Source organism: Trachurus trachurus (genome assembly GCF_905171665.1).
Source record: "Trachurus trachurus genome assembly, chromosome: 20".
Taxonomy (NCBI): Eukaryota; Metazoa; Chordata; class Actinopteri; order Carangiformes; family Carangidae; genus Trachurus; species Trachurus trachurus.
In genome coordinates, this window is record NC_139911.1 from 17,596,125 (window position 1) to 17,668,213 (window position 72,089).

Consider the following 72,089-nt stretch of genomic DNA (forward strand, 5'->3'; position numbering starts at 1 on the left):
TACAGAGGAACCACGACACTGTGTTTGCTAAATCAAATGGTGGTCGAAGTTATAGTGTTTACATGCTCTGCAGATTGTAATCAGAGGAAATCTTTTGACATTTCCAATATAATAACCCTGAACACCACCATCAGAGAGCTTCTGAAACCGATGGAGCTCTATCAAACACTCGGCGTCATTATTAATTTACTGCTGTACTTTCTAGTGAGGTACAAGTTTTGTCAGAATATTCTACACCTGGAGTTATTAAACTGTAGAAACAAGACACCCACTGCACTCTACAATAAGCACAAGCATCTTCTAGAAAACAGGGTAATGCCACTTTATTCTCTATACACTCTATTATTTGATTTGTAAGACCAAAGAAAGCTAAGTCATTTGCCCACTCAGTTCTGCCCTTGACAAAGCTATTTTCTGCTGGCAGTCAATCTGTATTTGTCTCAGTGATTCCAACGATACGCTGCTTTTAAAGAGAATGATGCTATCAAAGATGAAGCGAACCCAAACCCACAGCTGGTATTCCTGGAATAGTGGTTCCAACTGCACAGATTGTCTTCACAGTTTGGGTTATTCAGCAGCATCCAGTGAACCTGCAGCAGCTTGCATCATTCAGCCAAGAACTGGGTGTATGTTGTCGAAGCTTCTATGTCCAGAAGTGGATTGGATTCATTCCCTAATATGCCTAATTCCACAGCAGCCACTTCAGCTTGAAAGTTTTCCATTAACTTTTCCGACTTTCTTACGGAATATGTTTAATTGATTTCCCTCGTAATTATTGGAGCTTGCATGCAAATTTATTTTATTATAGTTAGAATTTGTGTCAACATTTGGCTACAGTTTGAAAAAAAGTTAAAAACTAATGAAGACAGTTGGCTTAATTTGAACAAACTATTTCTGTATTTATGCAAGAATAACTTCATTTTTATTGGTAATGGTCAAATAAATGATGTTAAACAAAGATTAATTACACTGAAATTGAATGAACACCTGAAATGGAATTTTTGTGAAGGGAAATAGATAATATTCACACATAATGTAAACCAACCGGAAATGATAATTAAAATAAATAAAATCAACATTGATAAACATAATGACTCATTGATTTGTGTGTTGATCCACCATGTGTTTTTCACTTCCATATACTGTATTATTTACAGCACTAAGTCTAGGGGAATACATACTGAGTAAAACTGAAACATAAATTAATCAAAGAATGTATTAATACTTCAAAAGACAGCTGTAGAAAATCAAATCTGAAGCAATTTTGATTATTCAGGATGGAAGTTAATATCAACCAGCTCTCCAGACACAAAGATTTTCCTGTGAGTAAAATATTCAGCTTGAGACTGTTGGTCAAACTAAACAACATGTTCAAAGATGTCACCTTGGATTATGAGGAACTGTGATGGGTGTACTACTTTTTGACATTTCATTTTAATCTCCTTTATTACTTATTATTCTTATCTTTTATTATCTATTTACTTATTTCTAGAGCCAATAACATCAAAATGAGACCAGAAAGTTATTTTAAAAACAAGTAATGTGAGCAGAGGAGATGAAAAAAAAAGTTACAATTGTAAATTTCCCCAGGGGATAAATAAAGTGCATCCATACAGCTGTAAGTTTTTAGAAGTAAAAACTATTCCAAGTATCTAAAAGGAAATGAGTGAGTTTGATATTCTGGAGTTCATATTGAAGGGACAGGGTATTAGATTTTAGTCTGGCATTAGTTTTTACATTAAGTGCACTGCCTATTATAAAAAAAAAAGGTTGACAACTGTCAGCCTGCACCTTCTGCTGCTCTGGAAAGCATCTACATGTGACTGCTAAAAGGACAGGATTTGGGTTTTCAGCAGTCAGCTAATGCGGTCTTGTCATTGCCATACGCAGGGCTGTATCAATACCCTATCTCCAGCTGCAGTTGTTATGCTAGCACAGCAAACAGTGGGCAGACAGCCGCACTTGAGTGTTCCTTTGGGAAGGAAAGGGAAATCAGAGAACTAATCAGCAGCAGCTAGGACTGTGGAGGTGAATGCAAGTGCAACAAGCTAGTGATGCTGATGGGAGCTGACACTGAGAATTGGGAGAGGATCAAGAGACACCCTTACTTATGGAAGCTGTTTCCTCAGCCTGGAAAACTTTGATTTAATGTAATGGAGTCCTCATCAGTGAGGGGTGGGTGATGAAATAGGAATCTGGACACGGTTCGTCTTGAAGGCCTGTGACATGAAAATGAGAGGCTGGAAATTGTGTATATGAGGGGTATACGTGAACTTTGGCTCTGAAAAGATGTTTCTATATTTCCAGAAACAGTTGGGAACAACGTTTGTTCTTGTTCTCTGATGTTTGCACAGAGTTGTTTGGGCTGCGTAACAACAGAGTAATTAACATCCCAGGGGTGTAAATAGCAAGTAAATTAATACTAATTCTATGCAGAGATGTACAAAATAGCCTTCTTTTTCTTTTTTTTCCACAGTGGCTTATTAGTGAGGAACGCCACACACACACATCTGCACGCGCACACAAACTCACACAGACACACATGCGCATCCATCCCCTACACACATGGGTATAAGTGAACATGACACACCTCTCCTCCCCCAGTCATACAAACAAATACACTACACACGCCAACATGCGCACACATGAGCAAATACAAACACACACCTACTTCTTAATCTCACAGCGCCATAAACACAACGAGGGAGTGAATTATGAAGTGTGAGGACTTGGCTTGGTATCAGAGGGAGGCTACCTCGCTGCTTGTTTGGATGTTAATTAGTTTGGCCTGTTTGCATTTTTATTTATCTGGTGCAAAGACTTTGAGCTGATAATCTATTCACACTGATATTGGAAGATAAAACTTGAGCACAGATGAGGTTGGCCAGTGAAACTGCCGCTTTTCTTCAATTATTCATCAACAGAGCAGCTCTGAGTGGCATCCCATGCATTTCAAAGTCACTTCATGCAACCATTTATCCGCTCAAGGTACATGTTGGGGACGAATATCGGCATCTAATGATGTATCGCTCCCCGTCCCTCTCTGTCTCACCCCTCAGCATCAAACACCTCTGTGATATATCACCCCCCTTCTCCATTCCCTTCACTTGGAATAAAATGTTATATCACCCTCAATACCGCACACTGTATGGAGACGTATGGATATGCATCCAACATGAGACATGTAATGAGAAGAGATGACAGAGTGCTTGGACTGCATGTGCACCTGCCACATACTGCCGGCCAAGTCAGCAGGACGAGAGGGAGACGAAGATGAAGATGAACAGAGCAAAAAAGCAGCCACCCCACACCCCTCGCTGCGTGGCTGATTTACAAGTTATGGCCTTTTTCTCCTTCATTCCACTGTCATTGAAAGAAGATTAGATGGGGCCGATTGCTTTAGACATCAAACATCATACAGTCGATCCATCAGAGCAGTCGCTTTCAGCGCAGCCTCTTATGTGGTGAGCTTTCTGGATGCATTCACAGTGAGGAGGGGGGAAAGAAAAGGGAAAACACACTGTGTGCCTTCCCAGAGTCCACCCTCTTCTTCAGCCTCTAACCTCCCCAGTTTCTCCATTCCACAGTCAACTGATGCTCACTGGGATGTAAGGGCACTATTTTCTCACTAACCCCCTCCCCTCCTCCTCCCCTCTCTGCTTTTCTTCTCGTTTTTCTCCCTCCCTTTTCTTTATCGCTAACTTGTGAATGGCAGCCAATCAGGGGCAGAGTCGCCTCAGCTTCAGCCTGGGTGACATCCACCGCCAGAAGTGATGCACTGCTAGAGAAAGAGAGAGGAAGGGAGTGAGAGAGAGAGAGAGAGAGAGAGAGAGAGAGAGAGAGAGAGAGAGAGAGAGAGAGAGAGAGAGAGAGAGAGAGAGAGAGAGAGAGAGAGAGAGAGAGCAAAGGGAGAGAGGTGGAGGAGGAGGAGGGAGGAGGAAAGAGGGAGGGAGAAACAGAGACATAGAGAGAGAGAGAGGAGATGATAGAAAGAAAGTGTAGAGGAGGAAAGGGGAGAGAAGCCAGAGAGCAGGGAGGAGAAATGGAGCGAGGGAGGGCAGAGAGAAAGAGCGAAGCATAGAGCGAGGGAGGAAAGCAGGCGGGAGACTCACTCACTCTCTCTCTCTCTCGCACACATACACTCACACACACACACACACTCCCATACACATTCGCACCAGCTGTGCTGTTGTCAGTCTTGGAATGTAAGCTCTGCCGTGAGGAGTCAGATTCTCCACCGCTAAGCACTGCTCAGGAGTAGGGACACAGCAGCGTGCACTCAGTGACACAGATGGATGCTAAGCTGTGAAAATCACAAAGGTAAGGGCTTTTTCTTCTCTTTCTGATGAATGTTTAAGGATATATTTGTATTTTGTCTGCCTCCAGACCCCAGGGGATGATCTGCTCCTTACACTGTGACAGGGCTAGACTAATGCAGCAGCATCTCAAGAAAAGAAGTGTTGCAACTTCAAAGAGCTTGATAACAGCTAAAGCGACTCAAGTGTGGGATGATCAGATTTGTTTTTTTTGTTTTTTATGTATTCTCTGATCTGAATTTATTTCTCATTTACTCCTGTCCGAGGTGTTTGCAATGAGAGAGAAACTGCACATAGTACCACCAGAGTAGATTCTCAATATCTTCTCCTCTGGCAAATTTGAACTTAAGCCCATTAATGATTCATGATGAATCAAACCTTAAAATTAATATCACTGAGTATTTTTAGAGTCGGTTCATTGCCTTTAAATGCTCTAATACTCATGACACCTGTCAGCGCATATGTAACTGAAAGGTAGGCGTTATAGCCCGGGGTCATACTGTGCTTTCATAAAGGCTAACATTAACTTTGTCACTCAATACAAAGTGCTACATTCAAGTAAGTGCTGTTCTGACTCCACACTGTGCACCAGTGTGTGCCCAAATGCCATATGTGTGTGTAGATTTGCACCATGGAGGTGCCTGTCTGTTACCATAACATATAATGTCGCAAAGTGTGTGTGTGTTCAGGGTCATTTGTGTGTGCACCTGTTCAAGTGTCCATGCCAAGCTCAATGTATGTGAGTGAGTGTGTGTGTGTGAGAGAGAGAAAGAGAGTGTGTGTGTGTCTGTCTGCCGAGAGGCAGTGCGGGCGAATCATGGGCATGATGGAGAGGCACTGTGCCATTCATATCTCTAAAAGGAAAATAAAAAAAAAACCCATGGAGGTGTTTATCGTGGCGCTGGAGCGGTGCAACGAGAGCAGCCGACAGTGTTGCCGAGTACGTACATGTGCATATCCTCCACAGCACAAACTTAATCCACCCCTCACTCTCTTTTTTTCCGCTCTTTTCCCTGCCGCCCAGTCGACTGCATGCTGCCTCACGCGCAGACAGCCTTACAGTTTACCAAAGTGATATATTAGAGTATAGCGGTGTGCAGCAGGTCATCCATGTAATGCCATTATTGTTTAGTGCAAATTAGCCACTAACATGCTCCTTGAATTATTGTCAGATATGAAGTGACCTTTCAGTGTTGAAATGAAAAGAGGTGGAAATCTGTTCTCCCACACAGGCAGAGAGGCTCTCATGAGCTTTCACACAGCTGGTTTTAAAGGATTAAACATGAATATGTATTTGATAAACACTAGAAAATGTCAGCGAGGAAATGGTAAAGTGGGGGAAGGAGATCAGGATATTTTCTTCTCAAAGTAGAGGAACTAATATGGTCATTTTAATCTGTTTTTATTAAATCTAAGCATTTTTAATCAGGATCATTTACTGGTGTGTATTCCCTTCTTTTCTATTTTTCTTGGCCGTAGACTCTCCTCGGTAGCAGTTTATTCTTTAGCCAGACATATTTTTATATGAATTGGTTATTATTGCTACTTTTAAAATACATACACCATTCTAAAGGCACCCCACAATAAGCAAGGTGCAGTTAGGTGAATTTATTCATTTATTTTATTTTACCTAATAGTGCATTTTATATTGTTCTTTCACTGTCAACAGACCCTTTTCAAGAAAGAAGGCCCTCCCTCCCTTTCGGAGTAGTTTTTCAACGATGAAGTGTGCACTGTATCACAAAATTGCTTAGAGGATTTGAAAACATGAGTAAAGCTTGCTGAGGTTTGCCAAAGACTGCAGCCAGCCACGGCAGACTTGGGAAGGTCTAGGGCTCCACCAAGTGGAGGTTTGCACAGGTGCTGCGTCTTGGTGCATCAACGCCCCTCATGCTAGATTTACACTCTTGTCTGAGCTGCTCTGTCAATACCACCAAGCAATCACTGGAGCTACTCAAACTGACAATCACACGGCACTAGTTTCTTGCAGCATGACTCCCATATATGGTTAATATTGGTGTGCTGCTGCTGCAAAAAAAAAAAATGCTGCATCATTTACCAGCTGTAAATCTTGTAATTGGAGAGAAAAAAGTGCTGGTACAAATAATCATAGAGATTAATCATGACACCAGTTTGATGACCTTGCAACCTTCCCCTGCCCTCTCTCCATCTTTGTCTTTCCCACCTCCAATCACTGGGTTTATTTATGGTTCTCATATATCGTCACTTGTTGAATCCCTTAATGATATAACGCATAACACAGGGCTATGATTTAAATGCTGTTTGAATGGCAGCAGTCTCAAATTCCGTTGATGTCACTGTAGTAGATAGGAGGTTTTGGTTGTTAGACATTTAATCATGTGGTCCCTCCCTCACGTAAATCTCTGTGTGTTCATTTGGCTGGTTCCAGGGCTGTGTGGTTATATGATAAGGTTCAGTAGCAGACAAGTGAGATATGTATTTGTGGTTATGCACTGTGGCTCTGAATTAGCTTCTTTTTTACCCGTTGAAGCTTTATGGACATTTTTTTGAACAACTTCTCCAGGAAATTTCATCTCTCTTTAGTTGGCATATTCACTACTTTTGGATTTTGTAAGTGTCGTGATGAATAACAAGTGTTGTCATATGGAGGAGGAGCAGAGTGTTAAAGTAAAACCACACTGAGTGGTGTGTCGACATTATTCCTGGTAGCAAAGGTTGCGAGTAACAAACAGAGCAGATGGTCAATTTAGGGGTTTATATCCTCCCATGTATTGAGTAGTATCAATGTATTATGCATGCAAGACCTCTTAAAAAGGTTTAGCAACCAGACCTCTGCTGCACACTGCTGCACCTATGATTACTGTCCTACTGAAATCAGAGAAGCAGTAAAAATGCTTACTTGCAGGACTCGGTTTAATGTGTGAGGGGAAGCCTGCATGTTAAATTTTTGGGATGCATGTGCATACAAATTTATACAGACCAATGTGCAAGGCTGTGCTTTTCTAGGAAGCATATCCTGATGAACAGCTAGTTTATGTATCTGATCAAAGATATTCTTATTCAGCAAAACAAAAATGGATAATTTTGCAGATTACAGAAATGGGGCAGCATCAGAGCTCGAGCCAGAATCTGTCTTCGCCAAGATTAAGAATAACAACCCTAGACATCACTTTTAAAAGCACATTTTTGTCCCTTCACATCTCTGGGTTTTAATGCAAAGCCATAAGCTGCCTACATCTTAATCTAATCATAAACATTTTTTTTAATAAACCCACACTATTTAATAGGCTGGATAACTTGAGATAATTCAGCTTGAGTCTATAGGCTCTGGCATGGATTCAGCATGCTCACTCATCCTTTAATGGAGTGTTTGGAAGAATTCTGAAAAGATGCACTGGCCTAATGCTTAATAGGCGCACCACATCAAAGATTAATATCCAGAATGCTATTAAAACTCAAGGACAGGCTGGAATGATAATTAGAAAATGCAATCACAAGCATCAGACTAGATTAATTGCAAGGCGGCGTTTCCTGATTTCAGGAATGCATGTGTCACACTCCTGCCACATTATGGGCATGCACAAGAAAATAACATAAAGGCTCTATCAGCCGTTTGCAACACAATCTATATTTCATCTTTACTGCTGCAGCTATACATGTAGTTTGATAAAACCCCAATACTTCCAGCTCTTATTCATATTTACAGTGTCTGGTACAACATGTTTGCAGATGCTAATGCCAGTTCTACCTACAGTACAGTACAGTACAGTACAGAAGTCTTCATGGCAGGCGTTCAACCACAATAATGTTTGAACACCACTCAAGTCTACTGTGGACTTGGGTGTTATTTGAACAGTATTTCTGATGAAACAAATTCAAGTGAATAATTAAGAATGGGCTTTTTTTTTTTTTTTACATTGATATCTCATTAGCTCAGTTATATGATTTTCTATTCACGGGATTACATTAATTCATTTATATTGCACACTTCAATATCATCAATGGAACCATAATACTAATTTGTTCATAGACAGTAACAGGCCTTTTGTTCATGTGAATACCCCCACTGACATCACACAGCTTATTTAAGAGCCTCAAACAAAAGCAAAGGAGTAGATAAACTAGCATGTGCTTTTATACAGCGGTCCCTGAGGTATCCAGTGAATGCCTGTCAGGATAACTCTAGTACTCTCGCCTTCATATGGGAACCCTGCTAAATGGGCTCTTTTAGAAAAGAGAGGCAAGATTTATTGGATTAACTTCCAAAAGACCATCAATTATGCATGCATATCCAAATTACCTATCAGGACCAGTCCTGGTGGGGACACTGCCTGGTGAAGTATCGAAGGTAGACTCCCCAATATCACAAAATACCTTATCACAGGCACAAAGCCTAACAGATACCTGGGCATAATTTAGGTGGTTTTGGCAATTCATCACATGTCCATATAGATTTTCTCCTTGTAGAGTAGTAGAGTACATCGCAATGTCTTGGGGGAATAAAAAAATTAAGGCATTAACCATCACTAATGGATGCAAAGACAAAAAAGTGGAGTACAAATTTTGGAGATGGGGTGGGTAATAAGGCACAAGACAATTCATCTCTACGTGCGTTAGTGGAATTTGCCCTGTAGCTTTCGCAGTGTAACTGAATGAGTGTGAAGCCGAGCATGAGAATAAAAACTGAGTTTCAGTGCATTTTTACAGTGGCGGCTTTTGCTCGTGTCAGAAACGTTCCGCTCCCAGAGAAGCCTGTATAAAGCTATTCAAACATGCTCAGTGGCTTTGAAGCACTGTTTGCATTATCATCAGTAATGCAACTTATAATTAGAGAAGCGCGGCTCACCCCTTTACTCCCCAAACACAGGAAAAGGAGGAGATATGATAAGAGTGTTTGATTGAGAATTCCACTGGATTTACTAAACTACATGTAATTTCCATGCCAGTTTGGCATTGGAAATTGCCTGCCTGTAACAAACTGCACATTTCTATTGATAGATTGTGCAGCTGCTGTGATCCAAGAAATAAGAGATAACTTATCAGTATTTATAAAGGACATTGATGTCAGTAAGTGAGAAAGAAAATGGGTCAGTGCCCCACATAAAAGAGTGTGCAGGACAATTTCACTATAAATACACAACAATAAAGAAATAAAAGCTTTTTAAAAAACAAGGAAAGATGGCAGCAGAAAATGCTAATGCACAAATATGTCAGACTGACCAACTGTAACACAAAACAAAGAGCAGACAAGGATTTGATGTTGAATGCTTAAACCTAATTTGGATTTGCCATTCACTGAGTTGCTAATGCACTAGTATGATTGGTAAAACAATTGGCTGGATTCCCTTATGAGCAATCTGTCTTTTAATGTCAAATTCCAGTCGCTCTCAGCTCTCTAGAAGTTCACTGCATTCTTTTTGTCTATACTCTGCATACATATGAAAAAAAAATCATCTTCTCAGACGGGGTACTTCTTCAATCAGCATTTCATCTTTTTAAAACTCATTTTAATTCACTGGTTTAAAACAGCTCTCACCACTGAATTATGACTTTTAAACTCTCCTTCATTCACATTGTACATAGAAGAAGTCCTGTGTGCACTGATTGCATAATTAGCTGCAGCCCTGGTGCAGCTCAAACTGAAAGAGACCAACAGCATAGAGGAAATCTGCACTGAGCTTTTGTGCTGCATGAAGTGTTGCCCTCTTGTCGTGTGCATGCTATTTCAATGCTAGGATTTAAAGTCTATTGTGAGAGAAATACATAAGTGCTATTAAAGTGCTTCTTGACTAAAGTTTCCTCTTTTCACAGGGATCTAAAGGACATCAAAGCAGAGGAATACAATGTCTGTTCTGATGACACTGCCTTCCAGTGTTCATCCCATCAGAAGCTTATTACCATAATTCAGAAGTCATCCAGGACATTTCCCAGCTGACTGGATACCATGATAACCAATCAGATCCTACTCCTCCTGATGCTCTCTATCCTGTGGCCCAGCACTGCCATGCCTTTCACACCTGGGAATATTGGGAATCTGTTTGGGATGGCAGAGAGTGATGGGAGGATTCTCCAGCGGTCCAAACGTGGATGGATGTGGAATCAATTCTTTCTGCTCGAGGAATACACAGGAAATGACCATCAATATGTCGGCAAGGTAACGTGCCCGAACACACTGTCTGCAGACTAATTATAGAAGGTTTAGCTTGTTGAAGTAGTGTTTGATGTAATTGGCCGAAGACGAATGGCCTGTCAGAAATCTGGCTGTTTCAGGCACAGCTAACTGGAGCTATCGGATACGCAGCGAGTACACACAAACTGCTCGATTCCATCTAACTTGGAACTGTACTGTGTTTTAGCACATTATTCTTTCAGTGAAAATATAGATTCCCTACTGCCAACAAATAATAATGTTTCATGAATGACGTCATTACTACTGTATGATGCCACAATACCAAATGTAAATGAGTCATTGTACTGCAACTTCCTGCTGGCCCAATTCAAAGCCACGGCAAACAAGACAATGGATTTTTTACTTATTTATTCCAGAGTGATCCCTCTAGAGGATTTATGGGCACTTGTGACAAACAAAAAATAAAGAAATTATAGAAGTAGAAAGTGACACTCGCTGGTGGGTAATTGTTATCAAACACACTCAGAATGTAGATAAAAAATAAAAAAAACTGTATTTTTTTAGGACTGATATGTATTTGATTTTTTGGAGGGATCTCAGGGATATTATCTATGCACACTAGCATTTTTCTTCTTCCCATGAATATCTTTCTTTTTTAAATACAGTACATCGACAGTATGCCTAGAAATTCAGTCCATCTTGTCAAGCACATGCACAAGACTGAATCCATCCTCAGAAGTCAGGAGAGTGCTTTGGAGACCAAATGCAAAGAAAAAAAAAAAGAAGAAGGCTCTTGCAAGACACTTTTTCCTCCTGAGACTCACCCAAAAAAGTTGAGTTTCGGGACAATGCTGCTCCTCCCCACCCGCCCAGATCAGAGAGGTGCTTGTCAGCTCACCCGTGCTAGCACTATAAAGACAGGTGTGATGGGGAACGCTACAGTTATCAACTCGAGGGAGGGAAATGAGGTGACTGTCGACAGCCAATTTTCTCAGAGGAAGCTGGCTTTCATCACACACCTCATTCTCCGGAGTAAACAAGTGTCTTGTGCAAGGTTGAGTAGGGGGATATGACAACTTCTTTTGCAGAAACCATCATCCTGATGTAGGTGAAAAGAAGGAAACAGCAAAAATAAATTGAATAAAAGAATAAGGAAGAGGAAAACATATCAATCACAAAGGCCAATGAAATTCACCTTGCTGTGTTATATGATGAAGCAGCAAAGCAAATGCTAACTATAAATGGGGCCATCCGTTGATATATCAGTGACTGCTGGAATGTGGCTTTCTTCTCGTCTCTTTGATGCTTGCTAGCACCCAACTTCTGTGGTGTGACAGCAATCACATTCACCAGTTCTCCACTCTTTCTGTGTCCAATATCATTTGCTATTAAACTGTCAGAAAAACATGAGGCAGTAATAAATTACTGTGGGGGGGAGTGGTAGGCCAGCAACATACTGCCATTATGCCTTAGAGAAGAAGCTGTAGTGATCTGTCACTAATTTCATCAGTTTAAATTTGGAGTGTCACACATTGTCATATATTGATACAGAACAAGATACAGGATAGTTTTATAGTTGAAAACAAGTAGACCTGCAGCGATTAGTTGATTAATCAATTAGTTCATCATCAGAAACCTCACTGGTAACTATTTTAAATATATTCTTTGGGTCCAGCGCATAGACTGTAAAAAGAATGGACGTAGCGTCCGTGACGTCACCCATTGGTTTTGGGGAGTCGTTTTTGTGACTCAAATATGGCGGCCTGGACAGCGCCATGTTGGATTGGCCGGCCGAGAACCGCCGAGAACCCGCCCACTGGCCTCGAAGCAGCTGTCCACGGAGCTGCTCGGACCTGTCACTCAGCGTTTCCGCGCCCTAATTGGCCAGAGTTTTAACCTAATAACAGTAAAACGGTAGAGTTAAAAAAAAATTCACCCCCCTCAGAGTGTGTGCGGGGGTAGAAACTATCGATTGAGAAAAAAAAACGTTCTGACACCAGGCTTTTAACATGTTTACTGAGGATGTAAAATCGGCGATTTTAACATGGAGGTCTATGGGGAATGCTCCCTTCTGACACCAGCCCCCAGAGGAATCCGGGGGGATTGCAGTTTTTTGAACGCGGAAGTGAGCTTCACTTCTCAGACCCACAACTGCCCCCTTGGTCCAGCGTCTACATTTAAGCTGAATATCTTGAGGCTTTAGGACTTTAGAAAAAAGAGGTTGTAAAAAAGGTGGATGAAGCCTGTATGACATGCTGCTCAGGTTGTAAAAAAGGTGGATGAAGCCTGTATGACATGCTGCTCAGTTAGCTGCTCCACTGTCACCATCTTGCCACCAGGTTCAGACTACACAATGTCAGACTAGGTGAGGAAATTAAAACAATTCTAACATGCTAGACTTGACGCTGGGGCGTCGTAGAGCGTGTTATAGGGTTAGGGTCGCAGGTCATCGATTATGTCACACTAAACATCTGTTTGTCGTTCCCGATGCTCATAATCTGGCACAACGCTGGAAATGTGTCTGCCATGACAAAATCGTGTCAAATTCGGCCTGAAACCATGTAGTCTGAACCCGACTTTAGTCACCTGCAGTCTGTCTTTTAAACTGCTGTAACAATTAGTATAGGTGTCTGTAAGGATTGACTTGCTTTTGGAGCATTTGAAGAACTGCATTTTCTTCTTTTTTTTGGCACATCCATGTCGTCGGTGTCATTTTTGTGGCACGGAGGTTGCAGCCTGGTAAGAAGCAAACTACATTTCACTGATCTAGTGGTGGAAAAAGAAAACAACTAAAAGAACAATAGGTTACAACAATTACAATTAATTGGCAGCTATTTTTGTACTTTTTTCAGTATCTAGAAAACTCAACATCTTTGTGTTGTTGGCTGGTGGTCAGAAAAATAAATCTAGAAAAACATTGTAATGTTTTCCCAGACAAAAATATTCATTGATTCATCACCAACATAATTGGAAAATCAATCAATAATGACAATTACTGTTATTTGCAGCCCCTATAGATAGAAAAACAGATAAACAGAGGGCAGACAGAACAAGATAGATTGATTGATAGACAGACGTAATGAAAGAGAGACATGTTCAGATGGAGATAGACGGTTGGAGATGCAGAGAGACAAACAGATAACGAAAAAGAGATAGAGGGAGACAGAAAGAGAGATGGCGAACCGAGACCAAATGCAAAAAAGCACTTTCATGCCCAGCACAAAGCCATCAAAGCCTTGATGGTCGCCCTCATAAAGATCATTTAATGGTCTTCACGGAGCACTGTGGGAGACCTTGTTTATTTCACATTCAATCAAACCTCTCCAATCAACCCACACACACTCACTAACTGTCACTTGAAGTTGATTTCTTGATTACGGCAATCAAATTTGATGTAAAGAACAGTCACACTCTGGTATGGCTCGCCTCTTAACTGCAAAGGAAGCGGCGCACAACTGCAGCTCCAATACATAATAAATGCAGCTCGTGTTGCTTATCAAGGTGTTGAAAAGGCACGCTGCTCTGAGGCTTACAAACTGAGTGCTGCTGACTGATACCTCACAGAATGATAAAAGAAATAACTGCACTAGTAAAAAGTAATGTTTGGAGCACTTATTCTGGCTCAGCAGCAATTGTCAACACTGAAAAAAAAGCCTAGTATACTTTATGACTGTAAATATACTATACAGTGGCTGTGCGTGTATGAAGCGTAAAACCCCCAAATCTCATTTTAACTGACTTTCACGGAGCCATTAATGAGTGTGAGCACTCAGTGTGTGCAGCTGTGGTGCCCTACTTCTTAAGCAGGGCTGTGAAGTGTGAACACTTGCAATGCTGAGCAATACAACCACAAACTTTGGATTCTGGAGCATTTGAGTGGTGTGTTTGAAGTGAACAAAATCCTATTAAATTTTTGGTACACTGCATTGTCTTGTGCCTTGTAAACAAAATGTGCTGCCCTAAATTTGAATATTCAAGGTAGCTCTCTTTGTTGTGTTAATATTTTTTGCCAATAAGTATCCTTGAGGTTTTTGCACAGCCTTGTTTTATACTTTCATGCATTAATTTTGTAGGAATTGAATGAGCCATAAAAATGTACAAAGTGCAAAACAGATAGTGTAAGCTGTAACTTTAACCTGCATAAGATATATTATGGTACATTGCTCCAATGGTAAAGAATTTCTGTCCATGTCTTAAGAGAAAGAGGGGGAGAGGGAGGAAGAGTAATTATTCTGTATCCGTTCTGCACTCTATTTTCCTATCTCCTCTTTGCAGCAGCGAGCAATGCTTACCAGAGACCTGACAAGAATTGCCAATGATTTTCCTGCTTTACTGACAATTCCTCAGTGTTTGTGCAAGGCGATTTAACTCATCAAGGCACTCTTCTGTGCTTCTGTTGTAAGGCCTTGAAAAGGCTGTGTTTGTGCTGCAAGGCCTTGGAAGGAGAGCCTCTAAATCTCTGCAAATATAGTGAGGTAGTGCTAACATTTGATTTTGTTAAGTCTGTGTGAAAAACACTTTGTGCCACACTTTTGAGTACACACAAGAGTATCAGTGCCATTTCTTTCCAGCTGGTAATACATGTACTGTGTTTACTCTGCCTGTCAGAAGCAGAGTTTAGTGAACTGCAGTGTAGGAGATCTCAAATGTAATGTTCCGTTTGGTTTATACAAATTGAAAATATATTTATATCATGTCAGTATTTGCCTGTACTTCATAATTATATACATGGAATTGGTACTGTTTTCACTCCAGCTTAACTCAAATCCTAAACATTCATGTTGATGGCACAGTAATTAGTGAAGCTAAGGGTTTGCAAGCTCATAAAGATTGACTGAGATAAAAAAAAAAAAAAAAGTAAAGCACACAATTCCACAAAGGGCAGCTGGATACATAGGGTACAATCCCCTTTGATGGCTCACTGGGTCCCAGGTTCAGGTTTTTTTTCTTTTTTCTCTCTTTTTGAGGATTAATAACCAAGAGTGGGGAATTTGTGAATAACCATATAACCAAAAGGTTTAGAGAAATGTCAATCCTGTGGTCTGGCATAATTTGAAATTGCGATGTCCTAATTATTACACCCTAAGCACAGTGGTGTGTTTGCACGGCCACAGTCCTGTAACGAAATACATTCCTCTTGTGTTGCAGGGGAGTTCAGTATCAAGTAGTGAGCATGTCCTAATGCACCCTACAGCTAACACGACACTACATAGACAATGCATTTCTAAGTAGAGGAAAGGTGACTGCGGCATTGAAGTTTTTTTCTTTTTTTCTGAATAAATTGCACATACTGCAGATATAAAGCCCATTTCAATGCAAAAATGCACACAAACTCCCCCTTGCTTGCCAAAATTAGCCTGTCATTCATAGTCAATAGCAGTTGCAGCCTTCACATCCATAACATGTCATAAATCCTTGCTTCACTGGTCTCCAGCTCAGGAGAGAATTCATATTCACAAACAATGAATAGGCTGTCCCAGAACACAAATATATGTGAAAATTCAAGCTGACTGATATTCCTATTTAATAGACTTTGGATAATGGAGTTCATCTGCATGAAAATATTTTCAAACAACGCCAAATACTGTGCATATTGCTCATTTGAACTTGACAGCATCTTGTTTTCGCATGTGTCCCCGTTTTTTAATTCTGCCTGAGAATAGCTAGCACTCTGGCAATACATTTCTGATTTCCATCCAGAGTTGTACTGTTGACATCACTCTTCCAACTGCAGGAAAAATAATTAGTTTCCTCACAGCATGCAGACATTAATATTAATAAGTTACCGACGTATATTCTGTGTCCCTACCCACTGAGCAAGCAACGTCCATGGACGTCCAATACAGGTTGAAATCACGTCGGCCCGTCCAGGCCATGATCTGGACGTCTATATGACAGCCAGAATTAGTTGATAAATGACATTGAGACTATACGTCCACCCTGGCCCGGTTCTGAACGTCTATAGACAACCAAAATGAGTCGCAAATAGACATCCTGCTAGGCCTTGATCTGAACGTTAACATGACAGCCAGAATTAGTTGATAAATGACATTGAGACTATACGTCCACCCTGGCCCGGTTCTGAACGTCTATAGACAACCAAAATGAGTCGCAAATAGACATCCTGCTAGGCCTTGATCTGAACGTTAACATGACAGCCAGAATTAGTTGATATATGACATTGAGACTATACGTCCCGTCTGGCCCGGTTCTGGATGTCTATAGACAACCAAAATGAGTCGCAAATAGACGTTCTGCTAGGCCTTGATCTGAACGTCAACATGACAGCCAGAATTAGTTGATATATGACACTGAGACTATATGTCAAGTCTGGCCCTGTTGGGGACGTCTATAGACAACCAAATTGAGTTACAAATAGACGTCCTGCTAGGCCTTGATCTGAACGTCTATACGACATCCAGAATTAGTTGATATATGACATTGAGACTATACGTCCAGCCTGGCCCAGTTCTGGATGTCTATAGACAACCAAAATGAGTTGCAAATAGACGTTCTGCTAGGCCTTGATCTGAACGTTAACATGACAGCCAGAATTAGTTGATATATGACATTGAGACTATACGTCCAGCCTGGCCCAGTTCTGGATGTCTATAGACAACCAAAATGAGTCGCAAATAGACGTTCTGCTAGGCCTTCATCTGGACGTCAATATGACAGCCAGAATTAGTTGATATATGACATTGAGACTATACGTCCGGCCTGGCCTGGTTCTGAACGTCTATAGACAACCAAATTGAGTTACAAATAGACGTTCTGATAGGCCCTGATCTGAACGTCTATACGACATCCAGAATTAGTTGATAAATGACATTGAGACAATACGTCCAGCCTGGCCCGGTACTGGACATCTATAGACAACCAAATTGAGTTGTAAATAGACGTTCTGCTAGGCCTTGATCTGAACGTCTATACGACATCCAGAATTAGTTGATATATGACATTGAGACTATATGTCCAGCCTGGCCCAGTTCTGGATGTCTATAGACAACCAAAATGAGTTGCAAATAGACGTTTTGACAGGTCTTGATCTGGACGTAAATATGACAGCCAGAATTAGTTGATATATGACATTGAGACTATATGTCAAGTCTGGCCCTGTTGGGGACGTCTATAGACAACCAAAATGAGTTGCAAATAGACGTTTTGACAGGTCTTGATCTGGACGTAAATATGACAGCCAGAATTAGTTGATATATGACACTGAGACTATACGTCTGGCCTGGCCTGGTTCTGGACATCTATAGACAACCAAATTGAGTTACAAATAGACGTTCTGATAGGCCCTGATCTGAACGTTAACATGACAGCCAGAATTAGTTGATAAATGACATTGAGACTATACGTCCACCCTGGCCCGGTTCTGAACGTCTATAGACAACCAAAATGAGTCGCAAATAGACATCCTGCTAGGCCTTGATCTGAACGTTAACATGACAGCCAGAATTAGTTGATATATGACATTGAGACTATACGTCCCGTCTGGCCCGGTTCTGGATGTCTATAGACAACCAAAATGAGTCGCAAATAGACGTTCTGCTAGGCCTTGATCTGAACGTCAACATGACAGCCAGAATTAGTTGATATATGACACTGAGACTATATGTCAAGTCTGGCCCTGTTGGGGACGTCTATAGACAACCAAATTGAGTAACAAATAGACGTTCTGATAGGCCCTGATCTGAACGTCTATACGACATCCAGAATTAGTTGATATATGACATTGAGACTATACGTCCAGCCTGGCCCAGTTCTGGATGTCTATAGACAACCAAAATGAGTTGCAAATAGACGTTCTGCTAGGCCTTGATCTGAACGTTAACATGACAGCCAGAATTAGTTGATATATGACATTGAGACTATACGTCCAGCCTGGCCCAGTTCTGGATGTCTATAGACAACCAAAATGAGTCGCAAATAGACGTTCTGCTAGGCCTTCATCTGGACGTCAATATGACAGCCAGAATTAGTTGATATATGACATTGAGACTATACGTCCGGCCTGGCCTGGTTCTGAACGTCTATAGACAACCAAATTGAGTTACAAATAGACGTTCTGATAGGCCCTGATCTGAACGTCTATACGACATCCAGAATTAGTTGATAAATGACATTGAGACAATACGTCCAGCCTGGCCCGGTACTGGACATCTATAGACAACCAAATTGAGTTGTAAATAGACGTTCTGCTAGGCCTTGATCTGAACGTCTATACGACATCCAGAATTAGTTGATATATGACATTGAGACTATACGTCCAGCCTGGCCCAGTTCTGGATGTCTATAGACAACCAAAATGAGTTGCAAATAGACGTTCTGCTAGGCCTTGATCTGAACGTTAACATGACAGCCAGAATTAGTTGATATATGACATTGAGACTATACGTCCAGCCTGGCCCAGTTCTGGATGTCTATAGACAACCAAAATGAGTTGCAAATAGACGTTCTGCTAGGCCTTGATCTGAACGTTAACATGACAGCCAGAATTAGTTGATATATGACATTGAGACTATACGTCCAGCCTGGCCCAGTTCTGGATGTCTATAGACAACCAAAATGAGTTGCAAATAGACGTTTTGACAGGTCTTGATCTGGACGTAAATATGACAGCCAGAATTAGTTGATATATGACATTGAGACTATATGTCAAGTCTGGCCCTGTTGGGGACGTCTATAGACAACCAAAATGAGTTGCAAATAGACGTTTTGACAGGTCTTGATCTGGACGTAAATATGACAGCCAGAATTAGTTGATATATGACACTGAGACTATACGTCTGGCCTGGCCTGGTTCTGGACATCTATAGACAACCAAATTGAGTTACAAATAGACGTTCTGCTAGGCCCTGATCTGAACGTCTATACGACATCCAGAATTAGTTGATATATGACATTGAGACAATATGTCCAGCCTGGCCCGGTTCTGGACGTCTATAGACAACCAAAATTAGTTGCAAATAGACGTTCTGCTATGCCTTGATCTGAACGTCAATATGACAGCCAGAATGAGTTGATATATGACATTGAGACTATACGTCCAGCCTGGCCCAGTTCTGGATGTCTATAGACAACCAACCAAAATGAGTTGTAAATAGATATTCTGCTAGGCCTTGATCTGGACGTCTATGACAGCCAGAATTAGTTGATAAATGACATTGAGACTATACGTCCAGCCTGACCCGGTCCTGGACGTCAATAGACAACCAAAAGGAGTTACAAATGATGTTCTGCTAAAAGATTATTTATAATTACTTGTATAACTCTAATGTTTATGAAGTAAATTTAGTGTTTTTGAGTGTGCAAAGGCCAATGAAATTACAGGAATGTCCTGTAAGGATTATGGTGGATTTCATTTATTTGAAAGGGAGAAAAACCAGCACACTCTGAATATAAGATCCTTTGGTGATCTTTAATGTAGGACAGGCAGGTAGACGTTTCGACCGTAGTCTTTTTCAATGTGAAAAAAAATGTGATTTCATTTATTTCCCATTTTGTAAATGAAACATTACTATCTTTCTCTGTTTTATTCAAGCACATGAAAGTATATCTGTATAAATGTGGAGCTTTTACCAAGGTAATATCTGTTTACAGTTCATGGTTTTTGTGCACTTTAATATTTAAATTTTTCTAATTCTGGATGTAAATATAGGAAACTTTTTTTGCATTGCTGCCAATTCACCGACAGAATTGCCTTGGGTGCTAGCCCCAGAGCAGCTTGTATATCAGTAAAACAAATATACTGTATGGACAAGGGTCCTCAATTCAATAAAAGTGCATGGCAGATCCCTGGTAGAACATGGAAGCAAGAATCAGGTTTGAAGCTTGACCCAGCTGTGGCTGATGTTGTCTTCATTTCTACATGTGTGAACCAGTGTGAGCCCAGAACTTCATAATACATCATTCAAAATATTCAATCAAAAAACATGCATGGAGTGCCGCATCTTTGTCTCTTGTCTCTACCTCTGGTGCTCTTCATTGTCAGAAACACTTAATTCAAAATGTATTCAATAAATTAATGAAAAATACAATGTTTCACTTATTTAATTTAATTCATGTATTTAAAAAGGACAATGTACATATCATCAGCTCTTTTCTCTTTTGATCATGAAGGAATCAATGAATGATATTAACTAAATGCACACATTTATTGGTTTTAAGCACATATAAAAAACGTTTAAGTATTTCCCCCCCCCATTACTATGTAACCATAGTAAACAACACCCATTGGCTGTCTCAACCTGAGCATTTGACCGTGATTGGTTAGTTTGACTGTCATCACAGCGCGGCCAATGGGCGCGCCTTTCCGTCAAATTTGAAAATACGCGCTACTGCAGCTGGGAAATGGTAACCGCGACAATGCGCATCACCGTCATGTGGATTTTTTTATGCCATGGATAAACGGATAAAGGCATGGACAAACCGTCGGGCGGAACCTGGTCAAGACCAAGTGAATTTAAATTCTTCAAAAAAAGAACAGGTAAGATAATATTCCTCTGTTATTATTGTGACGTTTGTTTGTGTGCCATCGGTTTCAGTAGCTCCGTGTGTGAGTGTGTGCGTGCGTGTGTGTGTCTGTGTTTGTGTGTGCCTTTGTGTGTGTGTGTCTGCGGGCGGGGTAACGGACGTGGAACGCCGATTGTAATTGCGACCGTGGCAGTATTTTTTTCCTGCATCTTACTAAGGTGAGGACGATATTGCAACCAGTGCAGCTTCATTAACGTGTGTGTTGAGATGAAAAATTACCTGCCATTAGCACATGAGCTATACTAACAGTTTCACAATGTATTAAGTAGCGAATTTCAGTGTATGTTGCTACCAGGTCTGAAGTCTGCAGGTAAATGAATAGAGTCGGTGAATAACAGAAAAGTGACTGTCATATACTTGTACGGTTACAGAGGATGAGGAGAGGAGCAGCAGAACAGCAGATGTTTCCTGCACAACCTTCACTTCATCTGGACCATGATCTGGACTGAGTTGTTTCCAGTCTGCTGCTCATGGTCCCCTCGGACTGGTAAGTAATTGTCTAACTAATACTAATAATAGGCTATTACTAAAGGGACAGTTCACCCAAAATTCAAATTTCACTCCATCTACTCACCCTCATGTCAAGAGCTGTGAGAATTTTCAGAGTCCTTCGTTCCTTCTCTGAGTTACAGGGGGGTCCGCAAAAAATGAAATAAGTCTATATTTTAAGCTTGTTTGTAGCGGAAGCTCCCAGTGTCTCAGTTCACTGCTCTTCCACTGACCGGTGGAAAAATTTCTCATGTGGGGGCTTCAATACAAGAGGGACATTACAGACGAGCAGTATGGAGGTATTTGGATGTTTTTTGGTGTGTCTCTTTGGACGAAAAAAGTTGGTTGACAACCATTATATGGACAAATACTGCCCCCCCCCCCGTAACTCAGAGAAGGAGCAGAGGACTCTGAAAATTCCCACAGCTCTTAGTCAACATGAGGGTGAGTAGATAATGAGGGAAATTTGAATTTTGGGCGAACTATCCCTATAATTCTAAACTGGAAACAACCTCTTTTTTCCTGGCCATTGAAGAAAACAACATTAACTGATATGAGATGGAGTAGCATTAAATTCTACTAGGCACAACCTTCATCTCTTTCCAGTCTGCTGAGATCAAGAACTGCGCGGCAAGATGGTGTGATGCTGTTTTGGGGACTTCAAAATATCAACAACTTCACTTTATGTCTTACTTCAGCCTGGTAGGTAGTGCTCTTCATTCACATATAATTCCACCTGATACGAAGAGATGTCCTCATTGGTTTTGTGTTTAGGTTCACATGAGGTTTCTAAATTTCCCTGTAGGGACCAATAAAATATCTATATCTGTTTATGTAAACACTGATGTGTGCAGGGTAGATCACCGTTCAAGAACCTCCCCACATGACAAATATCCCAAAGTAGGCCTACTAGATGTGAAATATGACTGAATATTCTTTATGTCCAACTGTATTTTACACAGCCAAGGACCCACAGCAGTGCTTCACCTGTGAGATCATCATGCTGGAGAACCACAAGAGAGCAAAAGATGATGGGGAGTTCAGCACACAAACAGGTAGGAAAACAGACCAAGATCTACACCAAATGCAGTTTTGTTTCTAAATTTTTTCATACAGTAAAACCTATTTCAGATTAATTCAGTTTTATTTGTATAGCACCTCCCCCTACATAAGTAATGAACAAACTAGGAATTAAACACAAACACAGATACACACACATTGAGATGAAACAGCTATCGCTTTCAATACAGTTACAGATTACCGTATTACTGTTTAAATTTTAATCATCACATCTCTGATGAATGTGTGTTATGTTCAAGTCAAAACTAGATGGAAGGCGACAGCCCTGCTCTATAGAATTTTCCTTCCAACACTTTTTTACACCCAAGATAGTGACTATGGCCCCCCCTCATTTATCAAACTTGTGTAGGATCTGATGAAGAACAGTCAGCATATACCAGGTGTCAGGGGTTCAACTCCTCTCACTGGAGGAAATTTCTCTGGCGTCTCTGTTCTATTCTGATTTGTACTGTTCTGACAATAATAGTCATTGATGAGCATCTATCTGCCAGACCACGCATTGTTTGTAATTCACCTCAGTTGCTCAAAATAAGTGGAATTCAATTTCCAACAAGTGCAGTGTAGCTGTTGTGCCCCGTCCACTAACATTTAAGAAAATAGAGAGGTCCTGAGTTTGGTTTTAAAAGAACACAGTAATGGAGAAAGTCATAAAATTAGTAGGTAAACTGTTTTAGGTGGATAAATATTAAAAGCCATCTTTACTTGCAGAGTTGGAGATTTCCAACTGGCAGTCTGCTGGGGTTTTAAACTGTCTTTGATGTACTGTGTAGCCAGACCAGGAGCTGCTTTGTTGACCAAGAGTAGGTTTTTTGAATTGAAAACGACATGTAGCATGTTGATGTTACTGGTATTGAGTCTGGACTCCAGGTATTCACAGATCTGGGGTCTGTTTCACAAAGCAGGTTTAGTGAAAACTCTTGAGTCTGTTAACCCTGAAATGAGGCAAACTCTGGGTTTTCCGTTTCAGAAAGGGAGGTAACTCAAACCAGGTAAAGAGGAGTAACTCCAGCCCGTTTCACAAAGAGAGGTAACTGAAACTCAGAGTCAGTTACTATGGCAACCTCCAACGCACACGTGAACCTAACCTGGTTGGGAGCAGGTTTTCTCCAACTAACCCTGAGTTTCTCCTTTTTATCTGAAGCTGCAGACTGAAAGCAACGGCTGACAGTACGTGATGTTTTATTCTCCATGAGGATTTGTTTGATCGTTCCCGTTGTTCTGCACCGTCACTTTGTCTCAACAACCCTCACATGACACAACATGGACACGCACACAGAAGAAAATTGCTCTTCTCTCTCTCTCTCTTATTTTTTTCGTTGCAGATCGATCCACTTCTGGATTATTTCCAGGTGTGATTGATGACTACACGCACAGCCCCGTCACGTTATCATGGAGACAAACTGACAAACTGAACTTAACATATCAAAACGCACATTTGGAGTTGCACCTGCTCAAACACACAATGTTGAATAACTCTCCAGATGTATTTTTATAGATTAATACTCACGTAATGTCCCGCGGTGTGAAGGTACGGGGGGGGGGTCGCGTCTGCGTCAGCATTCATACGTCAATCCACCATGAGAGGTGGGAGGGGCAACGTTTTTTTTTTTGCCGGTTGCCATGGTGAATCTTTGTTCCATTGATGAGGGCTTTCCATCTCCCCGTTACTCAGAGTTGATTGAACTAACTGTTATCACCTGTTCTGAAACCCACAACTCTGAGTTTCCTATCTCAGAGTAGATCAACTCAGAGTTCAGGACTAGGCTCAGAGTTTGTTGAACCTGCTTTGTGACACGGACCCCAGGTTTAGTGAAGACTCTGAGTCTATTACCGTAACCCTGCGAGGCAAACTCTGGGTTTTCCGTGTCACAAAGGGAGGCGAGTCAAAACCGGAGAAAGAGGAGTAACTCCAGCCCGTTTCACAAAGAGAGTAACAGCTCTGAGTCAGTTACTATGGCAACACACTCCGTGAACCTAACCTGGTCGGGTGCAGGTTTTCTCCAACTAACCCTGAGTTTCTCCTTTTTATCTGAAGCTGCAGACTGAAAGCAGCGGCTGACAGGACGTGATGTTTTATTCTCCATGAGGATTTGTTTGATCGTTCCCGTTGTTCTGCACCCTCAGTTTATCTGAACAACCCTCACATGACACCACACAGACACTTCTCTCTCTCTTAATTTTTTTTTTTGTAGTGTGTGTGTTCACTCCACTGTGAGAAGTGGGAGGGGTGAGGCTTTTTTTTGCTGGTTACCATGGTGAATCCTGTTATCTTTGTTCCATTGATGAGGGCTTTTCATCTCCCCGTAACTCAGGGTCAAGTTACTCAGAGTTGAATGAACTAACTGTTATCACCTGTTCTGAAACACAAAACTCTGAATTCTGAGTTTAGGATTAGACTCAGAGTTTGTTGAACCTGCTTTGTGAAATGCACCCCTGCTGTCTTTGTTTCTCCTTGTTCATATGAATTAAGTTTTCTGCCATCTAGTGGTTACTTTTTTCCACGCGAGTGTATGCGTTCTATCTTTCATCAGGTGTAAAGCACAACTTAAATAGCCTATCTTTGCTAGTTTGAAACTGGTGCAGTGTGGCACAACTTAGGTTGGACATTAGAATGCAGCAAAGGATGCCAGAGCATTATTTGTACGCATAATTTAAATAATATAAAAAACTATTTTTTTTTCTCCCCTCTTCTCTTCCCTACATGCACCAAGGAGCCAGCTGAATACTAGCAATTGGAAGGTGGACGTCTCTTCATCTGCTTCATCTGCTGCATGACTTCTGGTATAGAATCATTGACCTCTGTGATGTTTTAATTTTACTCGTTATTACATTGCATTGTGTAATTGTTTTGAACAACTGTTTGTGAACAGTAGTTTGTTGTAAATTTAAAGCTGAATACATTACACAGGCAATGATGTTGTGTATTTTACTTTTAATTAAGTTGAGCTGAAAGTCTTATTGACCTATCAAATGCATTTATATTCCTCCATTATATTATATTTATGAGAAATGTAACAGTTTGATCTGAATCATTAAATAGTGCAGTAAGTATGTTTTATTGTAGTCATGTATTTGCATTTGAAATCTTTAAAGTAGCAGTTTTTCCTCCTGAAATAATGTCTTCTGGATGTTTAATAATTATGTCTCGAAAACGTTTTCTTTTTGTCGATGTTTGTGTCGATGTGTTTGATTTGTTTATAATTTCCTCCTGTGTTGTACACAAAAGGAGATGCCTTTGTTGCATTTTTTGCTTTATATTTTATTATTATTTTATAATAATAAAAATAATTTAAAAAAAATAAAGCGTATTTTAATGACGTCCATATAACATCCAAGATAACACATCTACACAACGTCTAGAAAAGACATAATAAAAACGTTCATTCTGGCTCCTTAAATGACGTCTTCTGGAAGTTTGATAATTACATCCTGACAACGTATTTTAATGACGTCTACATAACATCAACAATAAAACGTATATCCAACGTTCAGAAAAGACGTAATAAAAACCTTCATTCTGACTCCTCTGAAGACGTCTTCTGGATGTTCAAAAATTATGTCCTGAAAACGTATTTTAATGACGTCTATATGACATCTAAAATACACATCTATTCAACGTCTAGAAAAGACGTAATAAAAACTTTCATTCTGGCTCCTCTAAAGACTTCTTTTGGATGTTCAATAATTACGTCTTTAAAACGTATTTTAATGACGTCTATATGACATCTAAAATACACATCTATTAAACGTCTAGAAAAGACGTAATAAAAACTTTCATTCTGGCTCCTCTGAAGAAGTCTTCTGGACGTTCAATAATTACGTCCCGAAAACGTATTTTAATGACGTCTAAATGACATCCACAATAAAACGTATATTCAACGTCCAGAAAAGACGTAATAAAAACTTTCATTCTGGCTCCTCTGAAGAAGTCTTCTGGACGTTCAATAATTACGTCCCGAAAACGTATTTTAATGACGTCTATATGACATCTAAAATACACATCTATTCAACGTCTAGAAAAGACGTAATAAAAACTTTCATTCTGGCTCCTCTGAAGACGTCTTCTGGACGTTCGGAAAACACGTCTTTTCGACGTATTTTGGACCACTTTTTGCTCACTGGGTAACTACTTGTCATTTAAAATGTGAACCCATGAGATAGTGCTCTAAATATATCTGCTGACAGATCCAGTACAGTAATGAGCTTGAATCAAGTGTCTGTCACAGTACGCCACCATTACTCCTCCATGACACTTGGAGCCGCTTCAAGGTGATGGATAGGTCAGAGGTGACTAATTTTAGCAATTGTTGCTGTAGGTCAGGTTTTCATCATTTTTCAAAGGCACAATTTAGAAGAAAAATCTAAGACTAATTTGATCTGGAGTAATGGAGTATGTCACACTTGACACTACGGGTGCCAAGGCACTGCTCTGTACTGAGACAGAAGCAGATAGATTACTCAGTGGGTTTACACCATTATCTCACTGTTCACAAGAGTGTCAAATCTTTTCAGGCATCCAGACTGTGGTTTAAATGTATCTGAAGTCCTCTTAGCCGGGATGTGTATTTAATGTGTCTGTTCCCTGGAAACCCATGTGGCATGTAATGTTTATTTACTGCATGTTCAGCAAGTGAACTTGAGAAAATGTGTTGATAAGTTTGGTCCTTAGATATTTCAAATAAAATATGAAGCAAAACACAAGGCCAGTCAAGTCAAGTCAATTATGTTTTCAGAGCTCACAAATTGGACTCTGAGGACTTCTCCGGAAAGCGTACAACATTTTCGATCCTCAGAGAGACAACATTAATAAATAAATAAAAGTAAAGAGAGAGCTTATCGGGCCAACCTCAGAGATGTGTACAGAGGGTAGGGACTTGAAGGTTCACAAATGTTACCTCTGCTTGTGCCGGTAATAGTTTATTTATTTATTCATTTATTCATTTGAATGAAAAAAAAAATAGGACAGAGAGGTGCAACCAGGGCATGAAGCTAAAACTGGGGAGTTGTGGAGAAGCAGTGCCTCAGAGAAATGCCCCCGAAGAAGGGGATCGTTTTACATTTATTTCATTCTATGTGTTTATACTGTTCAAATTTCCAGCCACAGTCAAAAACAGCACAACGGTACTGGAAACAGTGTTGTTGTTGGGAGGCAGTGTTTTGTTATTGTGTGGAGTGGTGCTCAAGGGCAATGATTAGTGCACGTAAATACTGCTTTTTTTTCTTTCTGCCTTTTCTTTCAGTTGAATTTCACTTCAGAAATGCAGTGTTGCCAATGGTTACATGAAACATTGTAGCGCTGTGTTTTCTTAAAAGCCTGAAGTGGATAAGAGAAGAAGTGTGCATTATCTCTCGTAACGTCATCATATTTCCGACAGGTTTCACTTATATGTATAAAATGCTAAAATATGTAATTCTTCTGTCTGATTTGCAGCTGCACTCCAACATGGACAAAGGTGAGGGCAACGTGAAGTACGTGCTGACTGGAGATGGGGCGGGCAGCCTGTTCGTGATTGATGAGAAGTCCGGGGATATCCACGCCACCAAGAGGCTGGACAGGGAAGAGAAAGCTATGTACACGCTGCACGCCAAGGTTCTCGATCGAAACACCAACACCGAGCTGGAGCCAGACACTGAATTCAATATTAAAATTCATGACATCAATGACAATGCACCAAAGTTTGCAAAGGACATCTACTTTGCCAGTGTCCCTGAAATGTCTGAAGTTGGTAAGTTATGGTTTGCTTTTATTTTCCACCTGAACTGTTTTGTGGACTTATCAAGACTATTGGCCTATACGTCAAATATGTGTTGCCTTCCAACTTGAAGTGAGATTTTTTACACTATTATATCATGCTACACTATACAACATTCAATTTGAATAAGTTATTTTTTTCCGTACATTGCTAGACATAAGGCTTTAACATTCAACTAAAGATAATAAGAAAGAAGAAGAACGCTTGGTTCTCATGTATTTACTTCTTTAAGAATTAGTGTAATTATATACTGAATGCAATTTTGCAAGACACACTTTCTGGGCAATGTAGTGAACACGCAACAGTGCTGTTCATCAGTCAGCTGGGCTGGCCTAATGTGACACTGTATTCACTTCAAAGTTATGTGTTGCTTTTGTGATTATTATTCGTTCAGTCAGGCTCATTGGGCATTCATAACGAGTAATGCCATTTTCCATTTTTAATAGGCGGTAGAAATATTGAAAGTTTAGATTGTCACAGTCTTTCCAATTAAGGATTTGCTTCATTGCACTCCACTTCATTCCATTCAAGTAATATAAATAAACCGATTGGCATGAATATAAACAAAGCTTATGAAAATAATGCATGCAACTCGAAATCAATCCTCAATTATGCAACCGCAAATTAATACACAGGAGCAATCAAGGGTAAATCAAAACCCAATTGTCTATATGACAAATAACAATGTCCTATTTGGAATTCATAATGCACTGCTCTTAGATTTTCTCAGCTGCATGGATAATGGCCAAAGGTGGGTCAGGGTCACCACTGCTCGTCTCCGGACTAATAAACTGCCTTATATGTTCAGACTGAACACATTGGTTAATCAAGCCAGCCAGCCATGAAGAATCAGCAGCTCCCTTTTATGCTATCAGTGCCGGGGCTAAGTGGGACAGATGTTCAAGGGTTCATTAGTATGCACGGAGAGAGTCATACGCAAACAGGACACAGCAGAGGTCCCCTGAATGCCAAGGACAGTATTTGCAATGTGGCATCATTGAAACGCTTGGGTTGATTGGGTTGCAGGACATAAAATGGGAGCGACTGAAATGACAGTGTAGAAGAAGAAAGCTCTTTCTAAGCTTAAATGTTTACTCATTTTACAAATGAAACACATCCAATAACACATTACCTAATTGTGAAAGCTGGGCATTTGTGTTTTTTGTATACAGTATATGGAGTGCACAACATGTAATGTGTTGTTATGGTCTCTGTGATAGTTTTACAATGCAGAATAAAATGTGGACATACAGACCAGGGCATTCAGATAGGTACACATGCTCTTATTCTCCAGGCTCTGTGTGCTTCAACACATCTGATTTGTGGTAAATGTATAAATGCTACAAGTGTCAGCTTTAGTTTGAGCCAGTTTTCATCATTATTAACTGGGTCCAAGGTGTAGCCTTTTGAACACATCATGCTCACATTGCACATTTGCTGTATGTAGAATTTAAAAAAAGAAATCGGACATTTGGCAACTAATGCCGTGTTTCCACTGTGTGATACCAGCTCGACTCGACTAAACTCATCCTGTTTGCATTAAAGTACCTGGAATCTGGTACCTGGTACTACTTTTCTGGTACCACCCCGGCCGAGGTTCCAAAACGGGAAAAGGTGATGTGAGAACATTGAAGGCCACTTATTGGTCGAGAACCATCAGTTTGTCACTGCATCATCAATGTGCCGCATGCAAGAATATCCTCCACGGATAAAAGCTGTTTTAATTCCTGCTGTAGGGCTGTTAATATGTCACTTTATTAAGTTTTACAGTAACTGTTCAGATCCCCAATTGTGGTCAGCCTATGGGACCAGCTGGCTGGGACCAGCGGCTCTATGTACAGACATTTCAATAAATTAACTGTTTTAAAATTAACAAGTAAGTCTATAGTACATTTTATTTTATTTCATTAAGCAGCACTGCTTTGACGACCAGCTACTCTAAAGGCTGTACTATCCTGTAATGGAAACAACCTCCAGAATAGTACCAGGTACCAAGCCGAGTTGAGTTGAGTCGAGTCGAGTCGAGTCGGTACCACATAGTGGAAACACAGCCTAAGTGCTTCCTGGGAAGTTGTGTGGTGTTCAAATGTTAGCTCATGCCCAAAACACTCCGATTTGGCTCGGGTTTGTCTGAGAGTTGCCATTCAGATTAAGATATTTGTCTGTCAATGAGGACTGAACAGGTGGCCATGTAATTGAAGACGATAATGAGGAGGCTTAAACCAAGGATCTATTTCAAAAGTAGCTTTTTTTTTACAAAATAAAAAACTCGGTATATTCTAAAGAGAAAAAAAAAGTGTGTATTGGAAAAGTATAAAAATGGCAACTGACCTTGTTGACTGTGGAGCAAATGTCTTGTGGCTGAGATGAAAACTATTTGCATGGTGCAGAAAAACAACTATATGTCTGCACAGCATGTCAGGAACGTTCACCAGTAAGTAGGTGTACGTGTTTCTTTGTCAACAATAAAGAGAAGACTTTGTGACCGTCACCTCAGAGGAATCACCATGGGATGCAAACCACCGATAAACCTCAAAGACAGAAAGGCCAGGCATCAGTTCACAGAAACACACAAATAGAAACCAACACAAACATTTGCACTGATGAAACAAAAATCAACCTATATCAAAATGATGGAGGGGGGAAATTGTGAAGAAAAAAAAAAGGAGTAGCCTGTGACCCAAAGCCACCATCTCATCTGTCAAACATGGCGGTGGTTCTGTTATAGTCTGGGCACAAACTGTATGACTCCAATGGAACAGACATTCTGGCATTTATTGATGATTCCACTGCAGTGGCAGGAAGCAGCAGGATGAATACAGAGGTGTACAGGAGCGTTCAGCCAAATGCATCAAAACTCATTGGACGGCATTTCATCATTCAGCACGACAACGATCCTAAACATACAGCCAAAACAACCAAAGAGCTTTTCAGACTGGCAGGGTCAACCGTCTGGTTTCAACCCGATGGAGCTTTATTCCTAAAAGCAGAGAGATCCCATAAAGCTGGCAGCAGCTGAAGGAGGCTGCTCATCAACAAGGGGTGTATACGGGTCAGAGAGTTCACACGGTGATAGACTCCAAATGATTTACCACAAAATAAAAATGTTTCACTTCAGATGCATCTCTTCAATTACTTTGGAAACCCTAAACTTTGAGCACTATTTGCTAAAAGCCCTATATCTGACACACTCTTACACACTCTCAAATTAAAGTTGAGTCTTGGCACTTTAACAATAGATTCCATCATTTCGTTTTCAATTTGATGTGCTGAAGCACTGAGCCTGAAGAATAAAGAAAGTATAACTGTCCAAACACTTGCAGTCTGGAGTATAATACAGCTACATGAGCTCAGTAATTATATTTCAGCTCCTCAGCTCATCAGCAGAAGCCTGTCAGTATTTGCCTAATGTTGCCACACCTCTGATTCTGACAACACATGTCAAATAGAAGAGAAAACAAACAGGAGCTTTCAGTCTCACTGATATTTAAAAGAGATGCAACTGCTAAGACACTGTGGTTTAATGAAAGCTATAATTTTCACTGAGGTAGAGGCAGCTGTGGCAAGTACCTTGTTGTTTCTTTAAAGAAAGGTGAAAATGACAAGCGATCCTATGTTCCTGATTGATTTTAGTAGAGACATCAGTAGTCCAATAATGTGACTTCTTCCTGAGGCCTGTGGTTTGACATGAATATTAGCTGGCTACCACTAAAAGACAAATACTATCAGGGCAGCTGGTATTAAAGCTGCCACCAGGATTGCATTGTGCAGGGAGCATAAGAACAGCATCTCTTCATATGACGAAGAAGCAAATAAAAATATGTTGAGTCAGTCATTTGATCATGCCTCAACTCGATGTGTGCGGCATCATTGCTTTGGCTTTAAAATTGACTCTGCATGTTCTATTTGCAGGTACATCTGTTGCCACTGTTACTGCCACTGATGCCGATGATCAAACATATGGGAACAGTGCCAAGCTTGTGTATAGCATCCTTCAGGGACAACCGTATTTCTCGGTGGATTCTGAAAATGGTAAGCCAAACCCGGCAGGATCAGGATGCAGTTTCTAATGTTATGCAAGTCTATAAACAGATCTTTCTCACGGCTCGGGTAAGTGTTTGTGAGAATTAAACAAGCTGAATAAGGATCTGCCTGTGTTACTAATGTTAAACATCAAATGTGAGATTTTAGTCTCAGCTACTACAGTAAATTCCCTTCAGTAAAAAGGAAAATCAATGAGATGACTCGTTTCGGCTTGAATTTAAAATCCAGTTGTTTCCCCCCACGTTTAACTAAATAAAATAAGACATATAAGTAAGATATTATTAAAAAGTAATTCACTTTGATGACACTTTGGTGCCTAGGCTGAAAAAGGCAAACCCCTTCAGAGCCATTATTCACGTTATTTATTTACAGCACATCTTTGTAATATCTAACACATTTGTGAAATAAGATTACAGTATTTGCCAATTCACCAAGAGGTAAAGCTGATTCATAATGTCAGATTGATCCTGTTATACGAGTGATCAGAACAGAGGTGCTTCTGTTCTATTCTCAGCTGATACAACACTATACCATACTTGTACTACTAGTACTAGTAGTTTTCTCTGATTTCAACAGTGGTTGTTTTATTGGGAACCTCTTTTTTCACTTAGATGAAGTAAGTTTCTTAGTTTGATATGTAAAAAGAAAAAAAAGTGATTATATTCCTTTAAAAATGATACAGGCTTTATTTTATCAATATCAATTAGGTGTTTTGTTGTTTAAACCTAACCAGACACAGGACTTAGGATGTCCTGCACTTTGTATATTCACCATCCACCCAGACCAACCCCCGACAGCATTCATGTTGTAACATTGTAGCACTTCTGACAGAAGAAAAACATTGCCAGGGAACATAAACCAGGCAGCTATTACATTTTCCCCCCAAAATACAATTGACAAACCAAATTTGTAGTATATAAATGTAATTTCCCACGAGATATGGTTGAGAACAGAGCTGGAACTGATCTTAATCTTATCAAATTTTCAGGAAGGCAGCAAATAAATTTTCCAGTTTTCCTGGCAAATGTGGTAGAAATAATGTTGTGTTGTTGTTTTTTTTCCAGGCACCATCAAAACAGCCCTGCCTGGCATGGACAGAGAAGTCAAGGAAAACTACCAGGTTGTGATCCAGGCAAAAGACATGGCCGGGCAGATGGGCGGCCTTTCAGGAACCACTACAGTCAGCATCACTCTCTCTGATGTGAACGACAGCCCGCCACGCTTCGCTAACCGTAAGAGACCAGTCCTCCATATTTCACAGTGACTCTTGATAAGCTTCTAAATAATGAGTGAACTTTTGTTCAATCTTTGAGGTAAGATAAATCTCATGACACAACCATTATACAATATTTATTTATTTTTACACTGACTGTCATGTGCAGATTCCTTTCGGGTGACTGCTGTGGAGTCCACAGAGATCGGAGGCGCGATTGGCCGTATTAAGGCTGATGATCCAGATGTTGGGCGTAATGCTGAGATGGAGTACAGTATTGTTGGTGGTCATGACATATTCAACATCATCACTGACCAGACCACACAGGAGGGAGTCATCATAATCAAAAGGGTGAACTATTTTATTTATTCTTTCCGTCTTCCTTTTCCTCTGAGGTGCTTTATAACTTTTGTTTAATGCATTTAAAGGAGGTAATTGTTAGTTTTGCTAATGCTGCGTAACTAGTGTTAGCATTAACAGCTTTTTACAAACCAGTCTGGTGATAAGGATTAGTCATCATGGTGTGTTTACAACATAAGAAGTTATACAAAATGCCCCCCCCTTAGCAGAGCTACTCTTTCAGATGCTATACTGACTCGGTATTGGAAAGTGATAGGGTGGGCTGGCTGATCCAGAGCTAGAGTTAACAATGGTGTTGCTTTCCACCGCTGGTCACATTTCTTAGCGAGTGAAGCTTAATTCTGAACAACAACATTCCTGCTACACTGGTAAGCAGTTGTTAATGTTAGCATTAGCTTTGTAGCAAGAGAACAAGAGAACAAATGGCTCATCAAACTGCTTCATGCTGCAACCAGTGGCAACCAGTGATTGTAACAATTACTTGACTGATAGTGGCTGAGCAATCAGATAAACACTTATTCTGATAAGTGACATGTCACTTAGCTGTAATGACCAGCCTGGTCACCAAGAAATACTCAACTGTTCATGGAAAACCTCCTGTTACCACATCAGATAATAGCTACATGATCTGTTCTATATATGAAAAAGAAGTTAGACAAAAAAGTAAATATGTATATCCATCAGAAGATTGAAAGTTGAACTCCTAAAAGGTTAAAGAATTAGCTTTTACAAGCTTCTCTTGACTGTTCCAAGTTTAACGGTGTGTTTAATTTAAATTAAATTTGAGCTCTCTTTTTTTCATCTAATTTTAATATGTACGTTTAACTTCAGTGAAAAGACAGAAAAGTACAGTTTGAGATTAGAAACCACCCGATAACGTTTATTCATGTAAGAAAGACGACAGAATTTATTTTTGAACTGCAGTGTAAAATCAGATACCCTAAGCCTGTGAAATGAATAATATAAAACAGTCTTTTGCTAGAAACTCCTTTTAGTTTTCCCCTAAGACCTTCCAGATCAGTATTCCTCACATGGATTTGTAACTTAGAATTTAGAGTACGAAAAAGATAAAGGCAGACAAATGAAATGCAATAAATTGCCTATCAAAATCCTGGAGGCTGACTGTTTTTATGGAAAAGTCTACAGCTTGACTTCTGATGCTCTTTCATCTCCAGGCACTGGATTATGAAAGTAAGGGGGACTACGAGTTCAGAGTGGAGGTGAAAAATACCTACTTAGATGCAAGGTTCATCCACGGTTTGCAATTCAAAGACTACGCCATGGTCAAGGTAACCGTAGAGGACGTGGATGAGCCCCCGGTTTTCACCAGGAACCCTTACATCATCGAGGTGCATGAGGACACGGCTGCTGGCAGCTTCGTCGGTGTGGTGTCAGCCAGGGACCCCGATGCTGACAACAAGCCAGTCAAGTACGCAACAAGAGACAGCGAGACGTGTTTAGACCCCAAACAGAGCCAGACTGTTAGAGCCACATGTCAGCTCCCTTTTCTACCTTCTCACAACAAGTTCATCCCCCTCTGGGATTGAAATACATGATTAAGTCAACTTAGAAATGAATCGATGGAGCTTTTAAGAAAATATTTCCTCACAACCCAAGTGAGTTCATCGCTTTATTGTGCTAATTTCATTACTTCAAAACTCATTGTTCCAGCTTTAATTAAACTAGCATAAAATCAATAAGAAAACAGGCAACACATGGTAGAAATACAAAGTCTCCTCTTATCACTTTCTCAGAGTGAGGATAAAAATGTGCCCACTTGGCTAAATCTAATCCATCAGCCTAGCCATGTGTCAGTGTGGAGGGGGGGAAGAAAAGAATATTATTCATGGGTCCCTCCTGGTGATTTCCCAGTGGAAAATGGCGGCGGCCCTGTGAAGTGAATACAGACACTGTTTATTTCCCAGAATTATGTAAGCCCTCTGTGGCACTGCACAAAGTCAAAGTGAAAGAGCCTAATTTGCTGTATCGATTCACACAGCTCAGCGCCGCCATTCCACACATATGGCGCCTGCTCGTCTCTGACACAGAGATATGCCACTCTCGGCCCATGCCACATGGCGTATTGTGTTGCATATTCAAATTTTAGTGGAATATGAAAGTTGACGATGACAAATGAGGATGCACGAGGACAGATGAATCATCTCTTTACAACGGAAAGAAAAGAATACATTGTCTGTACTGTGCAAAAAACATTTTTATGAAGTTAAGAAGTTCTGTGCAAGAAGAAAGAGTCAAAACTGCAGTCATGTTGAGGCTAGAGTCCTCACTGCAGGTGGCCCCGTTCGAATCCCGCATCGGGCAGCCCTTTCCTGCATGTCATTCCCCCTCTCTGCCTCCCCATTTCCTGTCTCTCTCTCTATGTGCTTTAAATTAAAGGCAATAAAAAGCGCCAAAAAATACTTAAAAAAAAAAAAAACTGCAGTCAGTTTATGAGCTATATTACATGTAATCAAATACCCTAAGGCAGTCATGGATAAACCATGTGTGGTATCAATTAATATTTTGTTTGCTTTTTGTTTGCTTCCAGATACTCTATTGATCGACACACAGATCTCGAGAGGTTGTTCAACGTCGACTCTGTAAATGGCACCATCACAACACTGAAAGCTCTGGACAGAGAGATGTCCAAATGGCACAACATCTCTGTGGTGGCCACTGAAAGTAACTGAGGCTTCAATTTCTATCATAGTTTTATACCTACAGTAGTTACAGTCAGTGATGTTGTGACTCATCATGCTCTGCTTTTTTTCCAGATAGTCAGACGACCCGAGTGCCTGTGTTCATCAAGGTGTTAGATGTAAATGACAACGCCCCGGAGTTCGCGATGTCCTACGACACATTTGTCTGTGAGAATGTCAAAGCAGGACAGGTGCTTACGACTTATGATCACATGGCTTGAAATATCTCATTTACTAAATTAATAATTGTCATTGAAGCATACATTCAGTTTTATCTACATGACAAATCCACGCAGTGCGATACAGTTAATATTTGTCAACATATCTACACAGACCGTTACTTATCATGCTGATTAATTATAAGCCTGGAAAACATTTTGGTTATATTAAGATTTTATAGGCACTCTGTTTCATACACTAATTACACTAATGTTCTGCACAGTTATTCTTGTTGCAATAACAGTAATAATCATATATCTGTCAAGTGATGTTACATGAATCAATATAAATGATCCAAAGTAAAGTCAATTGCGTAGGGACTGTGTAAACAGGGTACATGCAGCACAGTGCCTGACATCGCCGTGTGCAATAAACCAGAAATGAATATGTATTGACATTTATGTATTTAACATGGCACATATGGTTCATGATACTCTGCTCCAGCAGGAGGCTTCTAGCAGATATGTCTGACATTTCCAGAGGTTCAGAAGTCCGTCTGTCCACAAAGCTCACACTCGTGTGCTCAGTGCAGACGTATACTGTAGTATAGGGAGCCATCACTCACACTACAGTATAGCCACACGTGTTTGTTGTAAAGTTTCAAGAGACAGCAAATCCTTTAATTATCTAAACACTTCATGCTAATTACTGATTAGTCTAGTATGTATCTGATTGGCCTGAATGAATGTTTCTTTTTTTGTTTTTTTCCTGTACCGTTGATGTGAAAATGTGAAGTCTTGCTTTGCAAAGAAATGAATTATGACGAAGAAAATTGATTTGCATGCAATCAGAAATACTACTGAAAACCAGTGTGCTTCGTCAGCCCATTTGAAGAGAACATTTACAAACACTGAGTGAAGTGGTTTACAGAGGGATTACAGTATGGGATCATTTGACTGTTGATTACAATCAAAGAAACCATAGCAATGATCAACTATCAAAAATGAAAATGGATACAAGCTAAATCCAAAAGAACATAATATCTGAATAACATCATTAGAACAGCAGCATTGCACATAGAAAAGTACCCCCCCCCAAAAAAATAAAAACAAAAATAAAAGAATGTGTGGTGAGTAACGTCTTCAGGATGACTCATTGAAAGGCTAAATATAACAGGGTCTTTAGATGAGTTTCAAAGCCATTAGTGGAGGACGATCTAATAGTGAGTAGTAAACTGTTCCACACTTCAGGGCCAATAATATAAAATGCTCGTTCACCTTTGGATTTTAACTGGGAGCCTGAAAGGAGAGCAGTGATTGGTCAGCAGATGTGAGGGGTATGGAGGTGGAATAGAGGACAAGCGGTTCACAGATGTAACCCGGTGCCACTCCATTCAAGGCATTAAAAGAAAATCAAAAGGATCTGAACATCTTTTTCTGCACTTCACTGGTAACTGGTGGCCAGTGCAGGAGAGATATGGTCTCTCTTGTTGGAACCAGCATCATGTTTTTAGATCAGATACTTGATGTCTCCCCTACAAATAAGACTTATAAGCATTTTGTTTCTCATACTTTGTTTTCTCCTTCGCAGCTGATTCAGACAATAAGTGCTGTTGACACAGACGAGCCCCTTGTTGGACACAAGTTTGTGTTCAGTATAAGTGCCAGCAACCCAAACTTCACCATCGAGGACAGAGATGGTAACCTGTGATTTTTCTTTTACCCAACAAACAGAAGAAAAATGCTTCTCTTTGTCTCCATGTTAAGATAAAACAGCCCTATTTCATTCAGTGTATTCAGCAAATACGGAAATGCAGTTTGATACAGTAAGATGTAGTTAAGTGTTAAGGACTATAACCTTGATGTGACGCAGAAGAGAATAGACTGGAGCAGAATGTATTCGACATTTTCAGTGTATGATTGTAGTCATCTTATTGAATTTGTTAGTATCCTTTCCTCTTGAGCTGTTTGGCAAATTTAATTTGCAGTAAAGCCGTTGTAAACGTGAGGCTTCAGGCAGTCATCCCACATCTATCATGTATTGTGTTACAGATGGATTTTTGTTTTTCTTTCATACCAGAAAATATTTGTCATTGAAAAATGTGTTTTTTTTTTTCCTTTTTCTTTTTTGGTTTCTCAAAGATAGAAATAAATACAGTGGTAGCTTTGGAAGCTCGCAGTAACAGTTTGGACAACTTTGACTGCAGAGTCTGTTTATTCCTAACTGCAGCAGTGTGCCTGGTCCTCGTTTGAGCATTGACTGAGTAAATTGTGACTGAAACTCTTCAACGGCTGGGATGCATTGCAGTAGATAAAGTGAAAAGACTGCAGCAGAGACTTAAGATGGAGACTGAGGGGAATTATGACAAACAAGCTTTGGACTTTAATTAGTTTATTGATAGAGTGTTGCCATGCACAGCAATGCTATTGTTGTTTTTTTGTTGTATTTTTTTTTCCAGAATGACGACTACTATATGATTACTAATCAAGACATGTTTGTATTTATTTATTAAGAATGAAGATTTGTATTCAATGAATAGCAGTGATTATTATTAATGTGCTTGACGTTTTGTTTGAATTGCTGCTTAGACACCTTAGTCAATTTCAATAGGCCTGCAAAGTTATTATGAGCTGCCTGTCACTGGAGAGACAAAGAAGGAAATAAAGACTGCAGTTCTTTCCTGTAGGATCATCTAGCTAACTGAAATATCTCATCCCTGACAAGCTTTGCCCATTTGCATCTTTCCGCAGATAACACTGCCAATATCCTGACGCGTCGGGGAGGTTTCAGCCGACGTGAGATGAGCATGTACTTCCTGCCCGTAGTGATCTCCGACAACGACTACCCCATTCAGAGCAGCACCAGCACACTCATTGTGCGCGTGTGCGCCTGTGACAGCCGTGGAAACATGCAGACCTGTAACCCCGAGGTCCTGCCCTTCTCAGATGGTCTCACAACTGGAGCTCTGGTGGCCATACTGCTCTGTGTCATCATTCTCCTCAGTAAGTCCCCTCGTGTATGAACATGTGTATGTACAGTATCTTTTTTTTGTGATTGCTGTGATGCTTGATTCTTTATTGAGCAACAGTTACAACTGTAGTTTCTCAGGTGTTCTGCTAAAGTCTTGTATATTTCATTTATGTAACCAGCAACAAAAAAAAGATAGAAAGAAAAATCACAAACTGGCTTCAGAGTGCTTTAAAATCTACACAATTTACAGCACCCTCTATCCTGAAGACACCCCAATAAGCCTCTCACTATATCTCACCCCACTTAGTTTCTGTTGCTATGCCTGCCAAGCTTTTCATTCTAGCTTTGCTGTACAGTTTACAGTGATAACAAGAAATTCAAACACCTCCAGTTACTAATGAAATAATGGATCAGTGATTTCACACTGAAGTAAATAAAAGCAGCCGTCTCATTTCCAGCTAACACCTGTTCATCCCTGTGTCAACTCCATCTCCGACTGGTTTCTGTCTTACAACAACAACCCTGTAAAAAAGGTGTTAAGCTTCCACTTCAAGGGAAACAGTCAGCACCAACGCCTGCCGAGGCTCCACAAAGAAGGCATGTAAATAAGGAGCAGTGCCGTTCTTCTGTGGCATGGTAGCTGTAGTGTAAATAACACTGTGAGAAGCCAGTGGCCTGGTTATGGCCAGTTAGCAGATGGCAAACAGACAGAAGATAGAAGGTGTATTGTGCATATTTCCAGAAAGTTTGTGTTGTTTATAATACAATAACCTTCTGTATGAGCACTAAAAACTGCAAAACATAACCCTTGGTCAAGTAACAAGGCCATGGCTACAGTTCCCACCAAAGAGCAGGACACAGCATTACCCTAAACTTGGATATAATAGCTTCTAGTCTCCCACACAACAAATATGTCAGTCCTTTACAGGCTTTTTGTAACATAACCTGTGGCCTCACATAATAATGTGGTTCGATAAAAGATATGCTCTTTGGCTTCGCGGGCAACAGTGGGTTTCTAATGTAGGTGGTAAATTAGGAAGCTGGACATGCTGATATTTGCAACTTACATAAGAGCCGACAAACTCAGTGTTGAAGCCATTTCTTGTACTTTTGCTGGTTGAGCTCCTGAGCTCTCAACAGGACAGGACTGAATGACCTTGCCACAGCATTAAGTGGTTGTCAAGCAAGTGGTTTGCAAGTGGGTCCATGGTGTGGGCACATGCCTCACAAAAAGGAGCCAGCCAGGCCTAATGTTCATATGCTCCACGCTGTAGCCAAGTCGGTGTCCTGAAGTCAATAACATTCCCAGAGTGAGTTGCTTGCTCAAGAACATGCTGCTGAGTGCCCATATGGAGGGAAAAAATATCACATGGTCTATAGTTAGCAACATGACATGATCGATTGAAAGCTTGGACTCCCAACTCTCTTAAATCCATAATATGTTTCTGAAATTATGACATTCTGCCAGTGGTCCCCATTTCAGATGGCAGCATCCCAGCAGCTCAACATATTAGGACAACTGCCATGGCAACATTAATGACAGAAAAATATCTGATTTGCTTTTTTGAATGAAAGTGTCCTAATAGTATTATTACACTGACACAAATCATACTAATTTGAATCATATCAGCAACTGAACACCACATTTTGAAATCCACAATATTCATTTCCAATGTGTGTAATTAAAAAAATAAATAAATAATTAAGCATCAAAATCAAGAAAAAACAAACAAAGAAAGAAAAATCACCCGCCTAATGCCTAAGCTACAGGGAAGTCCAACGCCGATCTAAGTCGAGTAAAAAAAAAAAAAAAAAAAAGGAAGAAAGAAAGAGTCCAAGAGAAAGTAATCAAGCCTGAGTGGGATTTTGGCAGGGCCTCCCACAATGATCCATATGGTCATTATAAAAAGACACAAATGAGCACTTAACACTTCATATTTGAAACATCATAATTATCATTAAAAGAAAACGGCTCTGGCTCTTGGTATAGGATGGGATGTAAACCTTAGACACCATCCACCTTGATGGACAGTCATTATTCACATGACCACATGAGGTCTTTTATCAGGAAACTGCAACAGACCACTTGAGGCAACATTTATTTTCTTAAATAATACAGCTTTGGGCCAAAAGCTATAGAGGAACCTGTTTAGTTCCTTTTTTTCCCCAAACAAATGAGTGCTCATTAGAAATTAAAGTTGGTCTAATCAATGACAGATTGCTTTGAATATTGTTTATATTCAGCTGTTCTCTCTTGGAAAAATACAGTAACAGTGTGCTCTATGTTCAAACCATTGGCAAATAAATACACCCAGCACTGTGTATGTCTCTGGTGATGCAGGTTGCATTTTGCTTCTTGACATTGTGAAGCACTGCTGCTGCTGCTGCTGATCTGATGCTGTATGTAATAGCATACAGGACCTGCAGCGACAGTGCCTATCGTTTTACCCAGCAAAAAGCAGAAATGTGTTGTGCTTATGGTCAAGGGCATATCAATAAGTAATGGGTTTCAACTGTCAATGAGTCTCACCTTGTTTGGCAGAGTACTTGATAGGAGCATTTCTGGCTGCACTTTGTGAGTGTTGAGGTCCTTGCAGACTCTTGTAGCCAATACAATCAGTAGAAATTGACTAAGCTGCCCTGAATATGAGACCTTAACCAATTTCATGTGGTGAAGTCGAACCCTCTTCCTCCTGACATATTTTCTTGCTTTAGTGTCTGGTGTGTTGGTTGATCTGCACCCTGACTAAACTACAAGCAAATTAGTGTTGACCAGCTTTTCTTCCATCTGCTTGTCTTCATTCCAAGTTTTAAATCCTGGTATCTGGTGGCGGGCAAATCTTCTCTCACATATCTTGCACACTGAAGGTTAAATTTCAAGCTCTCCTCTTGAGCAGAATATCATGACATCTGCTCATTATCTGACGCTTTTTCGCGCTTGAACCCTCCTGACAGACTGTCTCATTCACCTCTGCTTGACTCCGACAGCCAGGCGCTGAGCTGGAACGCCTCTCCCTATCTGGTCCTGCTCGTTGCGGTCGTCCACTGCCTATAAACGTGGCACTGGTCACTCACAAATGTCCGCAAAGAACCTTTTAAACAGCCACCCCCACCCAACCCATGTTGAAGGGATTGTAATTAACACCCAGGTGGGAGGCAAGCAGGCAACTACATTACCTGCTGATAGGACAAAAAAAGGCAAAGGGGAGAAGGATGGGAGCACAGGTGGAGGAGGATTTTGTGCTAGTCCTAAATGAAAGATTGCTTCCTCTTTTTCTGAAGACTTATGAGTTTATTTAAAAACTTGCTGCCACACACTGCCACTCTCTGGAAACATGCTCACTCTGCAATCTCTGATTGTCTTTTACTGCTGAAAAAGAATGAGGGAGATGAGATATGAGGTTGTGTGCTGGAGAGCATAAAAAAGGATCTTCCAACCACAGTGCATTTTATACATGGAATATGCCGTGAAAGGGAAAAAGAAAGAAAAAGCTTTTTTCACTGAATCTTTAATAATAGGAGGTGAATGCCTGAGGCAGTGTTGGGGATTTATCACTGGTAGCAAATGTGTCTCCCCTCTGTGCTTTTGCTCCCCTGCGCTCTTTAATGCATGACACATGTTAGGAGGCACACTTCTTATGCTGAGCTTTATCTCTCTGTATTTCCCACTGTTTTTGTGTAGTGATCGTGGTGCTGTTTGCTGCCCTGAGGAGACAGAGGAAGAAGGAGCCTCTGATCATCTCCAAAGAGGATGTCAGAGACAACGTTGTCAGCTACAACGATGAAGGGGGTGGAGAGGAGGACACTCAGGCCTTTGATATTGGCACGCTGCGCAACCCAGAGGTGATGGATGCTAACAAGCTGCGTAGGGACATCATACCCGAAATGCTGTTTCCCTTTCGGAGGACATCACCTATAAAGCATAACACGGATGTCAGAGACTTCATTAATGGGAGGCTTCAGGAGAACGATTCAGATCCCACAGCGCCCCCCTATGACTCCCTGGCCACATATGCTTATGAGGGCAGTGGGTCACTGGCAGAATCCCTCAGTTCACTGGAGTCTGGAGCCACTGAGGGGGACCAGGATTACGATTACCTCAGCAACTGGGGACCACAATTCAAAAAGCTGGCAGAGATGTACATAGGGAAGAGCCCTGATCGAGAGACCTAGAAGAAGCCATGACAGTCTCTCTTTTATTCAAGCCCATTTTTTTTCTGTCTGTTTATCTAGCTAGCTAGCCAGACAGTTGTTTGTCTAGTTAGCTAGCTAGCTAGCTAGTTGACTGTCTGTCTACCTATCTATCAAGCTATCTATCTGTTTATCTGTCTAGTTTGCTAGCTAGTGTGCTAGTTAACTAGTTGTCTATTTGAATTCTCATACACATGCGTGCGTGCACACAGGCGCTCAAACTAAAATTCCTGCAATCCACGTGTGGATGCTGAAATGGAAATTAAGACTTGAACTGAGTTTTGCATTTTCTCATTGATGGAGATACAGTATAATTCTCAAAGTTTTACTGTTTTTGGTCATAATCAGTAACGATGCCTTTGACTTTTAGGATTTTTTGTGAACAATGGTGTGGACAATGTGTTTTGTAATTGACCTGAGAGATAGTAGTATTGTATACTATCAATGTTTAATGGCACTGGACTGGGTTTGGGTTGGGGAGGGGAAGGAGTCAAAGCGGCTTTTCCAGCCAAACTCCATTAAAATGCTGTAAATGTACAAAGTGTTTTTAATGATGGACATCCTATATACTATTTGCTATCCTTGTTTGACAAGCAATGTTCATGTGAATGGTTGGTGCAGTTAATTTGTCAAACTATGAATTCATTCCATCATATAGGTGTAAAATGTAATGGAAAGTGTATGTTGTAGGAAAACCGTCATACACTGAATTCATGCTGTTTGAATGCTGAGTCATATTGTTTTATATTTATATTTTTATACTTATTTTCTTAATAAAATGATGTACAAAAGAAACAGATACATTTCCAGTACTTTGCCTGCTTTTTAAATGAAGTTTCTGGTTATGTGGAGTGTTGCTTCTTTTTTCCTTTTTTTTTCTTTTTGTTTTGTTTTCTTACACAAGCATACGTTCCCTCATGGGAAGATGTGGTTCATTAAAACATATAATTATCTGTAAGCAGGATGATAAAAGAGGCCAGTTTGAGAGTAAGCAAAACTCCGTATAAAATAATATTATTCTCTAGTCAGAGTACTGGGTCAGGATTTCATAACAGGGTTGAATTTGTCTGTTGCTTCTTTGTTAGTTTTGTTTAGAAGTGTTTCAAATGCTTCAAAGAGTTAGATCAATATCATGTGAAGAGGTGTTTTAAGTATTTCTCATAATAATACTCTGTTATGTATACTTGGGGACAGTTGAATTATAAGTGCATGCAAATTCAGATGAATCTAATCTGTATTTATGCCAGTGTCTAAGGCACAGGACACACTACATTGTTCCTGAAATCTCACTGACTTTCAATTACATGATGAAGCAAAAGTTAGTTTTTATTATAATTCTAATGTTCTTCAAGGTTGTTTGATTTATTTCTTGATGACTTTTTCCCCCTTACTTCAAGAAGAAGGCTTGCTTGAGTGTTTGTCGTTTAGCCTACTTATTTAGACATTATGAATGACAACTGAAGAATGACAGTTAATTTGGAGAGGAGCAATGATTGAATAACTCTTGATGTTGCACCTTGCACAATGTTCTGCATATCCAACCAAACAAAACTAGTTACAAGATGAAAACAGTGTTTCCCAACTGACAGTAACTCCGAACTCCATGTGTTTAATTACGCACTCATCTGCAAATGTTCTGTTATTCGACAGTACTTGCTGATTAGTGGGCAGCTGTGGAGGGGACAATACCTCAAATCAATATCCTGCTCACGTCGATGCACTTGGTTCCAAATCTTAACAGCTGCCAGCACACAGTCGCAGTGTATAGCTGCTCTAATATTTTCATGTATGATGTGTAGCATACCCAGAGGAGCTCTTTGCAAAGTTAAATTGTAGTTCTGTTGTTAAATGTACGTCTATATAGTGATTTCTCTCCCCCCTGTGTCCATGAAAGTTTTTAGCTTGGACCAATTATTTTTTTTCAGGGGGGAAAATTGTGGAAAACACATCACTTTGTGCTTTACATTGTTCACAGAGGACTGAAAACCAGAGAGGTTAAACCATAATGGCCAACTTCTCAAAGAGAAAATCAAAGGAGAGCTTCACTGAAAGAAATAATAGCAGTTATATTGCTGAATAAAGCGGAACAACCACGGTGGCTGAGACCACAATATAAATAATGCAGCAAGACACAGTTTTTTGTTAAGTTTGGTAAGTTTTGCTAAACCTACAGTAATGGCACATCCATCCTCCTTCTCTACAAGAAATCCATCATTGTTAAAAAGGAGGTGGCACTTGATTTACGAAGTTGAGTCAGAACTCACCAAATTGCAAATTAGCAAGTTAAGTGGTGATTAGGTACACCTGTACAATCTGATGTGAGCCAATGTAACAGCCAAGCAATAAATCCCATTTCTCTAGGCCTTTAATGCCCAGACATCACACTGAGCGGTGGACCAAACCCTGTAGTGAAGCCTCAGTGGGAGTGCACAGCGTGGATACAGTAGGTGTTTATACTGTGTGGTTTCCAAACACTACAAGACTCATCTCTGAAACTAACAAAGTCCAACATTTGTTACAATCCAACGCAAGGTGTCACTATAGTTTTAATCACTTCACAATATCAATTTTGTTGTCACCATCCGATCATAGCATCCATCCTTAAAGAATATGGATTAACTAATCAATAATATAACCTCTGTCAGTCAATATTGTTTCCATTAGAGAGCTAAAATGAATGGAGTTTGATCCCTGGGGATATTTTTGATTGTGTATGATGGATTTATTTTGAAACAAATAATATTCTAATCTTAAACATATTGAATAAATAGATATGAAACATTAATGTGAAATAATTTTGTCATAAAATAATTTAGTTTTGTGTCTAGTGGGATGGATCAAAGGAAATGCTCTGTCTTTGACCTCCTGCGCAGGGATTCATGGGCCCAGTGAGAAGCGATTATTCCTCCATCATTTAATTAATGCCGTATTCCCAATACGGTTCATGTCTTGCAGCTGATTTGACCACAGTGACCTGTGTTGAGGCCGGAACACAGGACGGGGGCCTCTGTTCTTCTCCGGGGTCTCTAGTGGCTTTCTAGGCAGAAAGAGAGAATTTCCTCTGCTCACCCAACTCGCATGTGACTGCATGATTAGAGCTTAAGTAGAACATATCCTGTTTGATGTAAGAAAGGCATTTGCATGTCAGATGGAATAATACATGACTGATAACTCCTGACGGTAAACCAAGTGTGGGCTACTGCAACTTTATTAGTTCAAGTGAGGTCCATAAAAGGAGACAAGGCCTGCTGATATCTTCCTCAGCTGAACATGGTGCTGGGTGTGACTGCAGCTGCTTATGGTTCAGATTGTGTGCTATTGTGCTACAGTTATTCATTTATATTGCTTTATGACATGGCTGATTTGGTGATGTTTTACTGACACAGGTCATGAAATAGTGACATTGGCGGCGATCGGACGATGCCCCATCACCAAATGAGATGCGACCATGAGCTTCCTCCAGCTCTGCTATACTGTAGATGGTCTGTGTGCAGCTGCTGTGAGATCAGCACAGACACGACAGCAGACAGCAGGTTGATGCCATAACTTCAAGACTTTAATTTTTAGGATGTTTTTGTGCCCCCTGCAAGGCTCATAAGAAACAGGCCTCATGTCATTATTCATAATACATGATGTTTTTTATGGGTCTATTGTGGCTAGAGAAGACTAAAAGATGCAAAGTACTGCAATCAATAATGCAGGTGAAATATTGTTATGCAGACGAGATGTGACAGCACTGGTGGACCACCTGAGGCTTTTTTTTCCTGCTCTGTGCCTGGACTACTTAAAATAGTCCTTTCCCGTACACCGCTTTCCCAGAACAGGTTACACGCCAATACCCAATTTCTCTCATTCCCTGCTTAATGTGGCTAAAATGTAAGTGAAAGGCCGTTATTTTTAACGCATATTGATTACATAAATGTCCATTTGACTACTTGTGAAGCCTCAGCTGCCCCACTTGAGTAGAGAATTGATTTTTCCATTAACTGACCTTTAGCGACTGAAACCCCGGTGCGCCAATAGAGGCAAGCTACAGAAATATGATGTGAAATAAAATCAGCTTTAAAATAAATCAAAGAGCATTGTTATTTGAAACCACACAGTTATAGATGACAGAGAGCTATCAGGATACAGTACTTTTATAAATGTGACCAAAAAGTTGGCAAGCGCTACTTGTTTCACAATTTTTCGTATATTCATTTGTTTTCTAATCACCCACAATCCACCTCTCAAGTATGAAGCATTTCACCTTGAACCATTTCATCTTAGGTATGACTCAGTGACCGTCTGCGTTGGGCACAGCTTGGTCAGTTTTAACCAGGTTGTACACCTTAGGACAGACTGTCGCACGCTCATGAGCCAGACAAAGTCACAGCATGGCCAGGCGCGGGTTAATGAAGAGAGCAGAACATGGTGAAGCTTAGCTGAAACCTGGGGTCCTGACATGTGATGACACCTGCTTTGACTCATACACCTTGTATAATGAGATGGTTGCGTTTGAAGGAATGGGCAATTTACAAGGCATGAGAGTGCATTAGCCAGAATACCAACTAAATTCAAATTCCTCTCTCACTGCTGCTCGGCCACACATCATATTAACATTGTGTGATATCACACCTCATGTAATTACACTAGTGATGTAAATATTATTTTCCTGTGGTGTAAATATTTTTTAATGATTGATTTATTTTTCTTTCTCTCTCAATTATGCTTGATAGGATACCTACCCTCATCTACATCCTGCTGCTGCTGTGACACAGATTTCATCTTATCTTATCTCAGAGACACAGACTGTCATCTATGATACTTTGGAGCTGCATCAGTCGGAATCAGCATGTTTAATCACGGTTTCAACAGTTTTCGCTATGTTTAATCACAGATACATTCAAGATCAGGATTCAAGCTGAGAGGGTCTGTTGTATATTTTTGGACCAACTGACTGAAATGATGAGCTGTTGTGACATTAAACAAAAGACTTGAATCAGCTGATGATAACTAAAGCACAATTGCATTTTCATCATTACTTTTATGGTAGTTATTTTTTTCTTCTTTCAAACATTTCAATATTAGAAAATAGTTATTATCTTTTGTTTACAAAGACATTTGTAACACAAGAAATTCATCAATTTCATTCATGCTTTTTTTGTAGCTGTTGCAATATTGGAGCCAGGCTTCCAGGTTTAAAGCGATTCCGGTGCTTTGCTGGCTAGTACTGTAGTTATGGACGTGGGTTGAACATTAAAAAAACACAAGACAGCTTTTTTCCCCTTAGGAAAAGAAAATTACTTCTGAGCACAAAGGGAATGCATCAGTGACATGGCATACTGCCTAGTTTGTTATAATTACAAGCAAAAGCAGTTCTGAATAGGCATCATAATGACGAAACAAATTATTGCGTATTTCAAACCCATCTGGATAATTTTCTTAGAGGGAATGTAATTGCCGTTCAGAAATGGTGAATAGTATCTTTGTTGTAGTGAGCGCATATGCACACATACAAATACACATAGAACACCTGAGATGATGTATTATACCACTCAGTTCCCATGCTGCCAGAGGAATGTGATGCTGACAGGTTTCATATAACACAGGTGCACACGCCTGTCTCCTGCCTGTCTGTCAATTAGAGCTGTAATAGGCTTTTAGAGCAGGTTTGAGAGCTAACGTTACTTGTACGCCTAAAATGAACATTGTGCAGTTTTCCTATTGGGAATCAATGTAGAAATTATCAAAGTGTGTATGCTGAACATGTTTCAACACTACATTGAACTGTGGAGGTTTGTCAGCTGGCTACATCCAATATGTTATGTCATTGTGTGTTTCAAGTCTGTGAAACCCAGCCTCAGATTTCTTTCATGAGTATTTGGCTCCATCTTCTGGAAATCTAAAAGCACAGCAACAGGACAATGTTTTTTTATTTTTGTTGTTTGTTTTTTCTTCAGCATTCATCAGCATGATAAATGTTGGTCTTTAAAAAACTACATTAAGATTTCTGGATAAAAAGAAATATAGAGATTGCAAGATCTAGGAATAAAAAATATTATGTATGATACAAAATACAGAGTGCACATACTGTACACTCGTTTTATTTGCTGGCATCCTTTTCTAGATATAAGGAAACTTTATGGTATCTCAGCATGTGAGTTCTAGAGTATTGTCTCTGGATCGCAGCTTCAGTTCTGAGTGCTGACATAATGTGGGTTGTTGGGTTTGATATCTAGGGTGGATTGGCATCAGCAGAGGGCAGCAGAGGTCTTTGAACAGCTGCCTGGGAGCTCTATCAACTGTTTTGCTCATACACTCAGACTTCCAATGAAGCAACTTACAGCACATTTCAAATAGCAGCTCTTATCTAATTTCATAAAAAAAAACTGGCTTGGGCAGAGGTTGTGCTCCGCTGAACACCAAACACCCCAACACATGTCTGTCAGACTCAGATTGTCATCTGGATCTCAACCAACCTGGACGAACCTACAGATCTCAGCACCATATGATAATATGTTAGATTGTCCATATCAAAATGCACATTTACCTCTGAAATTGACTAAAAAAATGCCATATAAAAAAGTACTGGCTCCAAAATGTAATGGGTTCTTTCCTGGTTCTTGTCCCATATACTCCACTTAGTTTGATGAAAATGAGTTTAATACTACAACTAGTAATGCAGACCTCTCTAAAGGAGGTAATGATCTGAAAAATATATAGTATGCAACATAAAAAGGTCAAAATAAAATAGAAAAGAAATGCCACTGCATTCACAACTGTTTGGGAATTCAATTTGACAATTTTTGACACAAGGAAGCACCTGTCTTTTTCTAGAATCTAAGCCTGTGTAGAACAATAGTTAAAGGCTGTGGCAATATAGATTTTCATCTTAATCCACTCTGTCCCTGATGGGACATAAGCTTCGACAAAGCAATGTAGATCACTTATCTGTAATGAATGAATGGACTATGAATGAAATCCAGCCATTCCATTCATTGTCTGATGGTGAAAATGGTTGTATGTAGTGAAGAGTCACGCTGCAGCTCCACTCAGCTCGACGGGGTATTTTAGCTTCTTTCAACTCATCTTTTTGGTCTTCAAGCGCCAAAACTAGTCTGTAGCCTGAAGCAGGAACCTCCCGGTCCCATCCAAGAAACAAGCGTAAAATGGGTTCTTGTCATTTTTACACTTCAGTAATTGTACAGATTAAGCAGACGAGATACAGCATGTTAATTAGTGCGCTTTAAAGGTCCTGGTAAGCAGATTTCGCTACTCTCTGACAGAATCGGGCTGGCTGTTTCTCCCTGTTTCCACTCTATATGTTGAGCTTACTGTCTCCTGGAGGCAGCTACATAAAGTATATACATGGACGTGGTATTGATCTTCTTATCCAACTAAAAGCAAGACAGAAAATAGTCTTACTTTCTGCAGAAATGGCAGCTTATTGGTCACTCCAGGTAAGTGATGTTATTTTCATGTCTCACAGTTGAAAATGCCTGCTTTTGCTTCACCCTGCCTGTGGAAATAAACAAAAAGACGTGTACCAGCTAGTGATTTCATAAATGCGGGACCTGCTGGTTGGAAAAAATCCCAGCCGTACATCACTAGTACCCAACATCATCACAGAACATGTGCACGGTAATTTTAAGACATGTCAACTTTTTTCCAACTTCTCAACTGCCTGGAGAACAATCCCTGCCTACTGCTTGATTTAACTTTTAAAAAATCTAATCAGATTGAGTCAGATATTCAGTCTTTTCATCCAACATTCCCTGAAACTAGATAATATCATGAAAAATACAGTGGTTCTGCATAGAACATAGTATATTAAGAATGGCCACTGGGTTTCCTTAGTGTATTTTGCAGTGCCAGCACTTGACAGATTACAAAATGTTCATACCACCCCCTTTAAATAATCTCTGTGACTGCAGCTTCTGGCTTTTGTGTATGGAGTGTGTTCCAGAGGTCAGCTCTGATCTAATCTTCTATTTTCTACGTTCGTTAAGCTCCATTCTGCTAAGCGTGTCCAAATAGGGTAATTCTGTGTTCAATTAAGCAGGGCAGACACAGGACATTCAACACAATGTCAATGAGGTGCCACTATGAGTGAGCTATCAATTTGATAGACAGTCAGAGAGGTGGATAATAAGCTGTTGTATGTCCCCTGATTCTGCACCACCCAAGGCCATCCCTACAATTGAATTACACTGTTGCCGTGGTAAGTCACAGCTGATAGGGACTCATGCATTGCAAAGAGCCACCTTGCAGTGACTGACTGACTCACTGACTGCGTTGTATAATTGTGTGGTTGTCTGTAGCTATCATGGCACTGTCTTCCTACCAGCCATGGCCATGAAGCCAGTATAAAGAGACCCGCTAGGCCACACAAAGCACTGCAGTTGTCCTTAGGCAAGTGGCCAGTGAGAGAGGGACAGAGACAGAGAAAGTGAGGGAGAGAGGGAGGGGGGTCAGGGGGGGTGGGGTGATTCTGCCATGCACAGCGAGCCAAATATCCCTGGGCTACAAGCCAAGTGGCCAGTCACAAGGATGGCGTGCCAAGAGAATGCCATCCGGCCGGGTTGCACAGCCAGATAAAAAGCTCTGCGGGTTGCCTGTAGCTCAACACAGACATCCCATAATACAACGGTCTCTTCTCTTCTCACTAACTAGCATCTTTCCACAGGCCGGTTAAACATGCGCTGCGATCTCTGAAAGCAAATCAAGAAGAGAATATTCCAATGGTCTCGAGGTTACTCTGTCCAGGTGTAGAAAATGCAACTTTATCCCAAGGTTGGAAAAAAGAGAGGGAAGATTCAAGGCTTTGATTTTGTTTCGACACAAAGCCCAAAGCTGATGCTCTGACATTCCTGTTGTTGGGCTTAGCTCGTAAGCTTCTGAACAGAAGTTCCTTGGGGTGTATCTACCTGCTGTACTTTCTGAGATACAGTTGGAAGATGAAATACTTTGGAGAAAGTTTCAGTAGCGCTCAAGGTTCATGAGTCCATAGGCTGATGACTGCAGACTGCAGTCATTAGCAGTAATGGCGCGCAAGTTGTTTTCCTCAACCAGCATCCCGCTAGGATAAGTGTATGACTGCAGCTAACATTTTTAGTATTGATCAATGTGAAAATATCTGTGTTGATTATTTAAGTAATTATTTAGTCTATTGAAAACCACATAATTTCTCAAAGCTAAAGATCATGTCCTCAAATTTCTTATTTGGGCGACCCACAGTGCAAAACCTACAGAAATGTCCAAAGATTCCACCAATAGACATATTTTTAACCAGTTATGTAATGAGTAGATAATGTGAGTGACACTATACTATAACTATAGATTGTACCACATCCCACAGGTCTGACTCATTCAGATACTTCAGTCTTCAACTTTCATTACAGAGTTAAAAAAAAAAAAAAAAAAAAAACACCAAGCTACAGTGAGCATTTTACAAGGACAACGTGAAGACAGTAGGGGATGTGTGAGTGTTTTAATTACTTTGATCAAAATAGTAATTATATGAAAAAGGTCTAATAAGATGATGGACCATTTCAAGACAGTTCTACCAGTATTACCATCATTGTGTCAGTATTACCATCATTGTGTCAAGGACTTTACCAACAGGTAGAAATTCATGTAATGAGCCTGATGTTTTGCAGAAACCTTGAGCACCCAATTTCCAAATAAGTCTGCCTTCTGTTTGACATTGCTTTTATTGTGCACTTTCAATTCAATGCAGACAAGTCCATTTACCTGCATTTACCATTTTACCAATATTATTACAGTGCTGACAGGGCTAACCTTGCAGCATTATGCCACAGCTCTGACCTCAAAGGATAAGAGTGATCACACAAGTACAATTAGATCTTGGTTTTTGTTACAGTAGTGTTTTTCCCATCTCTTTTTATCTTGCCGTCATGCAGTCAAAAGGGCAAACATGTTTAATCTTTTGCACCACCGATTAATCTTTTGCACCACCGATTTAAAAGGCTGTTCCTCTAGCCAGGATATTTAGCCAGGTCATTTACAAAAGAGAATTTTCCTTTTTTTCTTTTTTTTCATGCTTGGAGTCCTTGGAGTGAGAAAAGGTGGCGGATGAGTGCCAGAGCCATGTCAAGAAAGTAGCTGGAGGATAGCAAGAGAGCAGCAGGAGGGTGTGATGACAAAATTGGGGATGACAGAGAAGTGACAAAAGCTTGACAGCAGGGTCACAGAATTAGGAAAAGAGGGGGCAGAGGAACAACCCACCTTTTCTTTCTTTCTTTTTTAAAAGAAGAAAACCAACATTTGCTGGTCATGCCATGGTACATGTGCACAGAGTGAAGACAGCACATTTTCTCCCTGTGAGGCTTATGCAAAGGAGGTATGACGAGAAACAGAGGAAAGCTGATCTGAGTTGCAGCCTGGAAAAGTAAAAGGATAGGAGTTCACATGAGTCTCCTCCGTAGCTGACTCATATATTGTGGGACTACATATTTCATGTGTGTGTGTTCCCCATGTGTGGACATTGTTTAAAGGGATAGTTCAGCATTTTGGCAAAATGGACCATTGCCATGATCCCTATAGTTTTAGGAGTAGGTTTGTTGCCTTTAGTTGTCGGTGCAAGCTATTTTTAGAACGGCGGAGCAGAGCTGCGAGCTGCTCAGAGCTATGCTACGGAGGCTCATGGGATTTCTTGGTTTCCCCCATCAAACTCATCAAATACACAATCCAAGAACTCCAAAACGCTCTGGTGGACAAGTTGTGACCTGCACATTCACCACGCTATGAGATAATAACGAAACGCTATGAGACAGAGTTGTTTTCTGGTTAAATTCATGCAAAACCGTCAGGTGCAGTTTTTCGGCAAGCAGTCTCTGCATTTACCTCAGAAACATCTTACCAACAATTAAAGGTAACAAACCTACTCCTAAAACTATAGGGATTATGGCAATGGGCCAATTTGCCAAAATGTTGAACTACCCCTTTAGGTCGAGACAGACACACAGTTTACCTTTTAAAATACAATATAGACCAGTCAGGGTTGCAGGCAGAAGTGCACACGCTATAATTAGAGTAGAAACCACATGGATTGATCAAAAAGGTTCAGACAAAATTGTTCCTTCTCTGTGTTAGTAATCAAATAGTCCCTTTACAGTGTTCACTCTGGGTGTCCTACACTCCTGCATGCTCTCATATGCTGCCACTCTCTTCTAACTTATTTGTACAAGGTTTGTGGACTGCCACAGTGGGTAACAACCGGTAACGACCATCCCTGCCTGCTCTCCCAACACAGCTTCACTGCGTGTGGGAGCGTGTGAGCTTGTGTGTGTGTACATGCACTTGCTGTGCACACACATCATGCGCCATGTGATATCTTCACCTCCGTGCTTCACTAAGCTTTTTTTTTTGCCCTCCCGCTCCTGCTCTGCTCACGTTTTGGGACTTTTACACTGACTAATTATTGCCCTGCTCACTCATATAGCGTACCTGCTGCTGTGAGAAGAGTGTGATGCTTCCACTTTAACCATTCTTGGTTTGGTGTAGGAGAAGCCCTTAGCACATTTTATCTCATTTTATTTTTAAACTAGTGAAGTCTCCATTTCATACAGGTGTCAGATGAAAATCATGAAATCAGTAATAAGGAGAATTTGCTTACAATTGACAACCTACACGGTGACTGGGATTTTGATCAACATAGAGACTTTCTTCCCATGAAAGCATGGCTGCAGACGTTGTTTCCGTGAGAGCACTATAACAGTATATACAGCATACATTAGAGTCAAGGTCACTAATAGGCAGGACCCAGACTTATACATTATTGAACATTATTAAATTTTGACGGAGCATTTCTATTTTAATCGTTGAAGCTTTTCTAGCCTTTGGGCACTGATTTAGTGGCCCAGGAAAGTCACGGGCCAACTGCACATGTTTAAACTCACTCACACTCAGTGAATGACACACATACACGTGCAAGAGATAGGACAAAAGATGCCAGTCATTGAGGTACTGTAAGTGGGAACAAAGTAGGGATATAGGAGGGGAAAAGTTAAGACATGTCTGCAGTGATTATTATAAAATAGTCAGAACTGGGTGCACAAGATGCAGTTGACAAAAACAAAAAAGGGAAACTAAGGGTATTTGCACACTGAGTCAGTTTTTTTTCCTATGCAATTTTTAATCCGTCACCCGACAAAAATTGTTACGCACAGACACCTTACAGTACACACTTAGTCCGGTGCGTTTTATTACCATGCGTTTGTATTTTCTGTTCCAAACATCGGAAAGGGAGACAAAAGTTGCCACGCAGTGAGGATGACTTTGTGGTCCTCTCAATTATCAAGAAATAAAGTGAGAAAAAGAAAATATTGTCCATCCAATCCTGAGAGGACGTCAAGAGCGAGGGAACCTACATGTAAATGAGCTGCAGATTCAGAATTATCATGATCACTTAGTTTATTTCAGGATGTCAGTGGTCCAGTCTGATTATTAGCTCTACAGTGGAGCCACACATTAAAAAGAAGATGACCAATTTCCATGAGCAGCGGCTGGCACACACACACACACACACACACAGGCATCTCAGCGGGATCTAACAGCCTCAAAACACTGATGTGGGTGGTCAGAAAGCATTTTAAAGGATGCAAAATGTATGAATGTATAAACATGACTGACACAACACGAGGTTGATTTTATTATTTAACGTGCGGCAATTTCGGACAAAAAATGGACTCAGTGTGCAAGGGTTTTGTGTTTTTTTTCATTTCTTTCGAGAATTAAGCCACATTATTTCAAGATGTGTCAAAAGCTCTCTTTGATGTACTTACTACAGCCCTTATTTTCCTTGAAATGGGAAAATAACATTTAATTATCATTAAAGTACGTATTAGTTATAATCCCTCTAGTTCCCTCCATAACATCTGCAAGTTAAATGAGCAACATGCCTCACAATAGAACAATATGAAAGAGTAATGTAAACCTCCTCACACATCTGCACTTGTGGGGACCGTGCAGTGTGTGTATCCTACTGTATGTGGCTGACGGTGGTGAAAAACATTACTGTCTTTTATGCTGGCTCTGACATCTGAGTGACCAGAAATCACTTAAAGTAACTGCTGATGTCCAGTGAAAGAGCTCAAATTGCATGCTGCCTCGGGTTTGACACTGAACTCCCACGTCAAACATGTCAATCTGCCACTTACTGAGAACTTTCTAAATGACCCACAAGAAAGCAAATCTTTCATTTTCCATTAGACTCAAGCTCCTTTGTGGGTGGCAACTTTTCTTCTCCCCTTTCTTCTCTGTTGATATACTCAGAGAAGTGCTATGGAAGTGCAGGCAGGTGTGGAGTGAACACTTAATCACTCAATGGCAGGATACCCACCAATGCAAAATCTGGATAGAATATACTGTATGTTGTAGAATGCACCTATCACTGCAGGGTTCGTATGAGTTAGACCACTTGCCATTAGTTTGTAAAACTGATCTTGGCAAACAATACAAAATGTTTCTAGGCAATTTCAAACTCTAAAGTAATAGTTTTCTTCATATGACAAAGGCATGTTGTTTTGACGGCTCTGTTTTGTTTGCAAAGCGTCTGAGAGATGGCTCTTTGTAAACAGTGCACTGTAAATAAAGATAATTCATTCATTTCTCCCCTGTCTGTGCAATCAATACCATTCTTAAAGTGTTTTGTCATCAATTATTTTGCCAATATTTGTCAAACACGGAAGACAACCCCACGCTCTCCATTTGGCAGCACTAAACCTCTCAGCTCAGCATGCACACACACTCTCACACACATTCATATAGAGCGAGTCGTGATTGGACTGATACAGACGGATAGGCCAGTTTCTCTAACATCAGGCCTTCACTGTTTAGAAGCTGAGGCTAGTGATCGTAAAAATGTGCACGCAGCGAATTGCAACTTGTCGAAGTGACGTTAGAATCTAAAATTAGTAGCCAGCTGGACTTGAATGAGTAGTCGGCTGTTTGGCCGGCAGCCGGCACTTATGGACAGCTCATGAGTAAGGCAACTCTTTGCCAGCGTGACAGATCACAAATCATCCGGGCAAAGGAATGAAATATCATCAATCTGGATAACAATTATGTTTTTAAGTTGGCTCAAAAATCATGGCAGCTCCTCGAATCCAAATAAAGAGTTATATTCCCTTTTCATTAAAAAACATATTGGACACACAGCCTAATACTGTTTTTGTTGTTTTTCATCATTTGCAAGTGATAATTAGACAAAATAAAGAGGCTAGAGCTGTTTACTGTATCGCAGGCACGAGTTAAACTTATCCACACACTCCACTTGAGCAGCCATGTCTCAGGATGTCCAATCAAATTGAGATGACATGTTTTATTCATTTATTCTGTTGCTATTTCTTTGCATTATTTGGAACGGGAAGAAACAATGCAATCCTTTTACAGTAATTACGGTAAGCAATATTCAGCAAGAGCCCAACATGAGAAGAATTCACCTTCACAAAATATGTGTACGAACGCGACCTCCCGAAATCCAATAAAGGGCAAAGATGTTAGAGGACTCTTGTCTGCTGTATCAGTGCAAGCTCTCCTGGTGACGGGTGCCAGCTTGGCTAGGCCTTGTCAATACAACTCATATGTTTCATATTTATAACCTCCTCTCCTTTTTACCCTAAGAGCCTGTAATGCATTATTTATGCTGCCAAGACGATATATTGAATTTTTGCTCCGACACTTCAATAAGGTATTGTCTGTCCAACTTCAAAGGGGATACGGCAAATCATAACATTTGTTTCGTAGCATCAGAATGTATGGTGTTATAGTGTAGTAAGTACTTAACCCTCATTCTAACAAAGGTAGACTGTCAGGTTGTTTTGTTTGTTGTCTTCACACTAATCAACCAAAGCAGTGTGTCCCAAACCTTGACTGCCCTATTGTCCTTTGTCATGTTTAACATTAAAGGTCCATGAATATTTAATCATGGACACGGTAACAGTTGGGCCTGTGCACAGGCCGAGAGCTATCTTTAGCACGCAGCTCAGTCAGAGAGGCAGAAGGGGTTGGAGGGAAGTAATATGACCTTAATGTGTCAGACCCAAAGACCTAGCCTGGCTCAGCGCCTGTCAATATTACATCAGGATCAGCACTTTTGAAACAGCACAGTCTCCCCAACGTGAATCTCTGCAGCACGAGGTGGAGAGCTGTCCTCGTTTACTGTTTACAAGCGGTGGGTTGCATTTTCCCCCGATGTGATGATGTTTCAAGTGTCTCTTTCAAGAATACTATGTGTGTCTCATGGTGCACTCGATAAAGACCATGTCAATAGAAGATTTACTGGAAACAGGATATAAGCAGTGTTGCAGCAAAGAAGTCAGATGATCCATCTTGACACATGCTATACATCATGTCCAACTTATCTCTGACCACGTTGAGCTGCTTGTGGGATATTAAAGTGCAGGTCCAGTTTTAGGATGGTTCTGTGCCATGTATTTAAGGTGTGACCTTGGTGAAGTTTCAGGTATGTTCCTTTAATGCATATGTTATCACCTGAAGTAATCAGAACACAAGCAACCTGGTCACCTTATTCATAGAGGTGTGATGTCCCCCCAGCTGGAGCGGTGTATTCATTTCCACGTCAAGTGACACACACATGGTTAGATTATGAATGCTAATGGTCTCATAGCCAAGGTCTCGGTAATGCACTGTGTTTTCTCGTGCTCCCATCAATCTAGCAGTATCTTTTTGTTAGCGAGCACCAAATGTCCTAGATGAAAATCTTGCTATATTTATGGGAATACAAAATGTCTGAGGATTTATACAGTGTCTACTGCAATATTGCTTTTGATCAACCAAGGTGATAATGCTGCGCTTGATTTTAGGTTCCAATGTGCCTTGAACAATTGAACAGATAATTGCTGATTTCTAAATGTCCAGCTCAAGAATAGAGTGAAAAATAAAAATAAAATCTGTCAACCAACTGAAGAGATAGAAAATGGGAAATCCAAATCTCTTATAAAAAACAAATATGTACACTGAATAAACTGAAGAAAAAAAAACTATAGGAGGTAATACTGACTGGCTTCCCTTTTACATACACATCCAGTTTGGAGTCCAATAGTATGGTACCTGCCTGAGGATGTTCTGTTTCAGTCTGTAAATATGCATTAACTCATTTATTTGGGTATGGCTACAATGTGAAAACAAATGAAAAAAGGATATAAGATCTTAGTCTGAGTTAATGAATATCTACAGTATACTGTAATTCAGCACTGTTCTTCAGACACATGTACATTTACAGAGAAGGCTTATTGATAGAGATATAAAGGCTGTGTTGGAATAAAACAATAAGTCTCAGGCAAAAATGCCTGCAGCAGCAGCAACCCCCCTCCTGCCAAGTATTAAAACAAATAACATCTGCTTCTGTTAACACCACCTTCACTGCAGCTGTGTTGATTCCTCATAATCCCCAAAGAATATAAACCCACACCGGTAATGCTCCCCCAACTGTCAGTACTGTTTCATCAACATGGAAAGCATTTGTTTGCACTCAGCCCATCCTTTTTATTGCAATAGACATCTAAAAAGCTTTATAGTCTGCAATGTGGCAACAAGTAAGTTGCCTTTTAAAATCACTGCAATGATGTGTCATATATTCCAACACAGCTGTTGTTTGGGCAGACGTGGAATAATAATCACAGTGGCAGACAAAAGATCAAGTCTAGAGATGGTGTCAAACAGACACATTTGTTGGTGACAGTTGTAGACCAACTTAATTTTATCAGTTGGCATCTAATTTTTTTTTTTTTAAAGGCAAATTTGCTAAGAATAGCTTGTTGCTATAAAATTGCAATGTTAGTGATGTATTCACAGATGTGATGTCCTAGATATTCAAAGTAATAACCACGTGCAGAATTGCACTGTATACATGTCTTTATAGAATGAATTCCTCTTATCTGACAACAAATACTCTCATGTCCCTGTACAGGGAGATACAATATCAACCACATTTCCTTTCCCCTGTGTGCTGCCCTTAAATAAAATATCTTCACCATCAAAAAAGAAAGACTTCCGCACAAGGTTGTAAGTCTTGTCAAAAACCTCAGCAGGGGGGCACCTCAATGGTTCACCTGGTAGAGCGTGTACCATTAAAGCTCAGTCCTAAGTGAATTTCTCTGGCCCTTTACTGCATGTCCACCCCTCCCTCCCACACCGCTCATTCTCTGCTGCTATAAAGGCAAAAAAAAGAAAGTTGGGAATAACTTCACAAAAAAGTAATTATGCAAACAAAGTTGTATTTCTTCTTCCACAAAAACTATTGATTTCTTTGCAATCTTTTGAATCTCCTAGACTTATCATGGAACTAAAATTACAGGCAACAATAATTGAAAGGTCAACAACAAAGTAATTTACCACAACAGGAGTTTTATCTTTGAATAGAACTTAAAGTTATCTGGATTGTATTGCATTGCATGGATACAAATAAATAATTATTTTAAAAAAATATGTAGTGTAGTGTTATTATAGGTCTAATGCCATTCTTTGGTTGACAATTGTTAGACAAATTGGTGTTAAATTAAAAGGACATGGCAAAACTAAGATTATCCAATTTACAAATGCAATATATTTGCTGAACAATATACTACATTGTATACAGTCTAAAAATATATGTCTATTACTCTTTTTAGATGACTGAGTTTTTAAGGCAATTTAAAACTATCTCTTACTATTTTACACAAACATTGAACTTGTCTATTACTCAAAGCACAGGTCAGTGTGTACAGTATTTTATCATACTGTGTTAACTGACATTGTATACACTAATGTGTGTCAGTATAGATCTTAGTCTTTCCCGCTGTAACTAGATTACACAGAGGAAGAACATACTGTATATATATATGATATCTGACTGCATCAGAAAACTCTAGTTCTTAGGCTCAATCTTGGTTCACTTACCCGAGTCACCGGGGTTACTCGACTCTGACCTCCATTTATACAATCTCTAAAGAAGGTGGATATTGGCCCTGCCACCATCTGGCAGCAATAGCTTTCTATGGAATTCATTGTCACCCATGTTCAGCACTGAAATAATTCAATCTGTGTGAACCCCAGCAAAACTAATCTCTGATAAACTCACCTTTTCCATACCACCCTGTTAAGTGTGAAATATTCTGAGCATCAGATATGATAACCTATTCCGGCATTCTGCAACTTCCACCTCAGAATGCCACACGGCCATGTTTAAAAAGTAAGGCGGAAAATATCCCTAGGTGTTGTTGATGCCCACCCCTGATTGCACCTCACTGAGCATTCACCTCATATTTGTGATGCACTTCCGTGCCTCAACAAGCAGTGGGATCCCAGAGCACTCTGTAAATTGGACAATCAGTAATGGTATTTGATGGCATTAAGAGTGGAGATGAAAGGGAGGACACTCCAGTTATCAACTGGATAATGGGACTGCTGCCTTGCACTTTGTGTCCAATGAAATGGGACTGGGTTCATTATCCTTGCCATTAATTAGACTACCCCATCAAGGAGAAAGGGGTTACTCTTCATTGACTATATACCGTAATATATTGAATTATTGGCCTCAAGAAATGTGCAGGGCTTTTCTGTTTGTTTTTCAATTTAAATAGCTTGGCTCTCAGAGTCAGAAACCAAATGAAAACACACATATGACACAAATGAAACCAAATAAATCAATACTTGTTTTGTACATACGTACACATGTCTGTACTGTAAACAACAAGGTGGTTGCAGAGTGAATCACTGGTTAATTGAAGTAAACATATTCACCTCTAAAAAAAACAAAAGCCTTTTGTGCAACACTTGATACTGTATGTAGCAATAGAAATCCTCCTCTTGATTTAGTTCCATACAGTTGCCTAACCTTTGATGTGCATGTTTGAAACAGTATTCTGTCATGCTGACTTGGTGTGGTCCATTGACATCATGTTGCAGCTCTTGCCTGCTGCATATTTAACTTTTTTATTTATTGTTGTCTTAGGGGTCACTTCCCTGCTGAAATTTCCCCACAGCCTCCTCCTGACAGCCATAAGCAGCTTAGTTGACTGTATGATGCTAAAAATCGTTGTGATGCCATTATAATTTCTCAAAATCTTTTTTTCAGGATAGTAAGTTCATGTGGAAAAGGCTGTAAAAAAATATATGACACTGCACTGGTTCCATCTCAGTTTGCAAGCTAATCTGAATTTCCAGTTAAATGCATACAACAGATATGAGATGCTTTTGATGGACGTTGTGCTCATATGCCTATGGAAGACATATACTATCAAATATGAGCGACTGAGAACACACTCCAATCTGAGGAAAGGCTGCAGCAGTAAAAAGTTCAATAATGGCTTTTAGATCTAAAAGCATTAGGTTATTTCACTAAGAGTTAAGTAATAATCATCATTTTCACCTGTTTGAAGTGATTGCAGTGGAGTGGAGTCTTAAAAGGACATTTAGACAGAGGTCCCATAAAGTACGTGTGCTGCTGTAGGTGGGCAATTTTAGGTGATGCTGCTATGGGTGGTGTCAGAAGGTAAATGTATATTTGGAAGTATATCACTGTTTAGGGTGGAGGACTGGTAGGATCAGAATGAATGTGAAAACAACAGTGAGTTCTCTGCTCGGTTAGAAAAACAGAGTGGTGGCTTAATTCCAGACATAAAGATTACGCTGGCAACAGCAATGACCTGCTAATCAACAGGTCATTCTTGTTGCCAGGCTGGATAAAGGTGTGTGACAGCTGCTGAGACAGATGCCAAGCTAATCAAGCAGCTGATTACTGAAATAAATAAAACAGAAAAAAAATACTGTATATCTATATAAATATATGTTAGTGCTGTAAAACATATTTACGCATTAACACAAATCAATTTTAATGGCGTAATTTTTTTAATCGCGAGATTAATGTTCTTTGTGACCAAGTGAACTTGTAGTAAGCTGTTGCCACTGCTAGTCATAGATACTGAGTAGATGCTGCCTTCCGCTTCTCAGCGTACATCAAAGTGTCGGCATCTTGGAACGGTGGGTTGCACTATGATGTCACGCTGAAGTAGTTCAACCGCGGCCAGACAGTCATGAATATCTGCTGGACCTCTGAAGTCTGGTATGTCTAACTTTGTCAGCATGTACAGCATGCATGACCTGACAGCTGCAAAAAAGCTACGTCTACGAGGATAATGTCTTAGACCAAGTTACATTCAATAACCTGTCTTCAATGACGGAAAGTAAATTCACTCGAGCTGTAATTTTTCCAATCGATCAGCTGTGTTTATAGTTTCAGGTGTCAGAGTTCTGATGGTTAGACAGATGAATTAGTCCTCTGACACATCCTACAGTTTGATATGTCAGAGTTTTTCGGTATAGAAGTAAGTCAGGTTTAAGTGTCGGGAGTCACTGTCGGGACGAAAGTTAAAAGCTGTCATTTCTTCCCTCTGCAAAATTTTCAGTCTCTGAAGCACCGTCATCCACCTCACTGCTTCTATCTCTCTCCTAACGATTCTGCCGTTTCGGAGAGGCTGTTATTGTGACTAAGTATTTATTTTTTTGTCATCCGTATATTGATACAGTGAGAGAGAGATTTTGCTTCAAATGTCAATGACTGCTCAAAGTGACAATGTAACACTACACATTGTTTAAAAAAAAAAAACACTTGCACAAAGCAAGCCTATCCACTTTTTTTGTTGATAAGAGTATTACAATGATAATTAAAGGGACATTTAGAATAGATAAAAATGTGAGATTAATTTGTGATTAATCGCAAGTTAACTATGGCATTCATGAGATTAATTGCGATTAATTGTGACAGCACTAATATATATATATATATATATATATATATATATATATATATACTGTATACTGTAAACAAACAAATAAATAAAAGAACAGTCCAATGTGTGTATTTGTATAATTTAAAGGAGTCTTCCAAAAATGCAGTTGAGAATGCTCTTAGCATAACGGACTAGGCATGTGAGGTAACGGGCTAGCTTAAACCTAAACAAAAATATCAACCAACAAATAATGGTAACGTTACTATGGGATGCAGCAGGTTTGCATGTTGTTTGTTATGATTAGTCACCTGCTTGTAAAAACATGAGAAAAAAGTATGAAATAACTTACAAGTTACATGTAATAATTCTAACCTCCCAAACTCCCAAAAAGAGCCTAATCCCTCTGAAAACCCTGCAGAGGGGAAGAATAAAGATGAATGCAAATCGTACATTTTCTTGTCAGTTAAACCAACATGAGTTACACCAAAGCTGAATGTTAAATTTGAGTTGAGTGAATTTCCAGCATAATGTGACTCATGCTTCAAATTGAAATGTGCATATTTCCCATGTTAAGTCTCACATAGTTGTACTATGTGAGATAATGTTCTTTGGGGAGTGCCCATGTGATGGACAGACATGGCAATTATAATAATGAAAGACTCTTAAAGGACTCCAGTGCCTCCATTCTGAATCAACGAGCATGCAGATACGTAGTCCCACGTGGTCTGCCAAACATGGGGGAATAATTTGATTTTTATTATCAGCTACCAAAAGGGGGTACTAAAGGTGTGTGCTTCAAAGACTCCCTTTATGCCTTTAGTTTATGAGATAACAGCACTGGCACACTGATACACAGTGTGATTAAGATAAAAATGCTAATGCATTGAAAGATAAACTTGAACTTGCTTACTTTGTCCACTGCAGAGGGAGACAATGAATTATGAATTACCTGACAAATTTCAACTTTGGAGTTGTATCAAAATAGCACCACAGCTGCTCCAAACAGATTAAAATTTAAATCCACTAGGAGTGTGCTGATTCAAACTTAAAACCTGAACTAAGAATCATCCAATGTATCTATATCTTAATAAAGAGACATACATTTTTTTCCCGCAACAAGCCATTCTGCCAACCTCAGGTCACATTATATCTTAATTTGGCCTCATGACAGAATCACATTATTACTGAGAAAGATGAGAGCAGCCATGGGCTAAGAAAAAAAAAAAGTAAGGTAAGGGCAGGCAGACTGAAGCTTCACTGCTATATGTCAAGTTTATTATCTATTTTTTCTGGCTAAAACGATGGCTCAAAGGCCATAACATATTTCATCCATGATTGCATTTGTAAACTTCAAGTACTATTTTTTTTACCACCTAAATGACTGTAATGACACTGAAAATGGATGGTGCAGCTGAACTACCGCACTAAACACAGTATGTGATATTTCTCATCTTATGGTAAAAGATGACCAGGTGCATATTTGTATTCATTTAATATGAGCCCTAAGTATGTGCATAATCTTAGATGCAGTTTCATTTTTTTATGCAATAGTAAGCGTGTATGAAATGATAGATTCACAGTGCATTCGCATACTGAAAGATGAGACATATGTGCACTCAGTCAAATTCATTCTGCAGTTTTATTCTACAGTCAGACCTACGTAAATACAGGCTGGGAATGTGCTCCGTGTTGTAAGAGGAGATGGGTTATAGAAGTATCTATGTCAGAGCACTTGCACTTTAATGAGAATGTTCTGCTTTTAGAAAACTGTAAAAGTGAAAACTTCTCTTCAGTAATACTGACCTTTCAGTATTTTTACCGTACAAAGAAATGCCAATTTGTGGTGTCCCTCAAAAAGATATGCGTGATACTTCAATCTGCACTGCCGGAGATGTCAATTTTTCACATATATGCATAGTTATATAGTTATGCATATATATCACAAAATGGATAGGGTTCTGATGCATAGAATTAAAAAAGAAGTAACAAGGTAACAGAAGACGCCAATGACAAAAGACTAGAGGAAGCTTTCAAAAACTCATTGGACATGTATTGTTTAGAGCACAGGCATTACCATTCCTTGTGATAATAATTAATTATTATTATTAGCCATTCATTTGAAGGTGATCTCGGCTCTGTGGCTCCCTCGTTGTTGATCAGCTGCCTTAATTACCAGACGCGACAGCAGGTCTGCTATTGTTTATTTCACCTTGTGATTGTGTGTGATTGTGTGTGTTTGTGTGTGCATGCGGCAAATACCACAGAAGGTGTTTTGAGTATTGTGGCAGGTGTTTATGTCTGTGTACAGATTTTATCACAGAGATAGCATCAAGGCTTGCCCAGATACAGTCCCAAAATTATACAGATGTGCAGTTGAGATCAAAATGAAGGCTGAGCTTGAAGAGGGTGTGAGCATAGAATAATGTACTGTAGGGATACCAACTACTGAAAGCTCAAGGGTTGGAATGTGAACGTGGTGACATCATGTTTGGTGTGATCGTATTACAATATGGCCTCTAGTTTGATCTATGGAGAATGCACTGGTGTCGGGCTACATGGTCATTAATATCTGCTAGTTTTCCCAATTTTGTGTGTGAAGAAAATAAATTCATTAATGGCATTGTGGCAGCTGTTTCACATGGTCATCCACTTATGATAGAGTTGTGGTTTAGTCTCCAGCTCCTCCTGTCCACATGTCAAAGTGTCCTTAAACAAAACATCAAACCCCAAATTGCTCCCTATAGACGGGCCAGCACCTTGCATTTTACTGTAGCTCTCTTGCATCACTGTGTGCGTGCGTGCGCCTGTGTGTGTGTGTGTGTGTGTGTGCGTGTGAATGAGTGAATAAAAGGCAAATTGTTCAGCACTTTGGATAAAAGTGTTTTTTAAATGCAGCCATTTTCTATTTGACATTTTGCAAGCGAAACACATCTAAAGAGCGGCTGTTTCTTGAAAACTTGTTCTTGCTTGAGATGAAGAGAGGCAGTTCAAATTTGGTCTGTGCCTTCCTTCCACAACAGATTCAAACCGACACGTCCCTGTCCTCAGTTATTACCAAGAGGACTACAGGAAAACGATGCTGAACTCAACAGGAAACCATCAAAGGATAATTGCAGCTTCCATTTTCTTAATTCTTAACTCTTCAAATATTAATGTTGGAAGACAGTTGATATCTGAGGACACTGCTTAACATGGGAACATACGCCACGACCCAGACATCTATCACCCAGATATCATTAAGCGTCACACTCGTGGTGTTTGATATTAACATTCTAAACTTCATGTCTCTGTTAGAACCCCGTGCCACCCATTTCCATGGTCCCAGTTTGCAACAATAATTATGATGATGGCAAATTTGCAGATTCACTGAAATTTACTACCTAATATGTCACTAGCAGTGAGCATTCATAAAACATAAAACACTCTCTAAACGCCCGTATAAACACTAAAACCTGTGACCTCTCCGTTTTAGAACAGTGCTCTGATTATTAAACCATCCAAAGGCACCAACCCATCTGGCATGGATCACTGTAGCAGAGTATTGAAATGGCCCTAACTTTTGCAGCTGGAGACCACTCACATGGCTTCATATTATCTTCTTGGTCTCAATGTATCCTAAGGGCAACATACCAGTATGTTTTTTTTTGTTTATTTATTTTGCTGGCAGTCAGTTCTAGCATGGTTGTGTTCCTGCTGCTCTTGTCAAAAGCACTGAAATGTAGAATACATCCACAACTATGACCCCTCTGTCAGTTTTGCTGCTACATTTATTCCACTAAAATGGTGGTGAATGAATGCACCATCCCACTTTTTCTCCCTTTCTCTGTACTATTTTAGGCTCTTTGTGAGAACTGTGTGCCAGCGGGGTGAAGCGGTTAAAACTGTCCCAGTTGTTCTGTACACTGTGCAGCCTTGCACCCACCTGAGCAACATCTGCCACTGTCTATAAAAAGAATGTCACATTTGACACTTTAAATGCTCCCCCATACCCCTGTAATGTAAAATAATTTGCTTCCTCCCAGGGACAGGTGTGTGGACCTTTGCATAAGGTATCTGCCAACGGCCTGACATCACTATCCTTAGATAGGTTGAAATTAATGTTGAAATTGTTCTGGGGGGGGAAAAAAGAAAGAGTGAATGACAAAACTGGGAATAGTTCACAAATGAACCCAACTGCAGTCCTGACCATCTATCCATCTCATTGCAGCCTTGCAAAGTGTGTGTGTGCACGTGTAATGAATCATCCACAGCTGCAACTTGCAAGGCCATTGTCTGGATAGAACTTCAAATGTGCCGTTTTGAAATATAATGCAGACAAAGGGATAGGCAGTGGCAGAGCAGCATGTAAAGCAAAGGCGCAAAATATATATGGATAAATAGCTTTTATGAATGCAACAGCTATTGTGTGCTATGTATTACTATTATTTTTGTTGATTACATTATTACATATTGATAATTTGAATCAATGTTACCTCCTTTAGTGGTATTTCAAAGATGCACAGACATGTGGTGCCATTAGTCATCATATTCTTTGCCTGATAAGTTACTATTAGGCTCTTAACGATACATAATTACCCATGGTATTTTTCATAGAGTCTGGGATACAAATCAAACACTATTTACGCTTTTTGTCACAGTAATTAGATTGTTTTTTAAGTTATTTTCTCACTTTAATTTCTAAATGCCCAGTTGGGTGATAAACATTGTTTAATAGACAATAATGCACATCCATGTTTGTTCAACAGAGAGACTGTTGAGAAGATACAGTTCTGGTTGCATACATGTTTCACTGGCACACCGATGAAGCTTAATATATAAATATGTCATTAGCTGAGTGAACATGTGAGGTGTGATTCCAAACCAAGTAAGAGGGCCATTTTTTTCAGAAAGCGCAGAGGGAGACTGATGCATCCTTAGCTCAGTCAAGAACCAGCCATTCGTAGCAGTTCAATTCTCTGCGGGTGAAAATGATAAGGTATTTTTTGCTGGTTATTTATATGAAAGGTCATGTTCTGAGCATGTTTGTTTATAGAAGAAGGATGTGTGTTGCTTCATGCCCAGCAAATGAGAAAAAACAACAACAGAACATTCATACATCTAAACCTGATGGACGGTACCATAAGGCTGCTTCCGATTTAGTTTCCTCTCTTGGCTTAGTGTGTTTTTTCACCACAATAACTGATGTGGGAATATTAACTTGACACTCAGAGAGGGTGTACACACACCTACACTTGTCTTGGTGTACTGAGATGTGCAAGGCAGACAATGTACAGACAGACAGGCTCCAAAGGGCCACGGAAGGTCGTCCAATCCATCCAAACTTTTGCCTTTCCTTCCCACTGGTCTCCATACATTGGATCAACTTTGTCTCCCTTGTCCTCCGGTGCCATTGATCGAGGAGGACATTTGAGGGAAGGGCATCTTTAATTGTAGACAAAATAAAGCTCCCTGGACTGTTTTCTCCCTAGCCCGTTGGTGGTTGGGAAGGGATTAATTAAGTACATCTACAACAGGCAGAGTTTGACTGTGCAAGCAGTCAGTGATTATCTGTGATGGGTCTTGAGAGCCAGGGGGGGAAATGCCTGCATTACTGTGAGGCTGACAAAATGCTAGCAATTTTTAAGAATCACTGTGTTAGTGGAAAATGGGCCAAACTTAGAATACACACTCCAAAGCAAACCAAAACGTCAGTCTGACTTTTAAAGTTCATAAAGCAGCTCCTTGAAAATGTTCATGTCAGTGGTGGCTGGTGCGGTTCGTCACTTGACAAAAGCTTCTGCCGTTGTTTTTTCTTTATAACACAAGGAATTAGAATATGCTCTCTAAGCAGCGCTACTGTTTCAAGGAAAATTACAGGCTACAGTGAGTCACTATTGGAAATTGATGAAATGGGTTTGGGTTAGCTTTTTAGCATGCTAACTTCAGTAGAACAAAAAAGCGAGATAGTGAAAAGAGCCAGTTTCAACAACAGGCAGGCTGGTAAGTAAAGGCTGTGCAGCAATAGCAAAACTTACAAATAGCTCCCTTAAGATAATCGCCATGCCTATAGGAAAACAGATGTTTTACTAACCTAACAAGCTACAACACACTTGCTTTGTCTGTAGATGGCAGGAAATACACATATAAAAAGTTACCAATGAACAAGGATAATCTTTAAACGTTTGACAAGTTCTACATGTTCTTTATCTTCTGTTCTATTATTTTAAAGGTTGTAAAATGATGTCCTTTGACATGATGTTAATTTCATGACATGACAGTCTGTCCTAATAAAACAGACAGAAACCAGACACTACCGCTGAGTGCTTCTGTAAATGTCTGCCCAGCATGATTCATAACAAATCATTGTATTCCAACAGCTTTGATTCTCCAGGTGCCTGTCAATCTGAATTTGCGCAAAAATATTTCATTTCTCTCTTGGCACCAGAATGACGGCCTTGAAAAACGGTATTGTGCACTCTGAATGTTTGCAGTAATTCAAATCTCTGCATAAACTAATGTTGTTTGACAAGTTATGTGATAAGATTCACTTTATTTCATTTCCCTACTTTTCCCCTAGTTTTAATCTCAGAACATTATGCCTGTGGCAATATCACAATATTTCACCTTGAGAGAGACATTCTGAAAAAGACAAAAATGAAATTTCAGAAGATGGACGATTTTGGCCTGCAAACCACCTCAAAGTCACATACCTTAACATGAACAAATGAGGATGGTACCCTATCAGTGGAGGATGACTTATTGCTGCGAGGCAGCCTATAGACAATCTGTCCCGTGGTATAATGTGTGTGTAAATGATAATGTTAAAGGTTATTGTCATGCTTCGCTGATGACTCAAAATACATTGCCTCTCTGGAAGCTGGCTGATCATTAACTCAAGGTGTCAGGAGACACGCATTTGCTCAGTGGCATTCTCCAAAGCCGAACGGTATGTAATGCTTTCCCTCTAGAGGAGAGCACAGAAAAAGATGCTCTAGTTGTCTGATGTGTATCACTGCTGAATATCTCAGAACTAATCTCTTGAATATTTTAGGACTTTGCTTTAACCTTGAGAAGTGTGTGTGTGTTTTTTCCTTGTCATTTCTTTAACTAATTCTAACTCTCACTAACAGCCATTCATCAAGCGGGGGTCCAGTGGACTATTTCACCTCACTATGCCTTACTATCATTGATTTAGTAGTAATCGACATCCAAACACAGGACTCAGACAAGGATGTATTTGTCTAAATCAAAGGCAGTAATAGAACATAACTGACAGAAACAGGGACTTGTAATTACAGAACAGAATGTAGCTTTGAGCTTGACCTTACAGGGGTGATGAATGGTTCAAGTCCTTTCCATGACATACAAGCACAGAGTCATCAATGTTTGTGGGCAACTGCAAGGTATGAGGTAATTAATCATGCAACATCGGCCCAGTCCTGATTTT

At 40.0% G+C, this 72,089-nt stretch overlaps 1 protein-coding gene across 1 annotated transcript; it reads left to right on the plus strand.

Annotated features, from left to right (window-relative positions):
- Positions 1-10,242: 10,242 nt before the first annotated feature.
- LOC311003836 (cadherin-10-like) lies at positions 10,243-43,910 on the plus strand (the record flags this gene model as incomplete). Its single annotated transcript, XM_083995723.1, has 11 exons — positions 10,243-10,452; positions 27,971-28,265; positions 32,205-32,324; positions 33,401-33,568; positions 33,719-33,900; positions 35,085-35,338; positions 36,458-36,591; positions 36,684-36,799; positions 38,358-38,466; positions 39,518-39,769; positions 43,420-43,910. 11 exons carry the CDS (start codon positions 10,243-10,245, stop codon positions 43,908-43,910), a joined length of 2,331 nt encoding a protein of 776 aa, XP_083851849.1.
- Positions 43,911-72,089: the final 28,179 nt, after the last annotated feature.